Source organism: Dreissena polymorpha, chromosome 12 (assembly GCF_020536995.1).
Source record: "Dreissena polymorpha isolate Duluth1 chromosome 12, UMN_Dpol_1.0, whole genome shotgun sequence".
NCBI classification, from domain to species: domain Eukaryota; kingdom Metazoa; phylum Mollusca; class Bivalvia; order Myida; family Dreissenidae; genus Dreissena; species Dreissena polymorpha.
In genome coordinates this window covers 21,597,616-21,669,704 of record NC_068366.1, presented here as the reverse complement: position 1 = coordinate 21,669,704, position 72,089 = coordinate 21,597,616, and the positions used below count along the sequence as shown (strand labels likewise).

At 34.0% G+C, this 72,089-nt stretch overlaps 2 protein-coding genes across 2 annotated transcripts; one reads left to right on the top strand and one right to left on the bottom strand.

Moving 5' to 3' along the window:
• Positions 1-16,960: 16,960 nt before the first annotated feature.
• LOC127853861 (uncharacterized) lies at positions 16,961-30,483 on the bottom strand. The gene is made up of 3 exons (XM_052388661.1): positions 30,121-30,483; positions 18,031-18,103; positions 16,961-17,201 (listed from the first exon to the last, which is right to left on the bottom strand). The coding sequence occupies exons 1-3, from the start codon at positions 30,215-30,217 to the stop codon at positions 17,042-17,044; spliced, it is 330 nt and encodes a 109-aa protein (XP_052244621.1). The 5' UTR covers positions 30,218-30,483; the 3' UTR covers positions 16,961-17,041.
• A 17,766-nt stretch (positions 30,484-48,249) lies between these two features.
• LOC127852430 (uncharacterized) lies at positions 48,250-67,314 on the top strand. The gene is made up of 17 exons (XM_052386385.1): positions 48,250-48,345; positions 52,512-52,634; positions 52,943-53,032; positions 56,164-56,262; positions 57,155-57,253; positions 57,856-57,969; positions 58,383-58,471; positions 58,925-59,136; positions 60,194-60,378; positions 61,050-61,235; positions 61,652-61,780; positions 62,725-62,879; positions 63,860-64,458; positions 65,135-65,289; positions 65,793-65,920; positions 66,597-66,679; positions 67,118-67,314. The coding sequence occupies exons 1-17, from the start codon at positions 48,268-48,270 to the stop codon at positions 67,312-67,314; spliced, it is 2,721 nt and encodes a 906-aa protein (XP_052242345.1). The 5' UTR covers positions 48,250-48,267.
• The last annotated feature ends 4,775 nt before the right edge of the window (positions 67,315-72,089 follow it).

The following is a 72,089-nucleotide window of genomic DNA, read 5'->3' as shown; positions in this document are numbered from 1 at the left end:
ACCGATGAATCGATTGTTAATGACAAATTGGGACTCTCTATAAATTCTAAATCATTTGTTTCGGTTATCTTTAATTTAATTTAAAAAAAATACGTAACTAGATTGTTCATTTCAATATTTTATGTGTGGCTTTGGTATACATTCACACATATTTAAATTGACAAGATCAAATTGAAGATAGATTTTAGAAGAAACCATTTTATATTCATTAAATCTTGTTAAACCACACGGATACTGTTTATTGATCAGTCGACTATTCAATCGCTAATAATCTGATACAATTTTATTCTTCTACCAATACAAAACCTTTGAATAACTTTATCAGACTATTTTTGGAACAGAAATCAGTAGAGCTCTGTGAAAACCGGTTTTAATGAATGTGCATACAGTATAATCCCATATATATTGTGTAGATCGCACAAACTAATCATGCAGTTTTTCGTTCAAAAGAGGGCTCTTCTAAACACAAATCCAAGCTAGGCGGAAAGTGATGTCTATGATTACACTGTGTTGATCTGGAAGGACCCTTTACCCGCATTCATGGGTTTTCTCTGAGCTCGACTCAAATTGATTTCGGTGTGTAATGACATGTTTAAAGTTCATAGTTATTTTCGTTTACAATCATATGTTTGACTTAAAATAAAGATTGTTTGCGAGGTTGATTTCATGAAAGAGAATATCCGTTAGCTATCTATGAAAGCTCATTTCCGATTATTTGTTCGTGTAACCACGAACAAATTGTTATCAAATAAATGAGGGCAGTATTTTTATTTTATCTTTTAACTGTTTAACGATTTTTGCAAGTAACACTGTTTCATTGAAATACAACTGTCTTTTAGTGGATATGAAAATCTGGTAATAACATAATACATGTTTGTGATATTGCTTTCATTATTATAGTTGTTTGTATCCTGACATATACATGCTTTGCCATCTATTTGTGCTACTATACTCATACACATAATACATTGGATTTTATTTTGCCACGGTGCCATCATAATTTCGCCTCATCGAGTATTTATTAATACCAACTTTTATCACATTACTTATTCCGGCGGCCTCCATATAAAGCAAATACTGTACTTGAACATGTTATTCTATCAGCTTACATTCTTTTCTTAGCAATGCTCATTAACGGGACAGCGTCTTAAATCAATAACCACATGCCGTTATTGAAACATTCTGTCAATGTCTGCAAAAAACTAGGTGAACGTGGAACACGAGTGTTTAATCAAACACATACAAAAAATAACCCACCGCATATGATTTGTTGAAGAATTACCAACGTTTTATCGATCGAAACACACTAACGTGTTTGATATTTTTGATGTAGCAATGATTCATGAGTAATAATATCGTTGTTAATTCGATTTATTTTCATTTCAGTCATAACGATTTATGAATTCACTTGGGTGAAATGTTTATAACTCACGATATGCGTTGCTATGTCAACATATTTAGCGTTATAGTTTCGTTGTGTATAAGAAAATTATTAATCTAAAAAGAATTAAAGCTAAGCGTATACTGTTTAAATAATCGCAACGTTGAGAGCATTTATTCGTTATATTTTAGAGTCTGAGCTCAATATTAATGAAAATAAACTGAAATTATTATCGTACGTGATAACCTAATTAGCAGTTTCCAAGTAAACATACATACCATTTGGTATCAATTAGTCGAAAATAACTCTGGTTAAGATCTTAACATAACTGCCTACAATGAAATCCATCATCGACGTTGTTAGGAATCGCATTTAAGGAAACATCTTTTTCCTCGCACACTTAATACTTTCAAATAACACTTTTCAAACAAGCAAGCGCAAGAGGACTGAGGTTTGATTCGGTTGTAATTTAAGATTATTATAATGGCAATTGACTACAGGAACAGGTCTTTCATTTAAAGAGCTATGATACTCGTTTGAATGTTACTTTTGAGTTCTCTCTAGGCGAATGATTCGTTTACCGTCGAAGACAATTAGCTACACGGTCACATTTCGTAAGTAATTACTGTTAACATATCAGTTGGATTTTCTGTATCCAAATCGCGATCGCAGTAAGCTGTCCATACTGCGAATTCAGTTAAATTATGGCAAACCCGAAATTTCTTCAAACATAAACACACGATTAGTACACATGATTTTAATTCATTATTAATTGATGACCAATATCAAAACTCATATTTCATTTCTATGTAGCGTTGGTTTGTACACTGTCCCTAATTGTGATTGCTATAATCTGAATTAAAGAAAAGTTGCTGCTTTTTTGGTTATTCAATACAACACTTTTTATAAGTCTTTTAGATCTATTGCACTATAAAGAAAACTACATTATTGAATTAAAATATATAGAATGTTTACTAATACTAACAAAACACTTAGATCACGAAATATGTGCGTTGGGGTATCGTATTAGTTTGTCATCATATGAAGTCAATCTAATACATAATTCTTTGGTACCAGTTGGGGTTAGTAGTTCACATTACATCTCGCATAATGCACTGCATTGTACTGCGACTCATTTAAATGAATGAGTCCACGCACGCTTATGACTGTATGATGACAGCTGGTTCTGAGATCGATAATGCACATGAATTGAACTATAATTCTATTAAGATACAGATATATGTATGATTAACTTATTTTACTTGCACACATTTCTAAAAATGTAAATCCGAACAGGTATAAAGCACAGTACACATTTGCATAAAGTATTGCATTGCTTGATGTTTTTTTGATCCGGCATAACATCACCAATGTCGGAAAGTCACCTGTTGTAAAATATTATTGACAGGGACAATAACACAGCAACAGCTTAACGTTATTAAAAATATTGTTAGTCAGCCTGTAATAAAACGAAGAATGTGTATACTTACAAAATGAAAGTCTGTATAATAATACAAGCAACACAAAGCTTAACCAAAATAATTGCAAATATTTTGTCAGAACCTTGACACATTGAAGGCCAAGCATTTTGCTGGTTTACTTAAAATATAGAATATTAATTTATGAACGTTTTAGACAAATACGTGTCTGTCTGATATATGTTAAGCTTCATAATTGTTGCAAGTTTTCACATGTTGTAAGACTTTTGCATGTGTTTGCACTTACTTTGTTCCTACGTACATAAATATACATATTAAAATATTATTTTAAAAAGTGTTTTTAGGAAAAATAGGTTATCAAAGCAACACAAATATACTAATGGTAAACTGTCGTTCTATTATAAACGTTTCTTAACTCTCCTTCTCCAGTTGTATTTGTGTTTCCCACTAGAAAGTCAGCAAAGTGCGTATTTGCATCAAACGAATATATTTAAAGCGAAAAAGCGAATATATAACCACCTGTCCAAACACATTAAACCCAAAACGTGTTATTAATGGTGTGCTATTGTCTAATATATATTTATCGGGTCTTTTTTGACAACAATGTTTACCGTTCTTCTTATTTAAACTGCTGCAAATATGCGATTTTATTGAACATATTTGAGAGACCGTAACTGCAGTATCGACGTGAAATAATGTGCATTGTTATATTATTATGCCCCCCTTCGAAGAAGAGGGGGTATATTGCTTTGCTCATGTCGGTCTGTCGGTCTGTCGGTCGGTCTGTCGGTCGGTTCGTCCACCAGGTGGTTGTCAGACGATAACTCAAGAACGCTTAGGCCTAGGATCATGAAACTTCAGAGGTACATTGATCATGACTCACAGATGACCCCTATTAAGTTTGAGGTCACAAGGTCAAAGGTCAAGGTCACTGTGACCCGAAATAGGTAGATTGATCATGACTGGCAGATAACCCCTATTGATTTTCAGGTCACTAGGTCAAAGGTAAAGGTCACAGTGACCCGAAATAGTAAAATGGTTTCCTGATGATAACTCAGGAAAGCTTATGGCTAGGATAATGAAACTTCATAGGTACATTGATCATGACTCGCAGATGACCCCTATTGATTTTCAGGTCACTAGGTCAAAGGTCAAGGTAACAGTGACAAAAACATATTTACAAAATGGCTGTTTCCACAACTTAGAGCCCATATGGGGGGCATGCATTTTTTACAAACAGCCCTTGTTTTACATTTACATTCGCCGTGTTTTAACGTATTTACAGATACATGTCTGACTGCTCAATATACAAAATGAGTATTGCCATTAAAACTTGTTGATTTATAAACAATGACCTGTGTCATTAATCTTTTCTAAAATATATAATCAGATGACAGGGTAGTATGACTTTTATTAGAATCAGATCACAATACGATTTGTGTAATAAAGCAGCATTAAACCCACGGACATCAATTATCAGTGCAAACACAGAATATGCAAAGAACGGATATTTTCTAGGAAACTTAACATGATTACAATGCATATTGCTAATACTATTTATATCGCTGATTTATTATGAGAATCCATTTTTTGTACCAGTTGATGTAAACCATATCTTCAAAATACGGTGCACTGTAATATCTATTAATTTGTAATTACCATTTCAGTCATTTAGAATCCATTTGTTTATTTTCATAACAAGAACATAACAAGAAAGTATTGATGCAAAGCATCAAAGGGCGTCGGGAATTCCATTGTAAAAGGCACTCAATGGAGTTACATGAAACGTTTTTTTTTCTACGGAAAATATTCATATATTGGTCGAATATTTTAAACAAAATAGAAAAAGATACTGGTATAACCATTATCTATAATTTTGTGTTATAACTCCCAAATAACGATTGTTTATGATGTTGTGTTATAACCCCCAAATAACCATTATCTATGATTTTGAGTTGTAACCCCCATATATTTCATAGTTCATTTTATTTACATTGGTTTCCCTTTTTACTGGCATCCGTGTGCAGTTTTCATTAATGGAACAGAACTGTGTAGATTTTAAATCAAAGCACTGAAAGTACTGGTTTGACGATGCTTTTGAAGAGGATGGATATATAGAGGATATTTGTTGGATTCGGCGGAATATCGATTTTCCCAGAAAAAAGCGAAAAATATCGATATTTTCACTGTTATTTTTCACTGTTTAAAACAGTGAAATACCAATTTATTTCACTGATATTTCTGTATAAATCACCGAAAAGCATATAATAAATAAGCATCCATTTAAGTTAATCTACATCATCGCAATTGTGTAATTTTTATTGCTTGTCATTTATCCGCAGGTCAATAGTTAATGGTTGTGGTGCAATCGTTTTCGTTCTTGGACACTGCAATCCCTTCAATGAGATTTAATTACCTAAATATCTCATATTTGAACTTACAATTCTTTTGGGAGTAATGGTCCAGACAACTGGATAAAACAGCAACAATATGCTTACCCATTATTTTTCGAGGAACATAATTGAGAATTCCTGTGCTAGCCCCCAATATGTTGGGGTATAATAATAGTCCAATTTGGTTTTCTTCTCAAAAGATTGTCGTAGATTATAAGTTGAGGAATATATCATCCAAGACTGCAACTTTTAGAAAGCCATTTTTTCATTTATTTTTATTGATAAACAAGGTTTTGTAACAATCTATACTATACATAGATAGCTTTAACAGCACTATGTGGCTCACCTGAAACTGATTGTTTCCTAGTGGTGTTAACTAATTTTTCATGAAGATATAGAAAAAAGGCATTGTGAGTATGAACAAACTATTTGCGTCTATCCGGTCTAGTTTAGCCTTGTTACCGAGTTCCTACTTTTATTTATTTTAACATTCTGATCAACTGCCATGAAGATAAGGTAAAAAATGTAAGTGTTAACATAGATTTTAATGATTTTAGATATTGATCAAATGCTTGGAAGCACATGACCCACTTTGGAACGTGACCTGTTAATCACTGAGACTAGACCTTGTGACCTAAATGTTGAATATGCTACTTTCAAGCTTGACTTTGAAATCATTTAAAATAATGTTCTAACAAATTTACAAGTGGATCAGAGACATAATGTGACCACTAAAGTATTAACAGACCTTTTCTTATATTTGACCTAGTGCCCTAATTGTTGATAGATTATGAAACCCAAAATGACATAGAAGTGACTACTTTAATAAGAATCTGGCAAATAGGTGACACCCAAATTTAAACATTGTAAAATGATATCTTATGTGTTCACAATAAACTTTGGATAAAATACAACAGACAAAGAGTGATAACAAAAGCTCACCTTATCACATCATAACAAGTGAGCAAAATATCCAAAACTATGACATCATATAATTGCTCAATTACTTCCAATAACACTAAAATGTTACTTTTGAAACAAATACAATACCTTCCCTTTCTTACTACAGGCTGTTCTAAAACAAGATAGCCCTGTATCGCTCACCCAAAACTCCTTCTATAGTGTCAAACACTTGTGGATTTGACTAAGTTGTAACCTAGCTTTCGCCTGCACATGCCCAACTTGCAAATTCAGCTTTTGATTTGATTAAGATGAACATTGTAAGCAATTTTCATGAAAATCAGGAAGATAATATTACCTGTAGAAAGGTAAAGGAAGTTTTCTATATTTTGACCTAATGACCTAGTTTTTGACAAACTACCAACTTTCAAACTGAAACTTTATTTCATCGAGATAACATTCTGTCCAATTTTCATGAAGATCAGGAAGAAAATGTGACCTCTGGAGTGTTCAATAACCTTTTCTGTGATTTGGAGTGTTGATCTAGTTTGAACCACATATGACCTACTTTCAAACTTAACCTAGAATTGACCGAGATGAACATAAACCAACATAAGACAAACAAGGGCTGTTTGTAAAACATGCATGCCCCCCATATGGACTGTCAGTTGTAGTGGTAGCCATTGTGTGAATATATTTTTTGTCACTGTGACCTTGACCTTTCACCTAGTGATCTGAAAATCAATAGGGATCATCTGCCAGTCATGTTCAATTTACCTATAAAGTTTCATGATCCTAGGCCTTACTATTCTTGAGTTATCATCAGGCAACCTTTTATCTGTTATGAATCACTGTGACCTTGACCTTTGATCAAGTGACCTGAAAATCAATAAGGGTTATATACCAGTCATGATCAATGTACCTATTAAGTTTAATGGTCCTAGGCGTAAGCATTTTTGAGTTATCATCCGGATACTATTATACTGTTTTGAGTCACTTTGACCTTGACCTTTGACCTAGTGACCTAAACATCAATAGGGATAATCTGCAAGTCATGATCAATGTACCTATGAAGTTTCATGATCCTAGACGTAAGCATTATTGAGTTATCATCCGGAAATCATTAAACTGGTTGACTCACTGTGACCTTGACCTTTGACCTAATGACCTGAACATCAATAGGGGTCATATGCCAGTCATGATCAATTTACCTATGTAGTTTCATGATCCTAGGCCTAAGTAATTTAGTCACTGTTACCTTACCCTTTTATCTAGTGACCTGAAAAGCAATAGGGTTCATCTGCCAGTCATGTTCAATGTACCTATGAAGTTTCATGATCCTAGGCCTAAGCGTTCTTGAGTTATCATCCGGAAACCATCTGGTGGACGGACCAACTGACGGACTGAGCGACATTTGCTCAACAATATACCCCGATCAAGCCACATAAGAAATGCAGCATAACACATTCTAACAGTAAAAGACATCTGTGCAATGATATCTTTTCTTCAAATGGTAAGATGAACAAACAAGAGGGCCTGAAAGGCCCAAAGTCGTTCACCTGAGATAACAAGATATTATTGGGACAAATATTGTGACCACAATTCTTGAAGATCGGAAAATAAATGTGACCTCTCGGGTGTTAACAATGTTTTACTATAGCAATATAAGGAAAATGCCCCACCCCCTGGCAGCCATGTTTTTCAACCAATTGTAACCATTTTCGAACTGATCCAAGATATCATTGAGACTTATATTCTGGCCAAAGTTTATGAAGATTGGAATATAAACGTGGCATCCACAGAGTTAACAAGGCAAATGTTGACGGCTCACCATGATTACACTCAATGCGTTCACATTTTTCTCACTGACCTTTATAGTATGGATGGCTTTGTTATTATTCATTGCTATCATGTACCTGCAATATTGTGTGTATGTTTACAATACACAAACCTTATGACATAAAATGACTTATTGAGCTTATAATAATCTGATTACTATAGCCAGGTCAATTAAGGACTTAAAAAACATTGTTGTTGTCCTGATTTCATGAAGACTTGAGATATTTATGCACAAAGAGTTTCAAGATATGGGATTATCTACAAATAAAAAGTATTTTTGATCTGTGTTGTGCAGGCTCTTTTTCCATGACTGTCAAAGTGAAATTTCCAAGTGAAAAGGATGTCAATTGTTTCATTCAACCATTGTGTATAAAGAACGGTTCTTCATATAATTTGCCATTTTGATAGGAGATGACCAGGGTGACAGAGAAAAGGGATATGCATTTGAGATCTGGTCAATACTCCATATAAAAGTGGTTATATTTAAAAATGTTTAATTACCACATGACCACGGACTCTAGATCTCCGTGACATGACTAAGGTTCTAAATTAATCTAGTATGATTATTTGAACTATATCTTTTTAAAACAATTAAAAAATAATATTTGATGTACAAATTTAATCTACCAATGTGTACAGATACTACTTAACATATATTTGACTGTATTGAATGTAGGAACTAGTTAAAATATCCATTAGAAAAAGAGATCAGGATATGAAATATTCGTTGCCTGAAGCAAAGACCCTGGAGCTATGTTTATATATCTTTAAACACACTGATTAAAGAAGTAAAACAATACATTGCTACAACAGAGGTAAAATCAACCCCTCTGAACAATATGATACATAATTATGTATCATATCTTTTTATCTGGATCTGGATAGGTACACAGCAGGATGTTTAGGTGAGCGCGCTGCGGGAGAGATATAGGAGTTACTTATATTTTGGATTTAATTTAATTCACTGAAATTCATCACTGAAGTTACAGTATGATCTTATTTTATATAGATGTACATGATTGTATCAAGCAAAATATATTAAATAATTATCAGTATTAATTCACTGTCATGATTTAAGTATCATTAAAATGATTTCAGTAAAGTCTATCATTCATATGCATCAATTGTGTAAATATCAATATAAGTTTACTACATGAAAACATTTTTGAAACAAGGGCTGTTTGTAAAACATGCATGCACCCCATATGGGCTGTCAGTTGTAGTGGCAGCCATTGTGTGAATACGTTTTTTTGGAACTGAGACCTTGAGCTTTGACCTAGTGACCTGAAAATCAATAGGGGTCATCTGCGAGTTATGATAAATTTAGCTATGAAGTTTCATGATCCTAGGCGTAAGCTTTCTTGAGTTATCATCCGGAAAACATTTTACTCTGTCAAGTCACCGTGACCTTGACCTTTGACCTAGTAACCTGAAAGTCAATAGGTGTCATCTGCAAGTCATGATCAATGTACCTAAGAAGTTTCATGATCATAGGCGTAAGCATTCTTGAGTTATCATCCGGAAACTATTTTTCAAAGTTGAGTACCTGTGACCATGACCTTTGACGTAGTGACCTGAAATTCAATAGGGATCATCTGCGAGTCATGATCAATGTATCTATGAAGTTGCATGATCCTAGGCATAAGCGTTCTTGAGTTATCATCCGGAAACCATTTAACTGTTTCGGATCACCGTGACATTGACCTTTGACCTAGTGACCTCAAAAGGGGTCATCTGCGAGTCATGATCAATGTATCTATGAAGTTTTATGATCATAGGCATAAGCGTTCTTGAGTTATCATCCGGAAACCATTTAACTGTTTCGGGTCACCGTGACCTTGACCTCTGACCTAGTGACCTGAAAATCAAAAGGGTTCTTCTGCGAGTCATGATCAATAAACCTATGAAGTTTCATGATCCTAGGCATAAGCGTTCTTGAGTTATCATCCGGAAACCGTTTTACTATTTCGGGTCACCGTGACCTTGACCTTTGACCTAGTGACCTCAAAATCGATAGTGGTCATCTGCGAGTCATTATCAATGTACACATGAAGTGTCATAATCCTAGGCATAAGCGTTCTTGAGTTATCATCAGGAAACCATTTTACTATTTCGGATCACCGTGACCTTGCTCTTTGACCTAGTGACCTCAAAATCAATATGAGTCTTCTGCGAGTCATGATCAATGCACCTATGAAGTCTCATGATCCTAGGCATAAGCATTCTTGAGTTATCATCCGGAAACCATCTGGTGGACGGACATACGGACCGACATGTGCAAAACAATATACCCCCTCTTCTACGAAGGGGGGCATAATAATACAGTAGAATGAACCAACAAGGGAGGCAACTTGTTATGTCACAATTTGGCAGTGTATAAAAAGTGGTACTTAATTATCTCGCTAAAAATGGGTCTAAATTACGTTTAAAAGCTATATTCTGATTGGATGAAACAGTCCGAAATCATCCAATAAATAAAGTCGAGATATTTATCTTGCGGAACATGCAATGCCATGCCGCATGCAAGCTATTTAGAAAGTAAATATCGTAAATCAAAAAGTTTGTTATGTTTTTTTTCGCGGTCATAGACAGTGTTCCTGGCTGAAAACGATGCAATATTACTTTTAAATCATTCATGCATTAGTTTTTAGCAAGAAAGAGGTAGAATAATAGTGTAAAACATATTTGTTTTATTTAAACCTGTGTCTGCTACAATTTAACGAGTGGTTACGGAAATTACCGATTGTACAGATGTATCGACAGACATATGAAAAACGAAAGAATAGCTTGCATATGTCAAGTTTATCAGCCTTGAAATTACATATTAATCAAATGAAGAATCGAAATTATAAAAATATGTACCAGTAATGTTCTTTAATTCCAAAATCTTTGGGCACAACCATCATATTTTTGGAAACCGTGACGTATTGTTTTTCAGAAACCGACGATCGGTAATTTCCATAACCATATGGAAAATTTCATCACTGACAAGTTTCGTTTCTAATGTTTTTCTCAAATATTCTACCTCAAAATTATTGTAAACCATCACTTAAATGAATGACAAGTAATAATTCCTTGATTTTGGGCAGGGACACTGTCTATAAATGCTAAAAAAAAGCATAAAGGCTAAACTTAAGTGCATACAATATTGAAAAATAAATCATAATTCAAGTGTAGACAAGTGTTCGTTTTAATCGATATATTCATTCATCCACATTGCTCAGACACTCAATTATAATGGAAATTATTACGAATATATGACAAAAACTTGCATTATTTATTTTTATCTTTAAACTTCCATTTCATAAATGTTTTTTTTTTGATAAACGTCGTCAATTATTAATTGTTTATAGATTTCTCTATAGTTTGAAAACTATTTAGACAAATATTTTTCAAGTGAGATAAAATGCAAATAACAAATAAAATATTCCCTTTTAATCAGTATGTTGGTTTATCGGTCAATAACAATATCACTTTGAACATTGAATTATTTAAAAGTTATAACAAACATTAAATGTTCTCCGAACAAATTATTCATAACACATATAACAGATTGATAGGAAGATATGAACAAATCAAGGTTGCTAGGTTGCCCGCCTAAAATGGTCCTGTTAGTATGGAAGTACTTGATATATAAATTTATTAGCCTGTCGGTGTTGTAAAGACATAAAATATTTTATAAATGTCTCAAAGCGTAGAATTATTTTGCATTTAGTAAAAGAAAGGCAACATATAACCCTTAAGTGGCTGACAAGAACTTGTGGCTGAATACAACTAAAAAGAGGCATTATGCTTCTTGAAAATAAAAGTAAACATCATTATATATGAATTTTCTGATCAAAAGTGTTATTTTTAGTGAATAGGGGAAATACATTTAAAAGAATAAACAATATAATTATAAATGTTTTGGCGAAGTGCATTATAGTATTATCATAGTACCAGTTTTGGTCTAAAAATCCAGTAACATTTTTTAAATTTCATAACCCCTTGTTGCAAAACAAGATCATAAAAAAATGTTCAGAGTAACCTATTAAAATAAAATAAAAAATGCTTTATTAGACCCTAGATATTATTTTTATTATTATTTAATCATTTTTCATCAATTACAAATGTTTAAAAAAAAAATTGATTCATGCTACTCATGGTACCAGTTTTTGTCGAAAATTAATTACATTTTTTAAAAATGCGTTACCCCTTGTTGCCAAAAAAATCATAAAAAATATAATTTTCAAAGATATCCTTTAAAACAAAAAGAAAATGCCTTCTTAAACCTTAAATATTATTCTTTCAAGCATTTTACATCAATTATTTATGTTTGAAAAAATCATTGGTTCATGCTAAATACTGTTTGATATACTGTAAATGATGTAACTACATATCCAAGTAGTGAGTCCATCAAACTATTGCAACCGAAACACCTGGTGTGCCAAGGCACCAGCCGAAGTCAAATGCCTTCTTACTTAGTGCATTTTACTATTTATATTTGTATGCATTTGTTCATGTTTAAAAAAATGTATAATCTTAAATGACATCTTCTGACCATGCATGTCCTAGATTTCAAAATCCAGGCCCTGGTCTGACACATTGGTAACATTAACGTTAAACTGTTACCAGGCTTCTGAATTTAATTAGCCAGGTCACAGGAAAAGGGCAGTCTAATCAGTATCCAATTAAACTATTTGTCATTGTCAGAAAACCGCTCTTAAGCAAACAGCTTTCAAGCAACTGCAGGGTGAACTGGATCTAAACTGGCCACAATCGCTGTAATGTCTCTTTTACTGGGATACAGTTCATTTAACTTTAAGGGATCTTTTCACGTTTTGGTAAATTGACAAAAATTGAAAAAAGTTGTATCGGATTCGCAAATTTTCGTTTAAATTATGTTATTTTGGGGAAACAGTATTACTGAACATTTACCATGGTCTAATATAGCCATTATATGCATCTTTTAACGATTTAAAAATTATAAAGCGTTGCAAAGCGAAACGATTGAATAATTTGGTGAGTTATGTTGTTGTTTTTTAATTGTGTGAAACTACGAAGATTGCTTATATTAGGTATAAAAAACGTCAAACATTTATACTTGGCAGAAAAGTCGAGCAGGCTAATGCGTTTTTACTCCAGGACTAAGGGGGTCACTGGTTCAAGCCCTGCGGCGGACTACTTTTTTTTTAAAGAATTTTATTCTGGATTTTTAACTGGAGCTTTTTAGATCCAATGTTTACATTTATCAATACAAAGCATTTAATGACTAACTTCAAAACATGTTAAAATCTGTGAAAAAGCCCCTTTAACATAATATCTACTCCTATAAATATGAGGTCAATATACATGGACTAAACGGTAAATTACGTCTAATTATTTGGACTATGATATCAACTACTTAAATCGAAAGAAGAAAGAATTCATACAAACCAGTAATTTGAGTAAAGAGTTTGTAATCAATGTTGTATTTCAGGACAGCTTGGTGATATGCAAATCCCATATGAGCTGTTGATGTCGGGTATCATAGCCATTCAATAAGTCGCAAAATGCTCGAACAAAATTTATAAAGCAAAATGTGACTTAAATTGATAACTCAAAATACCAGTATCATCAGTATGCCAGTTTTGCCTTGTCAATATGTCGAGATCCAGAAAGTGCTTCATTCCACATTGAATATATCCTTCGAATTCCATTTATTGTTGCTTTACTAAATAGCGAAACAAGCAGATTTAAGCTGTAAGAAAGTTTTGACACGAGTGTTATCAAGTCTCTCATGGGCGAAGCCATTGTTGTAGAAAGTGATCCATTCACACCGAATATATCCTTCGAATTCCATCCATTGTTGTCATTAGCGGAGATTTAGTGAATAAATAATTCATATATGATAAATGACAGCTTCTAAGTAGCGAAACAAGCCAATTTGAGCAGTAAGAAAGTTTTGAATCGAGACTCTCACGGGGGCGGCCATTGTTGAATGTTGAAACACGAACGACAACTCTGCTAGGAGAATGTTATCAGTGAAAATCAACGAGCAATCTCCTACGCAGTGGCGAATGCCCAAGAAAAGTAATTGAAAAATTGAGTTATCTCAATCGGACTGGCTCGGTCTTTTACATAGGTCGCCATTATGAAGAATTTTTTGATGGTTATCATACCTTAGACGATGCCGTTCCAGCATCGTCAAAAATCTTCTTCATCTTGTAAGCGAAATTTCATATTTTTCTCAACTTCAAGGGGAGATGATTCTGAACTTATTCTTACGTTGCTCATTTACGATAGGGGTTGAGTGCTCATTGACATGAAAACACTGTTAAAGTTTGAAAAAATTGAATGAAAACTGTAAATTGCATAAAGAAGCTGCATTTCACAATACTTTGAAATTCAGTAAAAGATCATAATATATTTATTGCTCCGATATTCATCATTTCCTATAGGGTTCGAGTAATACTGATATAAAAACACTTAGCAAGTTTAGAAAGACTCAGACGAAATGTGTGAAATCTTTTAAACAAGTGGAAATTGTTTATTTTGTCAAATTTAATAGAAAAAAATCTGGGTTTTTTTTGTCCCGATGTTTCTCATTTTAAATGAGGTAAAAATGCTCATTGATATTAAGGCACTGTAAGTTTGAAAAGAATCTGAAGAAAATGTTGACATAATAACCTAACCAAGCAGTTTTTCACTTTTATTTTTTAATTCAAAGAGACATAATTCTTGACTTATGGTCCGATATTGCTCATATAAAGTTTGGGTTGGGTCCTCATTGATAAAAAAAACCTGTGCAAGGTTGGGAACAATCGGATGAAAATTTTGGACTTCAAACAACGATTTCAAAATTTCTCAACTTCTAAGGAAGATAACTATGGACGTAATGGTCGGATAATGCTATAGGGTGCATACCACCTGGATAGTAATACGTGTCGTGCTTCGCGCTCTATATGTGGTTCTTAAACAAAAACTCCGAGGAGTGCTCGACTCTAGGAAAACGGGTTGCTGGGACACAGCTCCTCCTTGATAAGCGGCTGCTTCCTTTATCGCAACTCATTGTTACAATCAATAATACGTGTCGCGCTTCGCGCTCTATATGTGGTAGGGATAGTACTTAGGGCCTATTATAGACAACCATTAAAATACTTGGATAATAGATGTGTTGCTTGCATTTATTTGTTAAAATAAAAACACGTGTATTTTTATAAGATATTTAAATGATGTAAGAAATTTTAATTAACGTTGTCACCACGCGGCATCCATTAATTTTAATAAAAGTGTCCAATTGTAGTAAAATGGATTTTAAAATGTCTACATAAAATAAAGCTTTATTATATGTATTAACCTGACAGAAAACAATTGTCAGTCGCCGAACTGTTCCGTTCGTGCCGTAACCCGGGATTGAACCGATGCCTTTAGATGATTGTTGCGTAAACAACTTCAGTCTAACGTTCTCCCAACTGAGCTATTCCGGCTGACATCATTTACGTACTGCTATTTGGTAAAGTTGTGTATAGAGATCGTTATTATATGTCTATTAATAAACTAATATATTGTACGTTTTCGTACCACTACGCCTTCCAATAAACTTGCTTGCGCGATAGGTCATCAAATATCGTACTACATTGATTCTCTACTAAATAAGCAGTTTAGATAAACAAAAAAAACAAACCTTTATTATGTTTTGTTTTTTATACAAAACCAGAAAGTTTCGCGAATTTGCCCTGTGATCTTTCCCGTGTGATTAGTTGTGGATCAGTTATTAAGTAAAACTATTAGCTTTGCATTATTGGCAATACATGTTGTAATAAATTTAATAGGCACAAATGCACTACTTATTTACACTAATTTACACAAAAAAAATCACCACTTTGCAAGATATTCTTTAAACTAAAATATATACATTGATCCGTTAAATAACTTCTCCTACCATAAGCGAAAAACAAATGCATTACATACTAGTCGGCGCTCTCAAGAGCGACGCCAATAGTAGTCTTTCGAGCACCTGATGTGTGAAGTTTGTTCACAAATTTTACGAAAATAAACTCTTATTAATATATCAACTCATCACGCAATGCATGTGATTCCTACATAAGTTGGAATGTTATGGTTCAAATTACAAGAGTGTTCTCAGACATCGATCAATATTTATTTAAATTTGGGGAAAATCACTTGGCTGTGATAGTCCATTGGCATGCGTCGCACAAGTTTATTCACGGAGACAAATTAAATCGTGCGATACAAACCACCGAAACATGACGACCATGAAAAACCCTATTCATTTTTTACATTTAACCGATGAAAACATCATTATATGTTAGAAAGCCAACACATGTTTTACTGTATTAATACGAAAAACATTTGTAATCATTTCAAATAATGAAATATCTCGATAAGAAAAAGTGAAAATAATTTTAAATTAAGAAAAGATGAACTTATATTTAAGGAATTTCTTCTTCAAGTATAAACATACATTATTTGTTTTTTTTGTTCTCTAGCAACAAATGTTTTTCAATTAATAAAAATTAACCATTTTCCTAACAAAACACTGAATAGAATATGAATAGACTATTACGAATTTTTAACTGCATGTAATGTGTTTACACAATATTTGAGCAGTAATGTTAGTTTGCAGCAGGTATTGCAGGAAAAACAACGTACGTTTATGAAATATAATTTAAACATGTAATTCGGTTGCCAGCATTCTTCGCCGTGTTCAGTAGTATTTCAGCGGTTAATGAACTATAGAACACTTATCAAGAGATATAGGGTTTAAGAGTCACATTGTCTCAAGTAACTGACGAATTCCATACTTGTATCGAGGAAGAGAGATGAACGTTGATACGATTTCGTTACCAAGACAATAAACACATCAGTTATATATCCGGGTCGGGGATCGGATCTGAAAGTATAGAGCTTTACCAACATAGATAGCCGGCCAGATATTTACGATTGATTTCAAAATTTAGTAAATGTGATGTACAATTGTAACTTGATCGTGTAGAATTGTTAAGAAATAATGAAAACAATTCCTATGGCAATGCGCATCTTTATTTCACAGTTAAGAAAAGCGAATACAACATTATTTTCTTGCGGGCGACTTACAGTAAGCACCTTCAGCCCCACAGGCGGCTAACACATTTACAATTTTGTCCCCAAAGATTGCATCTACAAGAGAGTCCAGAACAGCAGCGTTTATCACGTTGGTCCGTCCAGGCAATACATTGGCTGTTCCATTGTCTGCAAACGACCCGTTTGTACTTGGAGTAGGACTTTCTGAAACGAAACGTTTATGTTTTAAATGGGGACATTATATTTTGTCCGCTTTCGACATTGCTTAGGAATTGTATCATTCGGAAATAGAGTGTCGGCATATTTATATTGAAACGTGCAGTAATTTTCTTCAAAGTGGACATATCGTTTATACAGTATTTGAAAGAGTAGAAACAAATGGCTGAAAGATGCAATCCGATTATTGTGCACAATTAATTTTACGGAGAGCGAACTACACTCGTTTTATCAAGAAGCCGCTGATTATGGTGGCTTTTTTCTATTTGCTAGTTCTTCAGGATGACCTTAGCCGAGTTTGCATTAGTCGTATATGTAATATTTACGCCATAGTATATTCTATATCTTGAACAATAAATTCTGTTAGGCTTTTATGTTATTTTAAGTATATCAACTTTTTTCCAATTGAAAATGAAATTTTAAGGTACAGCAAGCCTATAAGACATCGATTCAATACCTTGTTTAACTAAATAAGGGTTTAATGTAAATTGAATATTAGTGTACTTAATTCCATATTTATGGCAAAAAGAAACACTATGCTTATTTTTTCTATATATAAATGTTTATATATAAAGTATGTGCAGTCCAGTAAAATTAACAAAAATGTTGACTAAAAGGCCACTATAAACATGACAAATGTGTTGTATGAACGATTATTGGGATAATCATTGATATACTTTTATTCTATGATACATATTCTTTCAAAAACACATACATCTAACAATCATAAATCTATATTAGCCCTAATCCCACGTTTGCTGTACACCCTACCCAATCCCACGTTTGCTGCACACCCTATTGCTCTATATATGCTTACTTTTGAACATGGCGAAATGTTTCCAAGGCGTCTGTATCATATGAAGCAACGTCTGTGTAAAGGGGCTGGTAATCTGAAAACATGTAGTATATTTGTGATCCATATTAAGTATTTATATTATTGTGCTGATGAAGAACATTCATTACAAAACATTTGTATTAATGTCTGAGTTTATTCTAAGTATTCGCATGCATTCTACTGTTTCATGAAATATGAAAAGTACAACCCAAACAAACATACTCGTATATTTTTTTATAAAATAATAGGAATCCCAAAATGACGATTATTTTCGTGGCGCAATCATGTGATATTTTAACTCTATGCTGATACGTTTGATCTTTTTTCGAGATTTCCGCAACAATTGGTAATATTTCTGTCAAAGCCAATTATGTTAAAGCTTCTTCCTGGTCTTGAAAAAATAAGACATTCCTTAGCTATCTGTATTGATCATGCTTTCATGCAACTGAACATTATTGAAACTCTATTTCAAACTCATCGACATTCGTCTGGGAATAATTATTTGGACAGAGAACTTGAGTGGTGTCGGTCCCATATGCAAGGGAAATATTCTTAAAGAACACGCACAGTTTATTTAATAGAATGTATACACAAAGTTTGTCATCTGCACTTGAACAACGTCAAACTAATCATAAAGCGCCATTATCAGTCATTGTGTTAGGAATAATTATTATAGAATAGAAATTTGATGGATTAAATCAGCCTCATAAAAGGTTTCTCAGCTAGTTTGCTCTCCTTGGACGTCAACTAAAAAATCGCATCTAATTTTATTGTAGGTGGTACATCACTTTATGATAGTGTAACACATATGATATTTTTCATGAGTCCAGTACATTATATTATATGGGAAATTGCTACAACAATAAGTGCGAGGAATTGCATTAAAAGGGTATGGTTTACAGCTTTCCGACGGTGGAAAGGAATATTAACAATTATAGGAATATAAAGCAGTGTTTATTATCATGTGTTTTTTTCATCCTTGTCTTCGTACATTAAGCATATGTTTCTGTTAATGATATATTCTTAGCGCATAGTGTTTGATTGCTAAGACTATAACATCCTATCTTCACTAGTTACAAATTCCAGGATATTCAAAATAGAAATTTATTGAATGACCTAGTTGCAATGTACATGTGTTTTATTTGATTTCAAGAAAACGATATTTCTTAGAATGCCTTCTGAAAATTTCACACATACATAACAATCCACAGAACTGCAAAATTCTAATTCATTTGAAACATTAGTTCAAACTCTTATAAATTTCAGAAAGATATCAGGACTTAACATCAACGCATCAAAATCTACAGTCATGAGAATCGGATCACTAAAAAACTCTAACATCAAATACAGCACAGAAAACAAATTTATTTGGAAATCTGATGGGAAAAAACGTTAGGTATACATTTTTATAATCAGCATAAATTAAACATAGACAACAATTTAATTTCAAAAATGAAAGAATTTGAATGCTGTTTAAAACAATGACAACATAGGAAACTCACTCTTATGGGGAAGGTCACAATAATAAAAACATTTGCGCTACCAAAATTAATTTTCCCCTTTTCTGTTCTCCCTAACATATCTAAAACAAAGTTATAGAAGGATCAAAAACAGCATATTTGAATTCATACGGGACAATAAGCCAGACAAAATTAAAAGAAAGCGTTTAAGACAAAAAAAATAACATTGTGGCATTAAACTTACGGATATTGATTGCTTTCTAAATGCCATAAAAGCGAGCTGGGTAAAACGATATCTGTGTATAAATAATAAAGGTAAATGGAAAACTCTATTGGAATAAAAACTAAACAAATTCGGTAACTGTCTTATATTTGAAAGCAATATAGATGATTCTTTAATACAAAATGTTAGTAAAAATAATGTGTTCTTAAAAGATTTACTTACATCCTGGCCAAGTATTAAGAATCAATATAATGTTTCAAAACGTTTTCCCATATGTAAACATGTAATACGAAATGATAAATGCATAAAGGTAAATAACATTTCTTTCTTTTTGACAAACTGGTATAACTATGATTTAAAACTATCGGTCAGTTTTACAACTATCGAAAAAATACTTATTATACATTTGATGAGTTAAAATATTTATACAATATTGACTCTAATGATGTTTTAAACTTCTACTCACTAATTTCTGCTATACCAATGTAATATAAATCAATATTGTATACGCAAGGAATCAATGCATAAACTATTTCAGAGAAAACTTTTGTTGATAAAATAGAAAACTCTAAACAGGTAAACAAAACTCTCTTCAATAAACAGTTACAATCACAAAGTAAAACCGATGATAGTATAGAAAGAAAATGGTATTCATGCCTTTATCTAAGCGAAACGTCAACTGGAGAACAATATATACACTTCCATTTAAAAGTCAACAATATATACTTACTTACGTAACTTTCAATTCAAGTTCTTATCAAGCATCATTCCAACAAATAAGTTTCTTACGAAATGTAAACTAACGAATAGCAGTCTGTGTGATTTTTGTCAAGAAAGCGTTAAAACAACCGATTTCTTTTTGGAATGTTCACGTATCCAAATTCTTTGGACAGAACTGCAAACGTTCCTAAAACGAGTGAAAATTGACACTGAAATAAATAAAACATCTGCTTTCCTTGGAAATACCGAAATTGAATTACACAGTGAAGTTCTCATTTTTTTATCATTTTGATAGAAGTATTGATATTCAAAATGAAAATAAAAAAAATGTATTCCAAAATTTAACCTTTTGTTAAATTATTTTAAGTTAAGGATACAGACAGAAGAAGAAATTGCCCTTTTTAAAAACAAAATTGAAATAGACAAACAAAAATGGATCCACATCAATCAATATGTTTAAGTGAGACTTATATTCATATACAGTTTTCATATAACAATGCCCATACAATTACTAAAACATTGTTGTCGTATTTGTTCGCCTTTTTGTTTTCGTTATTTATCAACTGTATTGGTAATTGTAAAGTAAAGAAACAAAGGATGAAAGAAATTACTGTTAGTGTTATATATATCCATAATACAAACTGTTAAACATGTCATAAAGTATATGTTGTGTGATATGTATCAGCGTGTAATTGTGTGTGTTTATGAATATATGTGAGAAAGGAAGTATACTTAGCATAAGAGAAATGTAAAATTAACTTCTATGTTTTATATTGTGTTATTTATGTTCATATGTTTTTCTTTTCTCGCCTGTATATGCGTGCATGTTTATGTATGTGTTTTTGAATATGCGTGTGCATGCGTGTGGTTAAGAGAGTTGGTACTTTATGGAAATGTAAAACCACTCATTTTTGTACATTACTACTTTGCGAAATTGATGACTTCATAAGACTGCATTAATAAATGAGAAAAGAAAAAAAATCTAAATTTCAAACATTAAAACTAGTTTGCTTTGTGGTACTGACGGCATTATCTAAGCACACACACGTGTGTAAAGCTACACCCGCCAATTATGTGAAATGAACAAAGTTAGCAATAATAGTCCAGAAAATATAGCAGTAGTGAAAAACTTGTTTTCATTCAACACTTTTAAAACAAAACACGAAAAACTTACAATGAACAAAACTGGAATTGAGCCTTGGAACGGTCAATGCAAAGCATTTAATCTGTCTATCTCCATTTGTAAATGTAATGTCTAGTTGGGCTAACCAAGCATATATATATACACATACATCTACGTATCAATATAATCTGCATGCTTTTGAGTGACTGGTGTAAATATTTTATATTCATCAACAGTAAATGCCATACAATAGATAGTCTGATCTGATAAAAAAGGCAAAAGTAAAATAAACACGAACGGTTTCTTCACGTACGGTAGAAGTAATCAATCATAAAGTGTCAATATCAATCGCTAAATACACCAAGAATCTGATTGCAGCGTTACGTTTCATAAAGATGAATTATTTACCATACAATGCAAGAAATGTCGATAATAACATCAACATTTGTTATCTCAAAGGATTTCAAAATGCAGAAGTTTTGTAGAATCCATTTACCCCATACTCATACACAGTTGGAGCTAACTTTCAAGAAACAATGATTACCATCGTATATCATCGATTAACGCGATCGAGATTATTAATCGCTGCCTGGTTATCATTCAACGATTAGCGTGATATATATGACAATGACGATGTTATAGCATTCTATTAAGAGGTTCTTGTTCACAATTGGGCAAACTGGCAAAATTCTAAAAACAGTGTTCAAAAATGAAAGGGAACATGATATTCATACAAGCAAACTAACACTGCTGAATAAGAAAATTGTTTAAAATATATGCTCATTTACTGATAACCTTTTATCGTTATCTTAGAAATTCTAAAGCATGTGTAACTTTTTTCATCCTTGAGTTATTAAAAATGTGTATTACCAAAATAGGGTTTAACCTAAAATTAATGTTACAAATCTTGCTCGGTGAAGCGATAATGGCTTAGCATGTGCTTTAAGAGGTCGGGATCAATCCCCATCGCCATTATCAGTGTTAACTATTCTAAACAATTCGTTTCATTAACAAATTAAAGGAATGCTATTTTTCCTACTTCAATAGTTACCTTATGTCGTAATATATGTATATGCAATCAATTTACAAAGACATGTGCATGCATATACTTTTTTACCGTATGATTTTGTGTTTTAACTGTGTAATAACTATCAGAACACAAACTTGAAACGGTCAATCCAGAGAAATCAGGGTTTAAACTGGTTTAAGGTCTAGCCGAACGTCACACTTGCCTCAGAATGAATCACCAATCAAACGCGCAACGATTTTATTCACATGTTCATATTCAGAAAATGAAAACATGGATACCAAAACTTGGCAGGCGAATCGAATACAAATAATGAAGTGCCCTAATGTCGTAAGTACATGAAATTTATTCAAAACGATAAGGGGATAATGTTTAAAGCTTACACTTTCAACAAATATTGCACATCTATTATACCACATTCATATAACGCCATTTTCATACTCGAGATGTGCGTTCAAAGGCGCTTCACATTTGTTTATCTATAAAATGTATTCAACTATCAAGTTAGCGATGTATCTACATACATGTTTTAAACAAACTTGGTGTAAGGCAGATCGTAAATACGTTTCAATCACAAAACAAACAAAGCTTTAAGGCATTTCATATAGTACCGGAAGCACTAAGTGTGTACTTAATGTATGCAAACATATGTATACAAGCTGACGGGAAGTACTTTAGAGTATCAGGAACTTTTATTCAATTGTACTGTATACACTGACGACGTACGATATGTTATAGTCTATGTGTATTCGATTTAATGTGCCATTAAACAAAGTGCTTACAGGAATATGTCTGGTCTTTTCAAGACGATTGCATTGTAAACTAGCCACATTATAATTAATTAAATTCGATACACTCATATTCATCTGACATATCACTTTATTATTTCCGTATAAATATTTCATACGAAAATGAAACATAATGGAATGCCGACTGTCCTTGACATGTCAATGATTTTCTCATTAGTTATTTTACAAAAAGCTTGTTTAAAGACATTCTATATGTATTATATAGTTAAGAGTCATATGTTTAGTCGTATTGTACTGTGAACGCACAGTTTTGCGAAATAATAGAATAGTATTGGAACGTTTTAAATAGAAAATGTAATGACTTTGGTGGTGACCCTATTCATGATCTATATTTAGAATCTTATCCGGATTATTTGATTATTAAATTCAAGAAGTCTACTACCAAAATTACATGAAATTGATTATGTAGCTCGACGTTCTAAGGCTGCATGTATTTGTGTCTCTGAAACCTGGCTAGATGACTCTGTTCCAGATTCGGAAGTAAATATTAACAACTACTCTATTCAGTGAAGGGATCGAAACAGACATGGCGGTGGTGTTTGTATATACGTCAGGAAGGACTTATCCTATAATGTTCGTTCCGATTTGAATCGCGATGATCTTGAAGCTATATGGATTGACATTTTATTACCGAAATCTAAACCTATTTTATGTGGTGCTCTGTATAGACCTTCTTTACAACAGAACGTTTATACCAGTCTAGAATCTTTGTTCTCTTCATGCAATGATTTTTTAGAACATGAATCTATTTTACTGGGTGATTTTAACACTGATGTGTCCAGGAACAAATGTAATACGCTTTTAAAGTGTTTCAAATCATTTATTAATATGTTTCATTACAAACAACTGATTTCAGAACCAACTAGAGCTTGTTCTACCATTGAAACCATAATTGATTTGATAATGGTTTCTAATATTGACAACATTACTCAGTCAGGTGTAATTCACACTTCCTTTAGTGATCATAGTTTAATATTTTGTACTAGGAAAGTTAGTAAAATTCCTATTAGTTCTTATAACCATGTTACTTTAAGATCTTTAAAAAATTATAATACAGAAGATTTTCAGGCAAGTCTTTTAGCCATTGACTGGACTCCTGTTCTGTTGTGTGAAAGTGTTAATGAAGCTTGGTGTATTTTTAAACATCTATTTTTATCTGTGATTGACAACATAGCTCCTGTAAAACAGACTAGAATTAAGCAGAGAACAGAACCTTGGATAGACTCAGACATTCTCAGTGCTATGAATGACAGAGACAAGGCCTTTTACAATTATAAAAAGGATATAAGTGTAGATAATTATAACACATTTAAGACTCTTAGAAATAAAGTTCAGTTACTTGTTAAAAATGCCTAAAAAGATTATTTTAACAATTTACTTGATCAAAATAAAAATGATTCATCATCCTTATGGAAAACTCTTAAAAATCTTGGTTTGCCTTCCAAGATAGGTTCAGCAACATCTGGCTCCAACATGTGTTTAAACATTAATAATAATATTTGTTTTGAAAAGAATCTTATTGCTGAAACATTTAATGAATTCCATACAACTATTGCATGTAAACTTGTTGCAAAATTACCTGAAAGTGTACACAAATTTGGTGTTAATTTTGTTAATTCTTTTTATGCAAATAAGGGTGTTTATGCTATTAGTTATTCTTTTTCCATTTTAACTGACAGTAAAGTCCTTAAATATTTAACTTCACTTGGTACAAAGAAAGCTACTGGCTTAGATGGCATACCTTTGCGTTTTGTCAAAGACGGGCCTCTGTTATTGTTAGTCCCTTAACTCACATCATTAATTTGTCCCTCATACAAGGTCAAGTCCCCGATGATCTTAAGACGGCAAGAGTTGTTCCCTTCTATAAAAAGGATGACAAATTATCTGTAGGTAATAACTGGCCTGTGTCCATTTTAAATGTTATTTCTAAAATCCTTGAAAAGGTAGTTTATGACCAGGTTGAATCTTATTTTAAAGATAAAAAAAATTGTATAAATTTCAGTCAGGCTTTAGAAGTGGCTTCTCCACGGATACTTGTTTAATTCACCTAACAGATTTTATCAGGTATGAAAATGATAAAGGTTATATTGTTGGCATGGTTATGTTAGATTTACAGAAGTTGTTTGATACAGTCGACCACTCAATTCTTCTCATGAAGCTTCAAGCATCCGGTCTTAGTGATGGCGTTTTAAACTGGTTCAAATCATACTTGTGGGATAGAAACCAGCTTGTTGATGTTTCCGGTACCTTTTCTTCTAAGGCCAGTATAACCTGTGGTGCACCCCAAGGCTTAATCCTTGGACCCCTTCTTTTTCTAATTTACGTGAATGATATGTCAGCTGTGGTTAAAAATAAATTGATATTATATGCTGATGATTCTGGAATCCTTGTTTCTGGTAAAAGTGTACTTAATGTTGAAAAGGCAATAACAGATGATATGAACTTGGTTAGCCAATGGTTGATCGACAATAAGTTGTCATTGCACTTAGGTAAAACTGAGTCAATTGTGTTTGGGTCCAAGCAAAAACTTAGGTCACAATCTAGCATTGATATATCTTGTAATGGTACACCCATTGCTTCTACATCATCCGTTAAGTATCTTGGAATAACCCTCGACCAAAACCTTTCTTTCTGCTCAATGGCTGAGTCTCTTTTGAGGCCAATTCTAGGTTAAAATTCCTTTATCGTAAGAAAGATTTCCTTACTTTGCATACGAAGAATCTTCTTGTAATGTCACTGATTCAGTGTCATTATGATTATGCTTGTTCTGTTTGGTATAATAGTATAACTAAGTCTTTAAGAAGTAAGTTACAAACCTGTCAAAATAAGTTAATTAGGTTTGTTCTTGACCTTGATTGTAGAGTTCATATTGACCAATCTCACTTTAAGTCCCTCAACTGGTTACCAGTTCACATGAATGTAAATCAAATAATGTTATGTCATGTCTTCAAAATAAGAAATGGCCTTTTTCCAGATTACTTGAGTGAATACTTTGTTTCCCAAGATTCTATGCATAATTACAGCACTGGACTTAGTAAAAAGGGTGGGTATTGTTTACCCAAGGTCAAATGTCATGGTTCCAAATCATTTTCTTTTAACAGCATTAAACTCTGGAACTCTTTACCTGAGTCACTCACAGAGGTCAACAGGTTAGAAGGCTTTAAGGTTGCCATTAAAAGTCATTTAATGAATAATATTTAATTTTTTATATATGTGTATCTTTTCACTTTTAATAAGCAGATATTAACTTCGGCTTAGGTTTATATTTAATAATTATTAGTTCAAACTTCATAACATACATTTTAGCAATATATTTAATTTAGATAATTCATGATACCTCATATTATCAAATTACAACTGTCAAAATATCTATGTGTTGCAATAATTGATAACATTATCAATTGATCTTAGTTTCCAGCTCCTGTCATATTTTCTGAGCACTACTGTGATAATTAGTTTGATCTCTTTTGAACGGTGATATATATTGTTTATTTCATTAAATAATTATTTTACAATGAACATAGTTATGTTTAAGGTCAACATAGTTATGTTTGAGGTCTGCCTCTTTTGTCATGCCACCAATAATAAGGACCTTAATGGAAATAAGGGCTTGCTCTTTTTTGTGTTATCCTTGGTTTGGTGAGCATGTCATAGTTTATTGTATATGATATAGTTTTTAATAATTGCTTATTATTTTATTCTATGTTATGTTGTAAACTGTGTATATGCTTCCTATGCCGAAATAAATCTATCTATCTATCTATTTTGTTAATGGTAGTTTGACACCACCTGAGGCATAAGAAGCCTGTAGGAAGATTATGTTAGTTCAGCAGTTCAGTTTTGCATTAAGATGGTTTCCAGTGGACAATGAGATGGTTCTTGAACATTTCCCCTGTTTCAATCAATGCTTTCATTCATGTCGTAATATATGTTCATACAATCAATTTACAAAGCATGTACTTTCATATAATTATTTAATCATATGTCTTGTGTTTTGATTGTGTTATAACTATCAATACACATACTAGTTACTATATAATTCCTTCTTCCTTTTTAATCTTCCTTTAAAACTTCAAATGTAAGTTTACTTTACTTAAACATTTATTGCATACTGAATTTGGTATAACAGAAAAAAGTCTTAACAAAGTTTTCAGATTTAAAGCTACAATGTCTTTAACTTTAATTACAGTGTTCCAATAACATCAAATTGTATAATGTACGATTTGCTAGTTGCATTTATAATGAACATCATTGAACAAAAATCGACTTTAAACAAAGAGTGAAGTTTAACAATATATCGAATATTCAAATTACAAAACAAACATTATCAAGTTAACACAATTTGCAAGTTTAATATAAAATGATGGTTGCTAGTTAAAAATCACTTTGTTAATGCGAGTATCAATCACATATATATTGAGAGTTGCTAGGTTAACAACAGTTTTTTTCTTGAAATGAAGTCTTATGATTGTTAAAAAAAACAACTTTATTTTATTAACGTGTTGTGTGCATAAACATTACTAGCAAATTTTAGGCCAACCTTAAATCACAGAAAATTTTGAATATTTTATTGAAATATTAATTTAATGGCTGATATCTGCCATATCATTATTATGTGTTTCCGGATTTAAGGGCGATAAGGCAGCATTACACCAGAACGTCTAACATATAATCCGAAACGGCAAATATACCTTAAAGAACGACAGCAAGACATACTTGTTCCTTCATTTCTCCCAATGTTTTGCGAGTTGCGCCTCTGAATTGTTGTTCTGATGTGCAAGCGGGTTTAAAAAGGTGAATATACGCCAAAAGGAAAAAAATCATATAATCTCTTATTTCGTGTTGGTGTGTTGGCGGGTATGAAAGGCAAATATTACTGCCGACACGAAAGTAATAATATTATTTGCTTTTTTATGTCGGTATGTTTTCGCTTTAAGAACCCTAAAGCATGACTATTCGAAATAATGGCAAATGCCATTATTGTCATTTTAGCGGGTATATGTGTTGTTATTTTGGATTTGAACGAGAAAATCTCTATGTCGTACCCAGAACGACGGTTACTTTCGTTTGCCGTTCTGGTGTGTTGTCGCCTTTCAGTTAGAATGATACGAAAAAAAGCAGCCACGCCACTAGATAATGCTGTGAATGCGTCCAAATTGTTAATATAAAACAGTTATTATCCCACCAACAAGGTGCGTAACCCATGGTAAAGCCGTATGCAAACTTCCTTTGTGTTTACTTGTTTAAACTCCTAGGTTTAACATTTACCGCACTAAGGCGCTGATCTAGCTTACGTTTTATTTTTATTGTTGAGCTTTATATTATGTCCTATGTCCTATGTCCAACAATAAAAGCTGAAATAACAAGAATTTTTATCCTGATAATGTTTCTGCAATTCCATAGTGCCTTCATGATATTGACCTACGTAATATAGAAGCTAAAGTTATGAAACATCTACTGTCATATTAAGCAATATGAGAAGGAGCAGTGGGATTTTTCACCAATAAATAAATAGTTACTACGCGACACTTATTTGTACTTGCAAATCGTTATTTTAGTGCTGTAAATGCTGGCTACTTCAAGACAATTAATTAAGAAACAATTCAGAACATCAATAAACACTTAATGCGCAAGTATTAAACCGATATGTTCAACTTTATTGCTATAAATGAAGGCGTTTCAGACAAAGATTGCATGCCATGAAACATATTATTTAGAAAATCCGTGCCTTTCATTAACGGAGCTGTCAACCAGAATGACAAAGAAAATAAAAGTTCTAAAATACCGTATTTTTTTACAATTATTAGTTTATATAGTATATATTGACTAAAATATCAATATCACGACTGGTAATACATTACTTAAAAAAAGTTGTTAAGTTTTCATATTATCAGTATATTCGGTAATACAATTTAACGATTTTAAATCGAATGTACATCGCGTAAAAAGGTGAAATTATGATATACACACTATAAATAACGCAATAAGATTGATCATTTTATTTATAAAATATATACAATTTACTATGCATGCGAAATTTGCTGGGTTTACCACATGAAGATGATGATCAATCTATTTACGTTATTTATAGTTAATTGGTAGTTACCTGGTAAACATACCCAGTAAAAAAATTACCGAATAATGTATACTGAAAATATGAAAGCTTGAAAAAAAAATCAAGTAATGTAATGTACCAGTCGTGATATTTTAATCAATATAAACTAATAATTGTGAATACGGTTTTTTAGAACTTTTATTTTCTTCTGTCTGGTTGACAGCTCCTTTAAGTGAAATACACAGTGAAACGGTAGATTTTATTGACCTGGACGTTTTGGGTTTGAATTTACAATCTAATAAATATTGGGACTTAGTTTTTACTTCCATTTGAATGTTTTAACACTTTTGAAACTGTTTCAGTCGTTTTTAACTAATATGAAATTCATCATTAATAATGATAATGTTATTTTAGTATACCATTTCAACGCTGAAAAGGTTAATACTGGTAACACCCTTATTTTTAAACAGATACCATCGACTCAAAATGTAATGAAACACTATCGAAGTCATTATATTTCATCAATTAATGTTACAATGTGGAATGTATTTAGGTGTATAAAGATTGGTGGATAAACTGTTAATACCTCAGACTAAATAGTGATGGTTAGAACAAACCAGGTAAACAATAAACTGAACTACATCGATGTCCTTACCTGAATCTATTTCCAATTTATCATATGGTAGTTCCGAAGAGCAGAATTGAAACATGTATAGCACCAATAGCAATATTGCTGTAAATTTCCGCATCATTTCCTTAACGTTGTTAGCCTCCTGCTACTTACTATCCATCACAAATTGTTTTTATACCTCTCTCCTGAAAGAACAATTTTTCTGCAAATATTCGACACAATTCCAAATATTAGAAATCTGCGTTTCCAATACGCAAGAATAGCGAGACAGAGAAAATAAGCGGAACCGTATTGCGATGTATTTCATTCCCTTACTTGGTAGCTTCTGCGATCGATTACATGCTAATCGTGAATAATAACGAACGAATTGAATGTTCTTATTAGACATACGATGCTGGCAGTCTCTCACTCATTGTGTTATTTCGCGACAAAGATCCTGTGAATTGAACAGTTTTGTGATAACTTTGGGATAGAACACGCTCCTGTTGTAACTTCGTATTTGTTAGCAACTCATTAGAGCATTTCTATATGTAAATACATGTCATGTCGATATGACATTTCACGAGGCAAAGACAGCTACCACAGAAAACAATAACACAACAAAACACAAAAACAATGACAATGTTTGCGTCGATATGGTTGCTTCTTCACCATAACAACGGATAAACCATGGAATTCAAATCATTCATTCCATCCCTTTACCGCCAATGAAGTATCGAACTGTTCGAATGTTAATTATATGCACATTCAGTGTAATGCGTAAGCGCATATGCGAGATAAATAATATTATAAAGTAGCAAATGTTTTATATATGGTAACACGAAGAAAATCAATGCAGAAAAATGTTTTGTATGATTTTCATGAATGCATATCACTATTTAGCATCTATAGTTTATATTTATTCAATACAATTGATACCGGCTAACATGCCTAACTGAGTGTCTTTAAGATAAAACTTGAAACAAAAAATAAATTTGTAATTAAAAAATCATTTTAAATAGATCCATAAGTATTGAATATTTAGGTCAAATATACTTTTTGTAAATAAACATCGACAAGTTAGTCAAGTGTAATCGAATTATTGTTACTGAATATTTTTTAATTGCTTTTTTGGTTGGTCTATGAAGTACAAATCCGAGGATTGCCGGTTCGATTCCCGGTCAAAACAAATGACTAGTGTTAGGATCTGTCATAAACTTATGCGTACCACCATTCTAACTCTTTTCCTAATTCATTCGTCAATAAGTTCAATGTGTGTGCTCTTAGCACTGTTAAACCAACACAACCAAGATAAGTATGAGAAGATTTAGTTACCATGTGGTAGTTTAATCTGACTAAATACACTCCCGCTGAACTACGTTACAATCAGAGGTGCGTCTGTACGACAACGCGATACGGCGTCATAACTACAACGGTTTAATACGGCGTCTTTCCACAGTTTGTTGACGATACGGGAATTTGTTAAAATAAATGGTAAATAACGGTTATTTTAAATAGTTTTTGTATGTGTAAGCCAACGTTTATTTGAATACGGATATTGTGTTCCTCTTTCATAGCCTGCCATGTATTTTATTCCTATGTTATCAATAAAATGGAAGTTTTACAGACCTGTATAGACAACTCATAAAATCCTTGAATATAATTCAAAGTCTGACATTAAACAGATGAAAATGCAAACAAACGTAAGCAAGAAAGAATATTGAATCAATCTTAAAAAGATTGTCTCAAAATTAACTGCATGTAAGTGTAACGAGATAAATTTTGATTAATTAAAATGTTACGGCGTCTTACAGAGAGTGTTACAGTGCATTTACTACAACATGTTTAAGGTTACGGTATAGTATCGACACGTACTATGGGTTTCGGTAAATATCAAGTTCGATAAATTGTATTTATATAGTAAATATTGTGGAGGTTTCGGTAAAATGGATCTTTATAGAGGTATACCTACAGTGAGGTGTAAATGACACCTATTATTGGCTTTCATCAGGGGCATATATTTGCAAGCCGGTGAATATTTTTTATTGATTAATTAATGCAATGCCTACAGTAAAGAATTTAGGGGCATGAATGAGCTACCACTGAACTTTTTAAAAAGAATAATTTTAGGTACCAAACCAAAAAATGTAGATTCAATTTAAAATGCAACTTAATTGAAGTAAATTTACAATTTAATTAAATAAATACCTTTTGTTTTAAAGATTTGTGCATTTATTAAAAAAAAGTAATAATAAATGTTGATTTAAAGACTGAATTAATAGAAGATCTTCAATTAAGTTTAATGCTTTCTACAAATGCTTAAAGTCTTGTAAAATATTGTAGTACTGATTTATTTAAAAGAAAACATAAAACAAATATTAATGAATTTGTGATTCTAAGATTAATTCAGTCTTCAATTAAATATTTCTACTTTTATTTTATCTAAAAATAAATGTACAAAATCTTTAAAAAAATTATTAATGATTGCTTATGCCTATGATTATGATTATGACTATGCCTGTCCGTGAATATCACAAAGTTGATTGCTCAAAGAGTTTGCCACATGTTCGCCATGGATTGCCAGACAATATTTAGATGTGTCCCGTTTAGAAATTGTAAGACAGTGTACATATAGTTTGGTTAAGAATATTGAATGTGTTACACATGCATATAAACGCGGGTTTGAATGGAGTGATCAGGTCATACCTGACATTCAGAAATTTAGATGTTTGATGATTTGATATGTACCTTGAGGGTGTACCTTGGCGAATTAAAGCAGCATGCGGATGGTACAAAATAAAAATTAATGGCAATATTCACATTAAGCGTCTGTTTTATTTAAAAGCGCATTAACACACATCTCCTTTAAATGTGCTTCTAGTGATTACAATAAATCCTGTACTAAGCGTCCAATGAAAAAAAAATAATGTGCCATTCCAGACAGTTTAATGATAATATGTGGTGAAATGAATACATAGAGAATATTTGCTTTTTGCAGTGAGATAAAAGATTATATCATCATCGGTAAGGGAGATAATTCGCATTTTCATGAACGCGTAGCGCGAGTGAAAGTGTTGAAATTAGCTATATTACTTGTGATGATACAATCGAATGTGTTACGGTAAACAAATAAGTATTATATTTATTATATGCTATCGTATTTTGTGTACATCAATGTTTGACAATTTGAAGAGTTATTTCAACAAAACGTGTTATGAGCGCCAAACTGATGACGTCATTTGTAGCAATGACATAAAAGGATATTGTTCACGGGTATTTTTGGATTTTGATTACCTATCATATAACGAATAATTTTATTAATAATGTGCTAGGCAGTGAAATCCCAAAAATATCCGTTAAATATATCCTTATATCTCACGGCTGTTAATGAAGTCATCAATCCGCGCGCGTATTTACGTCATATTGCACACGCGCAAAATGAATTTCGTTGAAACGCATCAAATGGCCAAAAATGAATAAGGTTAAATAACGATAGCATATAAGAAGTAGAACATGTGTTTGTTTGCCGTATATCTTATATATCTTATATCTCACGGCAAACAAACAAATAGTATCGATTAGTCAGAATGACACATTAAAGGGTACTCCAAGATACTTAATTAAAATAAAAACGATTTGAAACACATGAATCACCTTATTCAACATCGCTAGTTTAAATGAAGCAATTCATAAAAGAAAACAATTAACCCAATCAGCGCTATTGACGCCTTGATACGTCTTTTGCAAATAAAGTATTTCCAAATCAGGCAGCTCCTTTAGGAGCTGCTTGATCAGTATATACTTTATTTGCCTATGCGTTACCAAAGAAAAAGCATTTGACTAATGCCAAACCAATATGTATTAATTTGGATGAATTATTTTGCATGAATATTCAGGGCTGAATGTGTTAAATAAACAGTATGGTAACTATCTAAAAACAAACACGATATTTACCAATATCCCCATAAATGAAACTAAAAACTACACTTGATTCCTAATGGTTATATTGAAGTGAACATATCAAACAGTGTCAGTGAAAGTGCTCTTAGGTATTCAAGGAAAACAGGTAAAACTTGAAAGTGCACTGGCCCATAGTTACTTAGGCGGATTTACAAGTCTTTTTATGGCGTGCCAGGGAAGGCCTCCACGAGTACGATTTCCCGCACGGGCATGTATACAGTTTGTCTCCGTGTTTCCCTTGTACATGATCCAGCAATACAGTCCTCGAATTAAGAAGACCCCCACATGTGTCACATTTGTGTTCCTTTTTGGTACTCTGCTTTTGGCAAGTCTGCATGTGTCGCCTTAAGCACGACTTGAAGCCAAATGATGTTCCACATTTACATGAAAACGGTTTCGAACAAATGTATTTGTTCAAATGCCCAATCTACGCTTCCCTTTCGTAGTATTTCTTTCCACATGTTGCATAAATGAACTAAGGCATGTTTCACATCACGATGTCTCTTTAAAGCAGCGCGATTATTGAACCTCTGGCTACAAGATTTACACATAAATGGGATTTCTCCGTGAACAACTCTAAATATGAGTCCGTAGATCATATGAGGAGGCGTAAATTTTACCACACGTGGGACACTCTTCCTTCTTCTTCTTCTGGTGGACGGAACGCTTATGGCGGTAAAGATTGCCCCTAGAGTGTGTATAATATGGACAACTGGGGCATGAGAACAGATCTACCTTCTGTATTGTTGCAATAGGCGTCGATGTGCATGGTCCAGATATTATCTCAGGCACATCGTTGTTGTTCCAATCAATGACGACCTCCATAGTAACGTCCATAGTAACGTCCAGAATCCTATTATCGTGGAAAGAAATATCCATGTGTGTAAATTTGCCTTCCTGCAGGCACTGTAACGATGTAAAGAAGACACCGTAATATGTCTTAGTCGAAAGAGAAGATACCGTAACATGTACACGGAGTTGACATGCTACAACTTTTTTGCAAAATCGGATATAATTCACCAATAACACTATATACATGGGCGTCACATGTGTGTAAAAGAGTGAACTTGATATAAATCATTGAAAATAATTATCGTGACAGAAACTGCAAGCAAGAAACAGCGAAATAATTGGATTTTCTATGTTTTGAGTTTGAAATTCTTTCTTTTTTCATGGTTGCACGCTAGAAAATGTCTCCATAGCTTAGGTAGAGAGTAAAGAAACATTAATAAATAAAAATAAATGCCATATTCCGGTTATGTGTAAGCTTAAACAAAAAATGTACCTGTTTAAACGCGTGTGTTTGTCTATAACTGTCAAGACGCTGTAACCGTTGTAGTTATGACGCCGTATCGCGTTTTCGTACAGACGCACCTCTCATTGTAACGTAGATCAGCGGGATTGAAATAAACAAAAACATTAAATATACACACACCATTGTGTTCGATGCTTAATTTAAAAAGACGAATGTTAAACCAACATTAATTTTACATTATTATATGGATTGCATGTGTAGGGGATGTAATTAAATCATTTAACATCTCTTCCGGACGATAACACACTTGCAATGATGACGTTAATAATTATTGCAACTGTTGCTATGTTGTTTTAAAACGCAAATGTGCCAAGACTAGGCAGGCGTTTAATTGGACTATTCTTCCGTTGCAATGGAGACAGGTGATTGATTACCCGTATTCAGGTCTAGACTTCTTATTTCAGGGAACCCATGACGCAATTCATGGTCTGAACATTACCGAATCGTTATATATATCTTTAAATTTAACTATTAATTTTTCGTGTATATATCAATATAAAGTTGGTGTATATCAAATTATCACATAACATTTTAATTTAAAGTGTACAAATGAAAACGCGTGTTGGTTAATTTTATTAAACAGTTTTATAACGAAATTTAATGTGATATATTGCGTCAGTTATTTAATTAAACGTAATAAATTGTAAGTATGACATTATATTTGGCATTTTCTGTTGTCATTGTTGATAAAAAAAACTAATGCACATAATGAAATGTTTATTTATTATATTTAAATATTGTATTTAGTCATTATAAAATAAAATGTTCCGTACTAACATTGGACCTAATAGTTAAACACTTAACCAGGTTGAATCTGAAATACATGGATTTTTTATCATGCCTTATTTAAACATAAATGTGTCATTTTATAGAAACATTTGGCTTCTGAATAAACATATTAAATTAGCATGTTATAAGTATCTAGTACTTTTGAGGTTTTCGACTGTGCAACCAATATCGCTTCAGCGTCTTCTTTATATAACATCATGTATTTCATAACACATAAAACAAAAACGTTAAACCAAACGTCATGGAATATTGCGATATTGATACTTTCTGAGACAAAAGAATCACACTTCCTGTATAACTGTGGTTCAACTCTCAAAACTAAATGTTCATAGAATGTTTCGATTATTATATTTGTTTTTAATAACTGTGCTGTTGTTTGCCTTTTTAGTTTTATTTTAACTGAACCTATTATACTTTTTAAAAATCGCAATATCGGCGCAATCTACTTTCTGTGTCGGAATCGATGTTGTTTTTATTGTGAACAGGGCGTTTAAGTATATTTTCATACGGATTATTAAAGTACATTAATATACGGAATATTTAAGAACATTTGTATAAGGATCCTTTAAGTTCATTTGTATACGGATCCTATAGTAGTATTTGAATACGGATCTTGTATGGTGTGAACTTATTATCCGCCTGTAGAAAAGTATGATATGAATAACGTCGTCTTACCTTGCAAATCTTAGTAAATGCAAAATAGTCCTATCTCAAATAATAACAATCAAGTAAAAAGCCATCGTGTTTCTGTGCTCAGTAGTTACCAAATATATCACATCAAGCCGGGGATCAGTTTGTTTAGTCTTGGACTACAAATAAGAGGATTGTTGTTTCGACTGCTACAAGACTTGTATCGGGTTAGAGAAGAAAATTATTCCTACGTTCATACTCTCTCTATCGATTGTTCAATCGTCATTAAGTGTACTAAGTACATGTAAACACGGTTACCATGAAACAAAACAAAACCATCAAACGGAATAAAAAAAAACATTCAGCGTAGAAACCAATACCACTGTGCTGCCTGATAAGGATCAAAGAATTTGAACATTAAACTTGTCATAAATGTATTGATTGCATGTTGTGGTGATGTTCTCGTTCGGCAGAGGAGAGACAATCGGCGATGTGCGTAAATAGTGATACAAATTATTACTTTGTTGTTGTTGAACACCATTTCCCCACTATTAGACCTGACAAGAGTTAAACTGAGGCAAGTGCATGATTAACCTTACTTCTTTCTAGGCGACCTCTGTAAGGGGAAGCAGGGTCAAATCATTGCCTGAATATAGCCGAATCATGTGTCAGTCAAGCTAGAATCATGACAAATCGTTTGTTTTTCCTTATTAATTGGACATATTGTCATGGGTGTTTCTAGCTGATTCATCTTGAATACATATCAGGTCGTTACCAACATATATGGGTTATAGAATGTTATAGACATTTGACCAACATGCGGGAGTTTTTATGTAGGCATGTTGATTTGCTTTGACCTGATACTTGTATAACGGAGATGATTGACATTGGTTTAATGCCTTGTATATTTTGTATATATGTACTCTTATAATTTGTGCAATATTCCTGATGATTGAGCGTTCTTTTTATGTTGTTGTTAACGTGATTGAATTGACCTGTTCTTATTTGTTAACGTGTTGAAGCGACGTTAATAATGTGAAATCAAGCTTTATTTTAACTGTGCTGTACCTTAACAAGAAGAAGTGACATAACACCTATACTTATCAACCGAAACTCACGTCATACAATCATAAAAATGATTTAATATTAACAATTTTGAATATGCAGACGAATGGCAGACGTAGTAAGTATTATGTGTTGCCTTCACACATGAAGCAATATTTCGACATCGAATGCATTCCACAGTTTATATAATACTGAGATTATTTCATACTTGTGTACGTATATAAATGCATTTGTTAAATCTATATTTTCATTATAATTCATAATTAAAATGCTTAGAAATGCATGTCAACATTTTACACAAGGGTATCTCACTTCAGTTACATTATAACTTAGCGTCATATTCAAGGAATGCAATTTGAAATATAAAGATATGTGTATTATTACTCATGCATGATAAAATAACAGACACAATATTTAAATGAGTCCTATTTAAAGTAACAATTTGACTACTTAATACGATTCTTATATATGAATGGTATATACGTTTGTTATCGGTATTTATATAGTACTTTTAGGTCGATATAGGTTTTGTTTAAAGCACATATTTCGTAAATAAACCGTACCAAAACTTACGCAAAATAACGCGGTGCATTTGAGGAAAATACGTTAAATGTCCCAGGCGCAGTAAGGTTTTTCAAACTCGACGCCAAACAAGTTTTACTAGAAAACCAGCCCAGCATCGTATATCCACGTCCATTAAAAACTATATACGCCGCCTTCCAGTAGTCTTTATAATCAAAGTACTGGCAGTACTGGTGTGACGATGCTTTTGAAGAGGATGGATATAAAACATCAATTTAAGTTTATCTATATCACCACAATTGTGTATGTTGATACGAACATTTGGGTACGATAAAAAATTTGGGTACGAAAATTTTGGGTACGAAAAAAAATTTGGTACGAAAACAAATTTGCGTAAGAAACATTTTTGGTACGAAAAAGAGTTTAGGGGTACGGGGAAGTAATACCCGTAGGTAACTTGACCCATTGAGCGAAACTGGGAGGCGGGTCACATTCTTGTTCATTAAGTATGGCAATACCTTCATGATGATTCTCGAAAGTAGGTATGAGAACATAGCCGGACCATGTGAGCTCAATCGTATGAGCACTTGACTATCCGAGTTCGCCCACGAACATATGGATAAGTTAACTAATAGCGAAATGACCTTATACATGTATATGCTGAAATCTAACAATCGAACGAAATATCAAACATGGTATGTACACTTAGGTGGTTGTGTAATTTCTGTTAGAATATCGTATTCAATATGTAAATTTTAAATGATTGTGCCCGCACTTGAGTTTGTTGCCTTGTTTGAGTCTATACGCGCCTAGGCTGCACCCAGTGTGTGTACTTGTGTTTTTCCAAGGTAATGAGTTACCTCCGCGCTAAGGCTGCATAATGTTGGGACCCGGAGTGTGTCCAGCACTCCTACCTAATAAGATTAAATTGACGACAGTTGGGACAAATTATGAATGATAGCTGCAATTTCCAGCTATTTGTTTTGTACTGAAATACTTTTTAATTTTTTTATATGGTCAAATGCTGCGGGGGGGGGATGAGATTATCCGGAAAAAAACACCTGTCCGAAATGGTGACCACAAAGCATACAAAATATAACGTTGCGCCGGGAGCGGTAATCGAACCGGTGTCGTAAAGGGGAAAAAGCGAACGTCCTTACCACTGCGCTAGCGGGACGGACAATTACGCAAAATATGTTGTTTTATCTATATATATCATAGCAGTGCAGCGTTTTCAATTTGCAGGTTCGAAATCGTTCGCATTCTTTAGTTTTGTGATCAAGTAAAAAGTTAATTTTACATGTTTTTATTCGCAATTTATTTACTAAATCGAGAACAAATATCAAACAAAATAGAGAAAATATATAGTTGTTTCATTGGCCCATAAAAAATAAAATGGATGTAAAATTACTAATTTGAAATTAACGTTCTGATACACTTATTGAATTTGTTTCCCCAGGATATGCTGTTCTATTAATATTAACCTTTATCAACACGGACGACAACTCTGCTAGGAGAATGTTATCAATGAAAATCAACGAACAATCTCCTACGCAGTGGCGAATGCCAAGGGAAGTAACTGAAAAATCGAGTTATCTCGGTCTTTTACATAGGTCGCCATTGTGAAGAATTTTTTTACTGCTTATCAAACCTTGGACGCTGCTGTTCCAGCATCGTCAAAAAGCCAATCTTTCGTATTTGAGTTGAATATTCGACCAGCTGTTAATACCGGGCTCGCTATAGTCAAGTTATGGTTACTGACTTTACATGAGCCGTGCCATCACCTGCAAAGGGCGAAAACTAATAAAGAACCAATGGTACCAAAGTGCTGGATCACTATGTTTTTGGGGTCACTATAATCCATTTTACTATATCCTTGTACAGCAACAAACTAAAATTGCTAATTTATTTTTAATGTTCCAACTGCATGTAACATAGTTTGAAAGTGTTATAATTGAGCCTTGGAAGCATCATACATTAACGGAATCTTAACATCGTGTACGTGTACATCTTTGGTAAGTATACCAATCTAAATATCATGTATGAGTATTACGATACTATAGGCCAAGCTTCGTTTTCTGACCAACTCCCGATGTTGCTCGATATACTATCTTCCAGCCATTTGCTTCCATCTGGGACACAATTGACATGACGCCGCTTGTCAATCAAGTTCTTATCTAAGAACTAATCTACCAATCAGCGATCGATTAATCGGGCGCGTTAGTGAGCAACGAACTGTCCGCCATTTTCTAGACAAGCTTTGTATAGGTTCACTTTTACTTTAGCGAGTTTCTTTTTTTTTCCTCTTAAAAAACGTAGATTAAAAATGGTTAAACGGTGTCGATGGGGACTATGTAACTCGGACAATCAATATCCTGAAAGATTAGTTGGTGACATTTAATTTATATCGTTTCCAAGGCCGAAAAGAGATCTTGAGAAGTGTAAGAGATGTATAAATGCATGCGGTCGTCACCACGATCAACTGAACGTCAACACTGTCAAAGACAATTATAATATATTTTTATCGGATATACTAGCAGATTTAAACAGTTAATGTTATCGGTCTGATTATCACATAATATTTCACGTTTTTAAAAAATAGTTTTATCAGTTACTAGGTCATTAATATACAGAAGCGAGGTGCATCTGCATTACTTAAAGAGAAATAAAACCCAGCATGAAGCCTAATTTGTGCTGTGTTTTATTACTCTGATAGTAATGCACTTTATTGCCATTAAACATGTTATAAGAAGGTGACACGTGATATATTATATTAATAACGGTATCTACACATGTGCAGACATGTGATGTCACAAATGAACGCTTTAAATCCACCTTTAAGATCGAATGCCTAGTTCTCATTTTTTTCAACGCGTTTCGTTTGATTTGTTCGAAAAAAAGCGGAAATGAAATAAGGCAAAAACGGTGTGAATAGGTTTTATGTAACTCTGACATTCGGTATCCATAAGTTAGATTAATTAAATATATACCATTTCAAACACGGAAATGCGGTCTTGACAAGAGCAAGTGGAAGCTTCAATGTGTAGAATTACCGAGATCACCCTTATGGAGCATTTGTTTATTTAAAAAACTGGAAATGTTATGTTAGAAATACCTACGCATTATTAAGTATGAATTATATCACGTGTGCTCTCAGAATAATAGAGAAGATTGGTACCAACTTTGCGTAACTTAACGAAATCCCCGTTATAAATCGAGTTTTGTGTGTGTCAGAAACAAGTGAAAACGATTAAATGTTTCTATTTTAATAGAATCGAATCGATAAATGCCACATGATAAGATTTATTATTACTGATATAACCAATAAATGCCGACTTTGGGAGAAGATGGTACCTGCGCCAGCGTCTGATACAGGTAGCTTTACTGAATTCCCCTTCATACAGCGCTACTTTATATATGACAATGACCAAACTTATTGTGCTGTCTTGCACTTTCAATTATAGTGATTGATAAATGTCCCATAAGCAATGTTTAATATTATTAATATCACTTTTATACGTAATAACATGTGGGATTTTGGTACACTCGGTGTCAGAAAGCGTGTAAAACTTCACCGAAATCCCAGTTTAAAGCGCTATTTCGTGTCAAATACACGAGTGGAAATGTTTCGTAAATAACATGGGAAAATGCCGTTGAAGAAGTGTTAATTTATTGCTAATACCAACATCACATGTAATAACAGGTTCGATTTCGGTCAGCGCGCAACCTTTGAGAGCGTTATTCATGTACCGAAAAACCCGTTATAATTAGCTGATATTCTCTATAAACGTATATTTTTTGCATTCGCAGAATAACTAAATGACACAAACCCCTTATAAAAGTGTCATATTGTGTCAAAAAGTCCATAAAAAATAATCAGGAATATCGCGTTAATCTACATGCAGTATATAGGCAATGAAGCCATTTTGGTGTTAGCTCGTCTAGGTTTGCTACCCGCTGAGCCACGTGATTAAGTGGGCGGAGCGATCAGAGATAAGGCGTCATGTCAATTAAGGGCCTTTCATGATACAAGTCTGGACTGGGAATATAGCAGCATAATAACACTATACCAATTGCGCACGAAAACATATATCACTTGCATATCTCACAGAAAAGGGGAAACCCAGATTGTTGCTGCCTAATGGTCTTCAGATCATTTGTGTTGTGTTTCAACTCCGTTTCTATGCCATCAACTTTGTCAGTTTGGTTAATGCTTGTTGACAACGACAGTTTGGTATGCCGAGAATTCAGTAAATTTATTTTAAATACAAGTTCACAAAAGCATAACAAAGCTCTTATGGGGAAGCCAAACGTGGCATCAAGAGCACTGCACTAAGTTCACAAAATGGCAAAAGTCAGTGAAAAATGAATATATAATTGAACGAAAACCTTTATTTATACCACAACATCATCATTTGAGAACTTAGTGTAACCTTAAGCTTCTTTATTAAATACGATGAAGGACAATTCATACATAAAGCATCTAATAAAAGCATTAGTAAAATTGGGATAACAGTCTAGGAATGGCACATGCAGAAACAAAAACATAACAAATCGGAGTTGCAAACTGCATAACGTTTTATAACACAGAATAATGATACGATACCCAAAAATTGTTTAGCACCGCAACTGTTATTATTGTTTTCAAATGAATTATATGTTAATCCAAATAGGCGATTTTTAAAAATTGTGTATGTTTGTTAATCCATGCCCGTTCATTTATGCCATTTTCATCAAAATTCATGTGAGTCTAACGAACAATGGATGCATTTAGAAATTGTGACACGACTGTCGGTGAGGTTATGTCTCTGTTTCAGCCGTGCCACCAGTAAAAAAAAATGCGCATATTTTACTTAATAATATTGCATCAAAAATAACTATAATAAACTATGCCTAAATACAACGTCATTGAAATAATTCATAATCACTATAAAATATCTAACTAGGTTCATACCAGGAAACGAACTTATACGCGTTTTAATTAGCTTAAGGCTCTCGCAGCAATCGAGTTTAAATTCAGAGGTTAAAACTAACGACCGACATTTAATTGTCACATATAGACAAAATTAACCTCAGTAAGGTACACGGCATTCATACTATGACAATATCCTATACGTAAGTGTAAGATAATTTTTACTACATCAGACTAAAACTAATTGGAAAAAATCAAATATTGAATTATAGTTAACATATTAATGCTCCCTTTAACAAAGAGTTATGCATCGTGAAGAGAAAACACTATTATAAAGTAATTAAACATCATTTTTTAGTCTTTATAATATTAGTTTTCTGAAATACGTTATTTTTTAAATAATGTCCATACGTGTGTAAGTTTTGGCAATAGAGTGTGCCTTATTTATAAATAATTATGGCTCGAACACATTGAGAGGGAACGTGTTAACTTAGAAAGCATCGATATTACAATTTGTTGCTCTCTGTATTTAGACCGTGCTCTGCGAAAAGGGGGTTTAATGCATGTGCGTAAAGTGTCGTCCCAGATTAGATTGTTCAGTCAACACAGGCTTATCAGGCACGACACTTACCGCGTGTATGCTAATTTTAGTTTCAAGTGTATGTCTCTTCTCATCAAAAATCAATTTAAGGCGAAAAGTATCGTGACTAATAAGCCTGTACGAACTGCACAGGCTTAACTGAGATGACACTTAATGCACATGCATTAAACCTCATATCCACAGAGCAAGGCTCATTTGCATTCGGTTCTGTTCCCATTCGATTTGCACGAGTTAAACTAGACCAGCACAATTAGTGAGACATATTTTTTCGTAAAAGTTAATTATACTATTTTATACTATACTATATTTTAATTTAGTCATGCATGAAGAACAATGCCAGGATCATATTGGCAAGCTTTACAAGATACAACTATCAATATACAAATAAGCACTAATGATCTGAATTGTGTCTCTTTGCAGCTGACAGCAAAAAGCCGACGTAGATTTTGTTCTTTTTGTTACATGGTTTCGCTGTCTACAAGAGCACATACATCGTGATTATTTTCTGTCGAAATAACAGATAAATTTGCATTTGAAGTACTGTAAGTACACGTATATATGCGTTAACCCTGTCTTATTTCTTTCTTAAGACGCCTCTGTGCGTAAAATGAGGGTATTGACGTTGACGATGAGAACATATTTTTAACACCCACGTTCGATGCAAATAGACTGTCAGAATCAGTAACACGCACTATTTTGCCTGTACCAAATACAATTATACAACTATATTCAAAAGGTGCTATATTTCTTTCATTTGTCTTTTTTTTCTACAACCGCGAAGGCAACAAGGAGCTTTTAAATTCTTTTAAACACATTATACATTTGACATACAATTACCGTTAAGTCGTTTATGTAAAGTAACCGGGTATTAAACAATAAGTATATGAGCAGATATGATGTTGATCTTAACACATAATGTTTGATTACAAAATATACTTTTGTTGTGAACTTATCATTTTGGAAACAGGTGACAAACATAACAAAATGTTATTTCGTCATATAGACCATGAAATATATAAAGTCAATAAGTCGGAGCATGATGTAAGACATAGGCGTCAATCATATTACACCGAAAATCGTTAAGTCTAGCGTAATATGATACTAGACACGATAAAATGTTCTAAATGTTTATTTTGTCGCATGCAGGTGTATTATGATTGTGTTCTACAGCGTGTTAGGAAATAGAGGATATTTGTTCATGTCAATTTAAGATCGTTTGTTATTTCACGAGTGATCATAGAAAATATATTTTCACTCGTGGCGCAGGCACAAGTGAAATTGTTATTTTTTTTCTATGATCACGAGTGAAATAACGAACGATCTTACACTGCCATGAACAAAGTTTCTGTTTCGTGTATGCCCCCTTTTCAAGAAAATAATTAACAACTGTTTCCCTTTCGCTGAAAAGTAACCATTTCTCCCATGGCGTGCCTCAATACATTTCAATACACAAAATGACGCCATTATTCCAGCGAAATTCTCCATTTAAACTCTTTTACAATGTAAATAAACGTTGAAAAAAGCATAAAATAAAAAGAAAATTTGTTGAATTCGGTGGAATACCGATTTTAATTCACTCGTTAGCATAAAAAAAATATGATAATCTTAATACGATAATCTAAAAATAGAAAAAAAAGTTCAGAAATTTTGTTATTTTCACCGGTGAAAATAATAATTTCAAATTGTTTATTTTCACTGCTGTTATTTCACTGCATAACTGTCTTATTTTATCATTAGGTATAAAAGAAAGTTTTATATCATACCTTTAATATTGTCACGCGCGTCTGAAGGCTGATGATATCTTGGTAACGGTTTTACATAATGGTGTAATGTATAAAGGCCAATATTAGCGAAGTGTGAAATAGCTAGTGAATGTACTCTGGTTAACACGTACCCAAAGCATGGTCGTCGACTAGCTTTTCTATTCCCGTTCAAAATCAAGAACAAAGGTAAACGTTATTTGTTGGTTTTACATTTCACTCGTGGTTTATATAACAAATGTTCATCAGTGTCGAACTCAATAGGTTCATTTCATTTTTCAACATCTGAGATACTTGGAAAGTTTTGCTTTTGTTTTTAATTGAGGGCGAAATCTCGTTTATATAAAACTATAATACAAACACGCTAAAATTTTGAGTGGTTGCTTTTGACAATCGTTAAGATATGTCAGTTAAAATTTTGAAAAAAGGATATGCGCATGGTTGCGGAAGAAAAATCTACTTAAAAAAAAAATAGCACAGATTTAAATATTTAATTATTTCACTTTCATTTCGTAGTGCACTCTATAAGCTAACGGTAAATGTAACCGTTTTTCGCAAATTATTCATGATTTTGCATTTTTACTAATTTGATTTGCGTTTTCTTCGAAAGTTATATAGTTGATCATACGTTCTTAATCGTTTTTCCTCTAATCAAATGTGGCAGAAATAATGTGATATGCCAGCTGCCTCAACTAAACATACATAATCGATGTTCTATTAACAAATACATCAGACAAGACTGCAATGATATTCCAAAAAGGAGCATAATAGTTGCCGTCCCAGAATATCAATGGGGAGTTAGGCAATGGGTAACCATCATATGGACCGCGCTCTGTGAAAAAAAGGGTTTAATGCATGTGCGTAAAGTGCCGTCCCAGATTAGCCTGTTCATTCCGCTTTTATGATATTTTTCGTTTAAAGAAAGTTTCTTCTAAGCAAAAATCTAGTTTAGGCGGAAAGTGTCGTCCCTGATTAGCCTTTGCGGGCTGCACAGGCTAATCTGGGACGACACTTTACGCATTTGCATTAAACCCCATTTTCACAGAGCACGGCTCGTATATATCTCTGTTGAAAGCTTGTTCGTTTTAGCCGGCTTAACAAGTTTTCAATATGAAAGCAAACCGATTCTTCAAAAAGGCGTAAAACTGTTTTTACGCAAAGAGGTCAGAGAGTACAGGAATTGTCTTATTATAAATCATACGACATATATATGTGTCGCGTTCTGAGAAAACTGGGCATAATGCATGTGCGTAATCTGTCGTCCCAGATTAGCCTGTGCAGTCCGCACAAGCTAATCAGGGACGACACTTTCCGGTTTTATAACGTTTTTCGTTTAAATGAAGTCTCTTCTTAGCAAAAATCCAATTTAGGCGGAAAGTGTCGTCTCTTATTAGCCTGTGCGGACTGCACAAGCTAATCTGGGACGACACTTTTCGCACATGCATTGTGCCAAGTTTTATCAGAACAAGACTCATATCATTGAAGACTGAATTATAGTTTACAAAATAGGTATAAATATAGAATGTGTTTCATAACTAAAGAAAATATGAATCATTATGTTTATAAATTATGTTAATTTTTATTAATTCTTGATTAAATTAAACGGCTCCAACGTGTTTGTAATCGGGTTATAGCTATTTTTTACAAGCATGCGTTCCAAAGGAAGAGTTTAAAGAAAATTGACTGATAAAAAGAAGTTAGATTACGGAAGAATTGTATCGAATTGCATTGTCATTTTTAGTCACGACTGACATAACAATGTCTTTCCTCGCCATTGATTTCTTTGTTCATTTAGAAAACACTCAACGGATAGAGTTTCGCAACTGTTTTACTAACCAATAATAGTTGAAAACAACACACGTAATCATCATAATCGCTGTTTTATAGGATAGTATTTCGTTTGACTAACGTGGTTATTGTTTTATAAATATTTTATTCAACGAACGATTGAATTGGGTTAACATCAAAGCCAAAGGTGATACTCACTTCAAAATAAATGGATATTGAAATGGATGAATATGACAGGCTAGTCTGATTTATATAAATTTAATATAATATAACAATAATTTTCAATTAACCTAAAAAAGCAGCGTCATGCAAAAATGGATCTTATGCCATAATTGAGACGTGTAGCTTTAGACCGCGCTAGGCCGTCGCGCAGTCTGGTCAGCAGCTATGCTGTCCACTATAAAGTCACGTAAAATTTCGAAGTCTCTTTAACGGACAAGGCAGCTCCGGCCCAGACCGCGCGCGTGCTTATGACGGGATGGAGCTACGCTGGTCACATAAAGCATACGATCCATTTTCGCATGACGCAGCTCATAGTAATTGGTACTTTTAACCGTGGAACAACGTATTGTTGCTTTAATAATTATGTGATCTCAAACAACACAACTACCTATTTTAATAATCGTTTATTTATTATATTTTTCGTCGTGTATGAAGCATTATAACTGAATGTAGCCTTACACACACATTGTTTATTATGCAAGCCGGCTTACATGCATTTTTTAACTATAAATATGAACCCATTAATGTAGTTTTGTCGTTGTGCCCATCACACTTAAAACTTAATGATAGATATAATTGATGTATACGGTTTTAAATGTTTACAAGTCCCGGGACAAACGACCTTCAGATGAATTTCCAAAATGAGAACGACCCGTTTAATTTTGATGCTGCACCAGACGAGCAGAATCTTCGGGACCAAGCAACGGTAATGGGCACAGTATTGTTGCCTATGTTTATTTTATACTGATTTTAACTGTTTTAGAATATCTATGGTCGTTTTGAAATTGAATATGCTCAGTGATATTGAGCGTGAACAGATAAGCATTGCTTTGGAAAAATGGGGCTTCTTGTGAAAGCGTGGATGAAAGTTTTCGCTTATGGAATTTTTCGTTCAAAGGAAGAACCTACGTACCGAAAGCTCAGTGTAGGCAGGAAATGTTTATATATAAAGAGGAAAACAATTATTACTTATTATTAATTCTGTTCATGTCATTATTCCATCGTATATCAGCAACAGATTGACAGCTTAGGGGAAAATTAAGGAAAATATGAATTTTTATATTTTAATTATAAAAATAATGCACGGAAATACGCTGAAAGCAAACAAATATCACATGAATGTGAATTAACTTATCAAACATACATCGCCTGATTGGACAATTGGCAAGAAACAAATTCCTACTCCTAAAACTCTGAAAGGTAACCAGGGAGTTATATTCATGTCTTCACATAAAAAAACGTCCGCTAATCGGCACTTTTTGACGATGCTGGAACAGCATCGACCAAGGTATGATAACCATAAAAAAAAATTCACAATGGCGACCTATGTAAAAGACCGAGCCAGTCCGATTGAGATAACTCAATTTTTCAGTTACTTCCCTTTTGCATTCGCCACTGCGTAGGATATTGCTCGTCATTGATAACATTCTCCTAGCAGAGTTGTCGTTCGTGTTTCAACATTCAACAATGGCCGCCCCCATGAGAGTCTCGATTCAAACTTTCTTACTGCATAAATTGGCTTGTTTCGCTATTTAGAAGCTGTCATTTATGATATATGAATTATTTATTCACTAAATCTCCGCTTATGACAACAATAGTTGGAATTCGAAGGATATATACTCGATGTGAATGAAGGACTTTCTGGATCGTAACAGCTTGACACGGCAAAACTGGCATACTGGTATTTTTAGTTATCAATATAAGTCACATTGTGCTTTATAAATTGTATTCGAGCATTTTGCGACTTATTGAATGACTATGATACCCGATACCAACATTTCATCGGGGATTTGCAGATCACCAAGCTGTCCTGAAATTCAACATTGATTTCAAACTCTTTACTGGTTTGTACTCTTTTTTAGTGTTAGTACTTTTTATCATTTTAAAGTTAAATGAACTGTGTCACAGTAAAAGAGACATTAAGGCGATTGTGGCCAGTTTGGATCTAGATCAGCCTGCAGTTGCTTGAAAGCTGTTTGCTTAAAAGCGTTTTTCTGACAATAACAAATAATTTAATTGGATACTGATTTGACTGCGCTTTTCCTGTGACCTGGCTCAAATAATAGAATTGTCATTAAGCAAATTATTTATTTCGAACATTAATCAATTGTTTTTCTTGTCCCTCGTGATCAATGACTCCAGCACTTTCCTGTTGAGAATTGAATACTGCTAAAGGCGATGCTAGGGGGCGTGAGAGATGTTGCACCTTACAGTATCGCTCGATTGTTCATTGTCAGCTCGGGTACTACGTACATGTACCCCGGGTACTCTTAAGTATACTTACATGTATCCCGTGTACGGTAAATATACTAAAATGTACCCGGGAATTTAACCCTAAATCAGTCGTTGTCGACTATTTTTTTTGTAATAATTATATATACACATTTATGTCAATTTTCTGTAGACTGGCCTCTATATTTTCGGAACACATACTCAAAAAGCATGTTGATGCAGTGTTTTTTGAAGAGAAGTGTGTTTAAGATAATCGGTTGCGCGTTTTACGACATCGGATTTTGGGCGCGAATACAACTCGGGTACAGTCTAATATGGACCGAGTACAATTACGTTTATTTACCGTACCTGGGGTACATGTAAGTATACTGAGAGTATCCAGGGTACATGTAGGTATACTTAAGAGTACCCGGGGTACATGTAAGTAGTACCAGAGCCGACAATGACCAATCAAGCTCCATTATCCCTCATGAACCGACTCAAAAAACCGAGTCGGCAATATTTGACTTAATTTTCGGTTTGGTTGCTCTCGATAAAATCGAAAATTTCAGAATCTTCATAAAAGCCCTACGGGTTTGATCCCCAGAAGCGACATTGAAAACTAGCATACTTTGTTATCTAAAAGGCTGCTAAACCTGATATACAATGATAATGTGAATTTTCTCTCACATGATGTTCATCAGTCATATTATATAAAAACTTACAGCAGTAGTAAACAACTGGACAATAATTAATGAACGCATCTTTCATTTGTCTTTGACACTTTGATTTTGACATGGCATAGATTTAAATATGTGACTGGACTTTACCAGCACTCTTGTAACAGAGCTAAAGTTTAAATGTACCATTGAAGATCACCTAAATCCAGATTTGCTATTATAGACGTGTGGAAAGTTTTAAGGGTGTGACAAGTAAGCAAAAATTGGTCATTACCCAGAGGCCACAACTGATCTATGACTGTATTAAAACAAGAAAAATCAGTGCCTGATTTAGATTTCCTTAGATAGTTCAATAAAAACTAATTTCATAAGCCTGGTAACAGTTCAACGGTAATGCTACCAATGTGTCACACCAGGGCCTTGAATTTGAAATCTAGGCCATGCATGGTCATTACTTCATGAAATCAGGACACAAAATTGTATTTTAAGTCCTTAATTGACCTGGCTATAGTTCTCAGATTATTATAAGCTCAATCAGTATATTTATATCATTATTTATGCTTTGTGTATTGTAAACATATACACAATCATGCAGGTACATGATAGCAACAAATAATATCAAAGCTACCCATACTATAAAGGTCATTGACAAAGCCTATGGTCAAAATTTGAACACATTGAGTGTAATCGCCCTCTCGTGCCAGCAAAAACAACACGTTGACAGGTTGTCATTTTTGACAGTTCTACTTTCACTTTCATTTTGTGATATCAAACTATTAACAATTATGTGGCTGAGAAAAATATCGCCATTGCTTTTTATGCCCCCGGTAGGGTGGCCTATATCAGTTGAACTGTCAGTCAGTCAGTCAGTCAGTGTGTCAGTCCGTCCGTCCGTCCGTCCGAAAACTTTAATGGCAATAACTTTTTTAATATTGAACATAGCAACTTGATATTTGGCATACATGTGCATCTCATGGAGCTGCACATTTTCAGTTGTGAAAGGTGAAGGTGAAGGTCATCCTTCAAGGTCAAATGTCAAATATAAAGCGTCTGTCTGTCTGTCCGAAAACTTTAACATTGGCCATAACTTTTTCAATATTGGCGTGCATGCGTATCTCATAAAGCTGCACATATTGATTGGTGAAAGGTCAAGGTCATCCTTCAAGGTCAAGGTCAAAGGTCAAATTTTGCAATATTGAAGATAGCAACTCCATATTCGGCATGCATGTGTATGTCATGGAGCTGCACATTTTGAGTGGTGAAAGGTCAACGTCATCCTTCAAGGTCAAAGATAAAATATATGGCTTCAAAGCTGCGCAGCAGGGGGCATTGTGTTTCACAAACACAGCTCTTGTTTAATATATTGTCTGCACATTTCTTAAAAAAACTTACATCAATACACGATTTTCTTCGTTAATTCAATCATTCCTGACAGACTTGTGTACATATTTCGCTTACATTTTGACGCGCGTAGGTAGGACCGCATTACCGCTTCCGAAATGTGTATTCATAATTTTGCCTTCGAGGAACTTATCTGATATTTGACGGAAAGGGTCGAAAATGTGCGAGTGTGGGTCAAGTTCCCCACAGGTACTACTTTCCCGTTCCCCCAATTTTTTTTCCGTACCTAAAATTTTTCGTACCCAATTTTTTTTCGTACCCAATTTTTTTTTCATCCCAATTTTTTTGTTCGTACCCAAAAATTTTTCGGTCCCAATTTTTTTGTTCCCAAATATTTTTTTCGTACCCAAATTTTTTTCATACCCAAATTTTTTTCGCAAATTTTTTGTACCAAATTTTTTTTTCGTACCAACATACACAATTGTGGTGATTGTGGTGATGTAGATAAACTTAACTTGATGCTTTTATATCCATCCTCTCAAAAGCATCGTCACACCAGTACTGTCAGTACTTTGATTTAGAATGACGCGGACTTGTATGTTGACCAGACTACATCGCAGATGGTACGTTTTTTTTTCAGAATGACGCGGACAGGCATGATGAATCGGACTTCAACGCAGATTTAGCGGATCCTTTTGAATCAGAAACATCGCCCAAGGATGAAACGTTTACTTCAAAAGGCATTGGGCCCAATACATCTGCCGTACGATTGTGTTATATTTCTTATACAATCTCCTCAAATATAGTTATAAAACTGTGATACGATTGTCAAATTGTTGCATTCTCGAACTGCATGTTAATTGTCGAACAGCGCGTATATATAAGTTTCAAGCGGTTTTCGAGGCTAATGGTGATCGCATAATATAATAATTTATGTATTAAGAATTCTATTAAGAATACTGCAACATTGTGTAAAGTGAGTGTAATATCTATTAAAGTCTTTATTAGTATAAATCATTGAACTATAATATATGATTAAATTGTTTTTACTGTCTGAACTTTATGTTATAGTTGTGGAGAGCTATTAAATGTCGCCAAGAAAGATATGCATCCCAAATACTGGCTGCATCAAAGTCATTGCATGTCAACAAAAAAGACGAGGTAAGAGAGCACACCAGTACATGTTCTAACTTTCAAGAACATATTTTCAGTCAACTAGGTAAAATCTTAATCGGTTTTAAATAATGTATTTGTTTTTGTGCTTTGAAAGCAGTAACATGTTTGCCGTTTGCTGCAAGGAAACCATACCAAACATTAAATCATATTTTTTAAGCTGACATTAGGAAAGAAATAAAGAGTGTAATTAATTCATTTGCTCAACCCCAAACAAAATTCCACATCATCCTACCACGCCGGTCATCAGGATACTCCGATATACTGATTGACCTACAATTACAGAGAAAACAATAGCCATGCGCGAGAGGCGAGTTCTTCAATTTGTTTGCATTTATGATTTACTCATTTGGTTTTCAGACAAGGAAAATTGTTTGGGCGATAAATGGTAAAGCGCTTCGTATTGCGGAGAAAGACATTCGGGAAAGAACTAAGGGATTTCATGAACACAAACACGAGCAAATTCTATCGAAAATAAGCATATATGACTAGATGTCAGTACATATTTCAACAAAATAAAAAAATACTTAGACATAATTCAAGATCGAATTTACTATTCAAATAAAAGTATCAATATGTCTATTATTGTTACAACATATTAATGCTGAAATTCGCTAACGTTTTTGAGAACATTCAAATGTTTAAAGAGTCTGGTGTCACATTTTCAAGGACACTTATTTTAGCGATCATCTTAATTACAATGGCACTTGTGTTCCCGATTGCCGCAAACTTTGTAACAGATATTACGCATTCCTTTCAGTGAACTAACAATGATAACTTCGCTATGGAATAATGTTCTTGTTAGCAGGCAATGAAGAACAATTTCTGTATGGAAGTAAAATATGATTATGATTACATTGTGTATACATTCCTATCGAAGTCTGCTTCCTTGTAACTACACTGGTACTATTGCCAGTCTACACCATACCAGAGTGCCACATTTCTTAGAATTATTGAATTATACATTTAGAAGTTATAATTCTATTTTGATTTTTTATTTCAAAATGCAAAAGAATAACCATTTGTTAGGAGTATCTTCGTGATCTCCGTGTCTATTTCATTCAATACTCTACATGGTTGAAAATCTAACATGTTCTTGCAATATTTCGACGTATTTTGATTTCGATGAAATACGTACTGATCATCCAGTTCATTCTGTTTTCCGATATAATTTTCTTTTAGGGGGAAACATCTACCGTTCTGTCGTGATATTGCTTCTTTACAATACAAAAGGATATATAATATAATAACTTAACCATGTAATGTGTTTCAAAAACTACCATGAAGGATGTAGATAAAAAACACACTAAAGAACTTACCTCTCGCACTTGGCCCTAGTTTTTCTCTGTTATCGTAGCGCTGATGTTCAGATGATATACCTGCATATGGCAAGCGGTTCGATGCATACACCCAAGAAACTAGGTTTCTCACGAGAACCTAGGTTCTCAGAATGAGAACCTAGGTTCTCGCTTGAAAATTGCACATGGCTTCAAGAACCCAAGTTTTCAAATGAGAACCTAGGTTTTCATGAGAACCTAGGTTCTCATTTGAAAACCTAGACTCTCATGAGAACCTAGGTTCTCAGAGAACCTAGGTCCTCATAATGAGAACCTAGGTTCTCATGAAAAACCTAGTTTCTTGGGATTATGCGTCGAACTGCTTGCCATATCCGTGGTTTTCATTTTTTGAACCATAGGTTCTCTGAGAACCTAGGTTTTCAGAGAACATAGGTTATTATGATAACCTAGGTTCTCATTATGAGGACCTAGGTTCTCATTATGAGGACCTAGGTTCTCATTATGAGGACCTAGGTTCTCTGAGAACCTAGGTTCTCTGAAAACCTAGGTTCTCAGAGAACCTAGGTTCTCTGAGAACGCGTCGGACGGCGTAAACTTGCTCGTTTGGAATACGGGACACATATTATTCAGGGCGCAGGATCAATGGGATTCACATATGATTACACACGGGCTAGACAGAATGAAAACACGCCGTTAAGAACTTTATTTTTGCAGATATCTCAAGTTAAATATGTTTGCAAAGTCTTTAGTGTATAAGTTTTTCTCTCAGTGTTGCCGATATATTACGATTGAATAATACATTATTACACATTATCAATAGAGATAAAACTTTTATTTATACCATAATGATTGCTTACTATATCACAGCCATACTTAAAATAGAAAACTGTACCGTACAGTCGTTTGAGGCCCGAACAAGGGAACTGAATATCTGAAACTCATTTAATGCTGTAACAATGTATTATGTAACGACTGATCTGAATTTGTTTCAATTTTTAGTTTCAAAATAATATTAACAATTAAAGATGTATTTCATAAACAGTTTATTTTTTTATTAACGTGTTCAGACCCATGTCGACCGATTACTTTACTTATTTCATTCCTCGAGAAGTTTCCTGCAGGGTTCGTTGAATATTACTTAGCATTGTCTGAACATTGTTCAAAAAATGTTCTTGTGGAGTAACATTCACTGTTTCTCGTCTATTGCTTATCATTCTACACATATGCCGCCAGCGTGTACCAAGCAATTGGAGACAACTGGAGGTTAATTTTGGCAAGCGGTTCGACGCATAATCGCAAGAAACTAGGTTTCTCATGAGAACCTATGTTCTCATGAGAACCTAGGTTCTCATGAAAAACTAGGTTTATGAAATCCCAAGAAACCAGGTTTCTCATGAGAACCTAGGTTCTCATGAGAACATAGGTTTTCATTAGAACCTAGGTTCTCATTTGAAAACCTTAGCTTACGCTTGAGAACATAGGTTCTCATGAGAAACTAGGTTTTTCATGAGAACCTAGGTTCTCATAGACACATAGAACTTAGGTTCTCATGAGAACCTAGGTTCTCATTCTGAGAACTTAAGTTCTCGTTTGGTATCCTAGGTTTTCATAAGAACATAGGTTCTCATTTGAAAACCTAGGTTCTCATGAGAAACCTAATTTCTTGGGATTATGCGTCGAACCGCTTGCCATACCTGCCTATAGGCGTAAGATAACTTTCAATCGCTTCAAAGAAGTAAAGGCAACACAATACAATACAAAAATTATATTTACTCTTTTTTTTAAATAAGATTAACATACACGTTTAATTTATTTAATCAGCTTGGCAAGACTATTCTCCATCATATGTGCATATCCGGCTATGTTGACTGTATAAACAAGCTCCTTGCACACAAACCAGCCCTCAACGCAGTTGATAAGGTATGTTGTACAACTATTTGTAATAATACTACATAATTGATATTGACCACGAACAAACATATTATAAAAATTAATGGGTCAATATTTGTATATGATACTAAAACAACTCGGAAAGATGTGCATTTACATAATTTAACTCAGCCGTAAGCCCTTAATATTATACAAATACCGAATAACGACCGATATTATAAAATTTTCCAGTTACACTGCATCCTTCCATAGATTGTATTGCAAGTAAATTATCATTACATTATCTTGAACGATGCAACGTGTTTATCTGTACGATATATACGCAATCAAACGCTCTCGATTAGACACCATGCTTTCCAAACGTAAATGTCTCTTTTACTGCAAGTAGTTTGTTTTTAGAATATTTTTTTTAATTAATCAAGTACTAACTTAATGATGCAGCTATAATGCGTTAGTGAAAAAGCAAATCTAATCGTTGACAATTACCATTATTTAATAATCTCAGTGATTCAGTTTTCTTTTATAATTCAATAAAATTTTCGTCTTCGCGACGTTCATACTGTTAAAATGCCGCTATGATGCCCATGCAAATTCAAAAGAAGTATACCGAAAAACAACTTATCCATTGCTCATGGGTAACTACTCTTAAAACATAACAATAATTCCGTACAATACTTAAAGTGTCGACATGTCTTATTCCAAAACATTATGCGTATCTAAACGACATTATGGTAACCCCATGCATCCGATGGGATCAACATCTTTAAGTTACTCTTTTGGCAGATTGGTGCACCGATGGAATGAACGTCTCTAACGTTACTCGTTTTGACAAATTGATGCTCGCGATGGAATGATAGTCTTAAAGTTATTCATATTATTGCACCCGATGTAATGAACGTCTTTAACGCTACTCTTTTGGCAGATTGGCCTGACCCCCCTCCACTACGCCTCGATGAACGGCCACATTTGCGCCGTGGAGTTGCTTTGTGAGGCTGGAGCAGAGCCTAACACAGTCGACAAAGTGGGTATCACTTTTACTAAGAGATTTCTTTTAGTTAAATAAGATTATTTTGCATTATATATTTATTATTATTTTGATATTTGCGATGTATGCCTGTAGTTTGTAAAGAGTCACAATCCCTATAATTGTTTGAACAAGTTAAGGGTGTCTTTTTAAAAGAAAAACATATATGTTTGACATTTTGAGAGTTATGTTCAATGTCCTCACAATCATCTTGGAACTTGTATATACATGAAATGTCTGCTTTGTTACTGGATGAGAAATGTGTGCCAAACAGTAATGCAAACATCGGATCTTTATTCCGGAACATTGATTGTCCTGCAAATTCTGCATTACCCTAGCCAGAATTTCTCACAGTTAATACGTTTACATTCACGCAAAGAAAAATGAAGACCAGAATGTTTACGGCGTTTCATATTATCATCTGATGAGAAGGACTACATCGTTCTATTGAATTATCTAACAACAGTCTGCTTGACTCTAACCAGAATTCCTATTTGTTTACTTTTGCGCAAAAAGAAACATGCTAACAATATTTAATTTCTTCGGGCAATATTATCTGACGTCAGGAAGTACATCTTTCCATTACTTTATTTATCTAGCGAACAGGCCGCACGCCTCTTCACATGGCTCTGGCGAGTAAATCTAATTTCACCCCTGAGGGGCTGGTAAAGAAATTGGTCCATTATGGCGCCGATCCAGAGAAAAAAGATTTGGTAAATTCATTTACAACATAGTTGTGTTTGATTGATTCGGTCATTGAACGTTTATCGACAAACAGAGCATCACATTTTGCAAGGCACTGATAAAATCAGAATAATCAGCAATGTAGGAATTGTTGAACAACTAGACATAAACAATAAATAGTGTTAAGGTCATGGTGTAAAGGGTTTTTATTACGTACGGTTATTTAGTTATAGATTTAGAGATTAAAATGCCGGTATTTTATTATATATTTCGGATCCACTATTTCCATCAAAATTGACATACAAGTTGTTATGTGGTACTTTAAACAAAGATACATTGTAACACAAATAATTTAGAAGCCCAATTTAACGATGAGATAATATGTACAATTCGTTGCTGCTGCTTTGCAATTCATTAAGTATTTTTTATGTAACGTTTGAAGAGTGGAAAATCTGCGATGGACATTTGCAAAAACGAATCACTTCAAGATATTCTAGTGGTGTCCTCGTATACAAGGAATAGCCAAAATGGGTACAAAACATTTCTTTACTTTTCGTGTTTTATAAGAATTAAAAATACTACGAGTCTTTCAAACATGTTATTCTGAATAGTGATTTATTTTGCTACGTAAAGTGTTCTTTCCATGCCTTTATTAAATGTAAATAAAATATATATCGACTTCTTGAAAAATAAAATTATAGTCTCCTCGTTTAAGTCATATTTGTAATAAACTCAATACTGAGATTCCATAAAAAGATTTGTCAGTACCTTTTGGTGTTCAAAAAGGAGATGTGTTGGCTTGAAGGATATATTTAGGAAACCACGTTGTCGATTAAAATGTCTTTATATTTAAAGAGAGTTCGTTTAATTAACTTTGTCGAAAACATTTTATATTGTTAAGCCATATATATATATATATATATAAAGAGAGTTTCGTTAGCTATGCAGTCCTTTGAAATGTTCTTACGTCAATTTGGTTTGTAGAGGTGTTTGCGGTGTCGAAATCAACGAAGTAGAATATAACAAACCAACAGCATTTGCTAACATCGGACTTGTCGTAACCAGAAGCCAGACAATTACGGATAAAGATACACCCGCCTCGGAGGATCCACTTGCTACCGAAACTAAGGCAGAGCCGAGTAGCTTCAAAATGACAATATTTCGGATAACATCGGACAATATCGGCGATCGCTTCAGTATAGTCGATAACATGTTTTATCGTTTATTAATTCAATATTAAAAATACGTAAAATACGAAGTGAAACTTAAGTTGCCACAGCAGGAGAGAAACCTTAATATATAATACGGTCGCTTATTTCTGGCAATGAACCCCTTGCCAAACAGTGAGACACCATACGTATGCCATGGACAAGACACACACATACGAAACAAACCCAATAACATGACAACAACTGGAGTCATCGTATTGGAACAGCCAATACAAAAGCATTTAGTGGTTTAAACCGGTGTAAATAAGCTCGCTACTTCACAATTGGTCAAGAAATATTCATTAAACCTTATGTTTACATACAAACTAAACGCATATCGATACGAATCAAATTAAACTGCAATACAATATAATACACTTATATCGTATTAACATTTAACTACTCAATGGTTATACACAGGCACGAGCTCCTGTATTATCGCTGCGCGTATTTAATTAGTTAACGATATATGTTTGTTTTTTATGTTGACTATGTCTGCCAAAAGCATTCGTTTTACGAGCTATACTTTCGAATCACATATCTTTCCCAAAAGCATAATATTAAACTTAATCAAATATGGAGTTTACCTTATAAAACCTAGTTTTTAGTTTGCAGTACAATGAATTGTGCTGCTTAATTATCCATAACGGATTTTTTTTTCAATTAGTTTCATGTTCAAGTTTCTTTCGCACTGTACGTATGATTGTACATTTAGGTTGAGTGGCAGGTACATCTAAACCCTCTAAGCTTTGCATTAACGAGTATTGTTTACGCAATAGGTCATTCGTCTTATATAACGGGTGTTCATATGAATGTCAGACCTGATGATTTTTATTGAGTGGCATTATTCATGTATATTAAAGGTATAGCTTAATCTCACGAAATCAGTAAGTGATCGCTCATCCTTTCAACATTCGACCTACGAAAAGAAAGCATTTTATATGCACGGTTAAATATTGACGATAATTATGTTACATCACATTTATTTTTCATCAACTTAAATCTCTTAACACAATTGAATACAACATTAATTGTTTTTTCTTAGATCTGACTGAAACCGAAGACATATGCAGCGATGCGTTTTCCTACAAACTTAGCCGAGTCAGTGAGCCAACTGTTGTTGACATCAAAGTTCCGATTCTGTCGCCCCCAAGTGCAAAAGAGGAGGTGGTATTGAAAGCGAACACTGGGAAAGAATATCCAGTTAAGACTGTCACGGAGGAAAACGAGGTATTATTTCGTTTGTAAGGACATCTTGACCCCGTTTTTTTATGTTTCACTGAAATGCGATTAACAAATACAAGAAAATTTTCTTATATAATGCTTCTACATTTTTGTTTATAACTCAACTTGATAAAATATGCGAATAATAACTTAGCGTGAGTTCTGTATTGAGCTCCTCAGTTATTTATGCGCCCGCGAAATACCTCATTAATGGTTGTATTGATATCCATACAAGGATACAGTTAACCCTCGTATTCTCGTGTGGGTTTAGAGACTTCAGTAGTTATGAGGCAAATGTTCATTTAAGAAATAATTCGTGTACGTTATAGTTTGTTGTCGACAGAATTAGTTAAATTCTAACACGGTTTTTACTAAAGATTTATACAATGTTTCTTATTTTTCTTGTGTACTTTTTCATGTGAAGTTCCGCCCATAACAATAACTTTCGCCTGTTCTGTCGATCAGATCTCTGCCCTCAATAACAGCCAAACCGGATTATTACGCTGGTGGAAAATGTATCGGCATGTTTTGTTTAGTTACAGCGCGTGCTTTCAGTGTATAAGCTCCGCCCATAATTATTGCAGTAAAACCCATAGACGATGTTCTTCTTTGTTTATATGAAATTTGGCACGTGCCGTGTTAGAATTCTTCATACCAACATTAAAGCCTTGTTTCAGATGTTTCACTGCGTTATATCCCTGGATATTACGGAAATGGATTCTTTTATCATCGTGTCAAGGCCTAAGGTTGAGACATTCACTGTTGGCGAGGAGTGTGCAGTCATCAAATCGACGGTAGACGAAAGGGTCGAACTAGACATTCCGAAGGGTACTTTTGAGAAGGATGTCACTTTGTCTGTAGAGGTATGTCCTGTTGATAGTTTTTCTATTTTGTTGTATATATCAAAACTAAAACATAACAATATGATGTATTCTTTGGTCATGCACTCTTAATTAATAGTGATCGTACATTAAAAAATATACACCATTGAATACAAATGAGGACGATATGTTTCTTTCGGTGGCATAGCCCTTGATATAAACATAAAAAAGAGAGACTCGTTTACGAAGTGTTGCATTTGCTCTAGCGCTCAGGAAAAGGTGTCTAACTTCCTGATGATGCATTACCAAAATGCACAAAAAATATATTTAACAGAAAACTGTGTGTATATGGCGTGCATGAAATGTATAATTTCTAGGACTTGAGAACTATAAAATAGGAACTGATTCGATGCCATAAGTATCTCACTCATTTAAAAGTACTTTCATTTTTCGTATAGATTACAGACGTCCCTACAGACAGCAGTTTTGACAAGGTCATGACACAGTGCAACGATATAGCATCGGTGTCGGCTTTCTATGCGATAGAGGCAAGCGAGCCCAACATAATGCAGCCAGTAGCCGTAAAGGTAAGCTTCTGTATTTATCTCACTGCCACAATTCCAAAATACCACGTATGTGGACTGGCAAGCCGCTGGGATCGCGACTCAATCGGTAATTCTGAAGGAACAGATGTAGATAAAACGGTTTAGCGAACTGTTGATAAGCCACATGAGAGAAAATAATGTAGCTACAGATAATACAGTTTACGATGGATCAATTTACTGAACCAATGAAGGGGCTGTTTATTTGAATAATTTTACTCAAATTCACAGTGATAAAAAAAACTTATGTAGTCTTTAGCTATTAAGTGGATTAGTCTTGTATAGTTAGGTTCGATTATGTAATTATTCTATATATATAATATATAATAAAACATACATAAAAATAGCCCTGTAGAGCTTCACACAAATTTGCCAGTGTATAAACAATTAAGAAAAAGACTGTTGCGATATTAATACTTTAAACTTTAATACTTAATACCTTCATTTGTAAGAATTTTTCAAGCCGCTGGGATCGCGACTCAATCGGTAATTCTGAAGGAACAGATGTAGATAAAACGGTTTAGCGAACTGTTGATAAGCCACATGAGATAAAATAATGTAGCTACAGATAGGACATTTTACGATGGATCAATTTACTAAACCAATGGAGGGGCTGTTTATTTGAATAATTTTACCCAAATTCACCGTGATAAAAAACTTATGTAGTCTTAATCTATTAAGTGGATTAGTCGTGTATAGTTAGGTTCGATTATGGAATTATTTCAAATATATAATATATAATAAAACAAACATAAAAATAGCCCTGTAAAGCTTCACACAAATTTGCCAGTGTATATACAATTAAGAAAAAGACTGTCGCGATTTTAATACTTAAAACTTTAATACTTAATACTTTCAAATGTAAGAATTTTTAGTAAAAGCGTGCGAATTAAATTAAACTTTAGTATTGTCAACTTTATTCACAATAGATTCCTTTACCACCAAACTATAAAGGAGGAGAAATAGTGCTCTTTACCATGAACCAGAAGGACGAGAATGAAGGTCCAGATGCATGGGAGCAAATTCAAAGCCCACACACCATCATTGATGGCAGGGTGGTCTTCCATGTTTCTTCGTTCTCCATGTAAGTACAAACTCCACACAGCTACTGCCGATAACCACTGCCATGCCAAGAAAATCCTTCCAGATCTGGAAGGATTGTGTATTTTGTTTAAGTATTTTATGATGAAAAGTAGTATCATTTTGTGTATTAGTTTAGGTTAATAATATAACACATACCTGAATTTAAAAAGTAGAAATAACAACGGGAACATTTATCCACGCATTTCATACTATAAGATCCCATTATGGGACCAAGAGGCTCAGCTATCATCACGTGGTAGGTTATATCGGAAGTGATTTGATATCGAGCTTTGCTCGGAACGAGTCATTTCTCTACGCGGAGGTTGATGTAAGTATGGAATAAATATTTTTAAGTTACAGATTTGTTTACCGGAGGGTATCATGATTTGATATCATATAGTGGAAAGGGACAGTTATCGAGGAGATGTGGAAAGGATTAGTTGTGAAAATGAGCTATGAACATTACTCAAAGCCATCGATTATCATAACTATATAGTTATATTAACACGATGTCTTATAATTAAGACATAATTGAAAAGCTTTCATTACTTGTTCACTTGTAGTATGTGTGCGCCCTCTAAAGTGCAAATGAAAACAACTCCATCATGGCATATTTATAACAAACCGTGTTAATAGAACTTTCTTATATTATTATTATTATTATTATTATTATTATTATTATTATCATTATATCAAAATAAAATATAGGAAGAACACTTATTGTATCTTGCAATATTATAGATATTGTAGTTGTTAATTTGAAATCGATTTTATTTTTTATGTCTTTTTTACTAATCATGATGCACATCACAGTGTTCTATGCGTAGCATTGCCGGTGTAATGGTCTACAGCGACAATCGTGTTATGCACATGACTATTTCGGTCATTCTTTTATCGGCTAAATATGCAATGTTTATTCGTTAAAATAACGTGAACGTGTATGCGTGAATTGTCCCAAACGTATGCTTTTTCCTTTTGAAGAAAAGCTGCAATAGAGAGACAAGCCTCCACAGTGTCCAGTAATTCCGTGTCATCATTGGGCAGTATTGCAAGTCTACAGTCTCAACTGAGTCGCGTATTTCGAAAGTCCCGTCGCAAGGAACACACCGTGGGGTTTATTGTAGCCTCGCGAAGAATCGGCACGTCGAATTCATTCAATGTCAAGATCATGTGTTGTAAAGAGGAGGTTTTCAGCGAAAAACTGGAAGAACTCACGGCGGATGGTTATCAAAATCACACTGCCCACAAAGAACCGGCCTTCCAGGAATTGAAAGTAAAGACGAAACAAAAGTTCCGTATTGCAAGCGATAGCATTAGTTTCGAAGATGAAAAGGACGAAACAATTGTGGAGTTTCACCGGAAAGTTGACACTCCAAGAATGGTTCGAGTTACTATTCCAGGGAACGAACCACTGATGCAGGAAACAATTCACATACATTTGATACATGATGATCAAAAACCAGATCAAAATAGCAGCACACGTGTAGCTGACCTTAAGTCCAATGAAAGCAAAGTTGTATCGGCAAAACTATCATTGATCAAATTCGACCCGAAGATGTTGTCCGAGATGGACAGTCAATGTAAGTACTGTGTCCTATGAATGTGTATGAATTCTATGTATATATAAAGCGAGTGCCATTATATACGCAGAATATGACTGGTTGCGAGCAGAGCTGTATATCAATGTCGCCATAAAACACCGCGTGATGATGTTCGATTAAAATATTATTCCTTTGTATATTGTTTTACATGTTTACTGGTAACCATATATTAAATATTTCGGTTATGAAGAAAACCACCACACGGATTTCCATAAAATAAATTCAATATAAATGAAGTCCGGTTTTCTTCCAGACACCCACGGAAGGCAACACTGCGAGGAGTTTGTCTGTTAAATTCTTTCACGATTTAAAAAAACTTCCTTTAAAATATGTCACTTTTTAAGCAACTGTTATCATTATATCGTTATCATCAGTACTGTTTCTCAGAGACATAGGACATAGACATAGACATGTTTATTAAGTAATATAGGCCACCGGCCCAAAATACAGCATTTACAAAATATAACATAGGATTACACAGAAACAAATTTTGAAAACTAATGAAAAGCATCAACTAATCACCTCATAAACATGTTTCTTTCCCTTCCCGGGAACGTGATTCCCTGATAAACCAACTACTTCCGTGGCAAATAATGACTTCCTTGGAAACCAGTGACTTTATTGGTAAAGTTTCTGCAGTTTCTATCTTTTGCAGCGTTCCTGTCGTACGCACGCATGATGGAAATCCAGCATGCGATAGAAACTGAAGGCGTATGGTGGAAAGTGCTTCTCCTAATTGACATCCCTTTCAAGACAATCGAGAGGATGATGTCACATTATCGTGGTGATGTCTCCTCCTTGGTCAATGGGGTATGTTATCGGTACAAATATGTATTTCCTCGCACCGATATTGAAACGGGCAATATAATTGTATGTGTCCGTTACGGTATGTAACATATCTAAATAAGTCTAGGAATGCAATATATTGAAATTCTTTATATTTGCTCACAATGTCAAAACATCGCGTGCTTTTTAGACGAGTACTAGCATACTATGTGTATAGCACGGTATTTAATATATTGAAGTCCCTACGTATATGCTTGCAGTGAAACCGAAATAATAACGAAACACAACACTTAAACTGTGATATGAATAATATATCTATATTATGATATTCACTGGTCAGCTTTTAAAGTGGGTTGTATTGTATAATATGTTTAATATGTTTATATTAAAAGCAAAATAATGTTACTCCAAACATTATGGAGCAAAGTGTTGGAAAAATTAAAAGTTATCACATGATTGTAAAATTATCATATTCTGAATAAAAACCAACTCGGAAGCACAACTTTCATTTTTGTTTGTTGTTCAAGTTGCTGTTTGAATGGCGGGACAAACATCGCAACAATCCTAATCGAGGACTGCCTGATCTGCTGATTGCACTGAAACGCTCCAGGCTGACACATCTCGTTATGAACCTGCTGAGAGATTTGCTGCGTTGGTAAAATGTTTAAATAACGGCCTTTCAGAAGCACAAATTACTGAAATGACAGTGTGACTTGGATAATGATGATGATTATGAAAAGTAGTAATTTTAAAAGTAGTAGTATTAGTATTATTATTATTATTATTATTATTAGTAGTAGTAGTAGTAGTAGTAGTAGTAGTAGTAGTAGTAGTAGTAGTAGTAGTAGTAGGTGTAGTAGTTGTTGTAGTATTAGTAGTTGTAGTAGAAGTATTTATAGTAGTAGTAAAAGTAGTAGAAGTAATAGTAGTAGTAGTAGTAGTAGTAGTAGTAGTAGTAGTAGTAGTAGTAGTAGTAATAGTAGTAATAGTAGTAGTAGTAGTAGTAGTAGTAGTAGTAGTAGTAGTAGTAGTAGTAGTAGTAGTAGTAGTAGTTGTAGTAGTAGTAGTTGTAGTAGTAGTAGTAGAAGAAGAAGGAGTACTAGTTTAAGTAGTTGTAGTACTAGTAGTAGTTGTAGTAGTAGTTGTTGTAGTAGTAGTAGAAGTAGTAGTAGTAGAAGTAGTAGTAGTAGTAGTAGTAGTAGTAGTAGTAGTAGTAGTAGTAGTAGTAGTAGTAGTAGTAGTAGTAGTTGTAGTAGTAGTAGTTGTAGTAGTAGTAGTTTGCAAATATTAAGTTGTTCTTTTTAAACATAATTCTAATTTGACTTTTTCAGGAAAAATGACCCAATCAATAAGAAGAATCCTCTTTGCAATTGGTTGACCGACGCCTATGAATACGATTTGCTAATTCAACCTAGTAAGTGCATAGTTGAAAATACTTTTAAGATTTTCGTATTTTGCTATAACTGCCTGTTATACGTATTTATAATGCTAAACGTGGGGCTTTATTTGTATAAATGTTAATATTTGTCTTGCTTGTTTCTCTCTCGCCAACAGGCAGTCATATATTGCACAGTGTTAGGGTTTACCAAATTTCTACGAGCCTGTTGTAATTGTGTGTTTATTTAAAACATATTTTCCAATATATAGTATTTCTGTTCAAACTTAGAATGCAATAAACACTTTTAAACTGCGTATTACATTTTATACATGAAGAATGTAAGTCAGTTTAGATGTGAATAGAAATTCGTCTTATTGAGTGAAATCTGAGGGAACAAAAAGTCACATACCGATATCGAATAGTGATCTTAGTGTACCGTAAATTATAAGTAAAATGAAAAGTATACCTTTCTAGGATTTGGAAAACCGATGTCCGACGAATTTCTAGCTATGGTGGCAGACAAAATTACGTTTCCTGAAGAGCTCGCTGACGGTTTGGAGATATCTAGAGAGGAGATTTCCGACACGCTAGCGAATACGCAGACGTATCCACTGAAAGAGTTGCAGTCGCTCAAGGTTGATGTCTTGATTGAGAGTTTGGGTTTAACGTAGTTTTCTACGGTAGTTGAGTCATAGCAGGTCGGTCAGTAAAAGCTCAAGTCTCATAGAGATGTCGAACCAATACGGTTCATATCCCGGATGATCCGGCATGTGAACCGTGTAGCCGCCGTTTAGCTCCGTGTCGATCCGTGTAGGTCCTATGACGCCCGGGAATGGCATTGGCGCTCCGGGAGGCCAACACGGAAGTTTTTGGAAGTTCAAAACTACCGTGTTGATCCGTGACCATCCGGGATGGTCCGTGTAGCTGCAGTGTGGGGTCCGTTGAAAGCCGTATAGGGTCGGGGGACAACTGTATTTATGCCTTGGTTGTCCGTGTGCGTCCTTGACAGTGCGGGAACACAATTCAGACCCCTGTCCTTCAAGGACCGTGACGGCAGATGTACGCTTGTCTCCTGTGCTACCGACGATACAACATGGGCGATAAGATGACGACTGAGGACAAGCTGATTAGATGTGGTGTTGATTGGTGTTGATCTGCTTGTAAATGTAATGATCTGGGTCTCGAGCTTGTTTCTCCTTGTTGGTGCTGTTCTTCATCGGTAGCGGATGCTGCTCGTGACAATCTGTTGAGAACTGGAAGACGCGCTTTGACAATACGCTTCATGTTTGGTGGAAATTCGACGTTTTATATATGTATAAGAGGCAACACTTTTGAGATTTGATTGCTGACTGTTTGGAATCACCGAAAATAAACATGCTTTTATACAAGTTAATTTCGGTCTGGCGCAGATCGGGTTCGGTCTGTATGAATGCCGTGTTAGTCCGTGTCGTTGTCGTGGTTTATCCGGTTTGGTCCGTGTGCATGCCGTGTTGGTCCATGTTTTTCCGTGTCCCTGTCGTGTAGATCCGTAGCTCTTCCGTGACTGCCCGGGACAGTCCGCTTGGGTGCTGTGTTGATGGCGTGCTGCTGCCGGGTTTGGTCCGTGTGGATGCCTTGTTGTCATCGGGCTGATGGTCTTTGGAATACCGTCGACAGTCAAAAATCCCAAAAGGCCACGGATCGTCCCGTTTTGTTCTGGTTCTTGATCCGGTGTGATCCGCTGCGATTCGGGACTACCGTGTCCATCCGTGCTTATATGGGACTAGGGCTTTAACAAACTCACAATTTTCCTGCGATAGTTGGTTTACTGCGGGTTTTTTTCAAGTGCACAGTTACCCATTTGAATCAAAGGTAACTGGGATGGTCGTAGAAACATGCTAATTGCCAATCACACATATGTTCAGTTATCAAACCGGAAAGCAAACAAATAGAAGATGTTAGTCAAGTCTTATCGGACAGTTTTGTTTTTAGGAATTCACAGTTAAAATCGAGATATCTCGCTTCAGTATGTACGTATGACCAAAAAAAAACACCTAATACCCGTTTGCTTCCCTTTATGAAATGCTGCACCATAACATATTTGCGTGCTATTAAATAATGCTTATAGGCCGATTAAAACTTCTTTCAATACACGTGTTTATTAAAATTGGACCACAATGTCTATCAGAATGAAAAACAAATCAATCACAAAAACCCGGATTTGTTCGAAATGCAAATCCATCACTGGAACCGTATTCACAGTGTTCCTATTTTTGTTCACACTGAAATTCGAAATTCCTTGTAAAAATAAATGTTTTTGTAAAAAATGCCTTTTCCTTGTAAAACAATTTATGCGACACAATTTAGTTTTAGTGCCATAGACACACTGACTTGTACATGTTACTTCGCTGTTAAATATGAATTAGCTGCATGGATGCGGAACCATACCGTGATATACAACAACAATTATATATAAAATACGTACGTAAGATGTACTAGGTAAGAAATATTAGTGTCTTGTCCTGAGAAAACTTGGCATAACGCATGTGCGTAAAGTGTCGTCCCAGATTAGCCTGTGCAGTCCGCACAGACTAATCAGGGACGACACTCTCCGCTTAAAATAGATTTTCGGTAAAAAGGGACTTCCTTTAAACGAAAAGTACCATTAAAGCGGAAAGTGTCGTCCCTGATTAGCATGTGCGTACTGCACAGGCTAATCTGGGACGACACTTTACGCCCATGCATTTTGCCCAATTTTCACAGAACAAGACACATTAGATAACAATTTCAGATTTTGGATCAACTCCGCAGTCGATTAGATGACCCCGCTGTTGCTTTAGGCCGTTTAATCACCGCATTGAAACAGCATGGCATAAAGGAGGAATGCAAATACGTGATCATGTTAACAAATGCTTGGTGAGTATGAAGTATGGAAAATGCTCGTAAAGAGTCGTTTTATACCATCGTTATTGACCTAGTCATTCCATCACTAACTTAGATATGTTATTTTTCGGCATGTTGCGGAATTTCGAATAAATCAATGACACCCAGTCTCATCTTTTTGTGACCTCATCGGATGCTTGCCATGTTACGTATAGTTTATGTACCGTCCTCGAAAACTGCGTAAATCCTATTTGGTCATACGAAGAGACAAATATACGTCTAATGAAGATTACGGAAACTTAAGTAATTGGTTTCACTAATGATCATTTTATACGCGGTTTATAAATTAATTATAAATGCGTAAATATCATAAAACACTGAGAAGTTCAAACCTACCGTGTTGGTAAAACTCTACTGTTTAAAAAATTATCCTTGTATTATCTACATAACTCTTTAAGTGTTAACGCATGACTAGAAGTATATAAAAATAATATTTTTGTTGTGTCAGCTTATTTTTTGTTTCAAATTTCGTACAATTTATAGTTACAAATAACTATCGTTTTCTTCGCGATTAGTCTTGAAACCTTAAAATTTCGAAGTATCGTACATGTTATTCGAATTTGATATTTCACGTTAAACAATTAGACCTGCCCTATTACTCAATTGGTTTCAGCAAGGAATAGTTGCAGTAACACTAATCAATATTAATTGTTCACATACATCATATCACAATGTGAACGCGTTTTATTGCAGGATACGCACAAAACTGGCAGAGGAAACGGAACCATTCGTTCGACTCATGCAGTCCCACGACATAGAATGCAGAGTTGATGAATAAGTGGAAATATAAACTCATTGGTTTGCTAGTAAATGAGCCGCTTCGTTCGAAAATAGGTCTCATGTCATATTCGATCCGCGTAGCTTTAGACTGCGCAAATGATATGATTGACATTTCTACTGTTTTATGTTTATTGAATGAAAACATGGAAATTCAAAGTATAGCATTTTTTGTGTATATGTAAATAGTAATAGTAAAATGCCTTTAGGTACGGTAATGAGATGGTGACAATTATTGTTATTCTTTGTAAGTAAACACGATCGTCGTGCGTCTTGTGATATTCAGTAAATGGTACAATATATTGTTTTATCAGAAAAAGTGGTTTGTTCTACATATTGCACAAGGATTCATATGTTGAATGTTCGAGTTATGTATGTTTGAGTATGATATGCGGAGTACTAATCTGGGGTCGGGGCTCAGTACATTTAGTTTTTTTTAATATACGACGACAATCGTACACCGTGCTATGTTTGCAAACCATTATTTACCATTATTACGATCTGTTGAATGCTTAAGTCGAAATAAATATTCAAACAAAACTAATCATATTTGGAACTATAGAATGTTTTGAGTGAACACTGTCCCAGTGTATGATATTGATACTCGCAGTGAGGAAAGCGAATGAAAACGTCGATATAAAAGGATATATGAGTCGTGTTCTGAGAAAACTGGGTATAATGCATATGCGTTAAGTGTCGTTCCAGATTAGCCTGTGCAGTCCGCACAGGCTAATCAGGGATGAAACTTTCCGCTTGTATGACAGTTTTCGTTTAAATGAAGTCTCTTCTTAGCAAAACTCCAATTTAGGCGGAAAGTGTCGTCCCTGATTAATCTGTGCGGACTGCACAGGCTAATATGGGACGACACTTTACGCACATGCATTATGCCCAGCTTTCTCAGAACACGACTCATATGTATCCTTTTATTATGATAGTGCTTTTAAAACTCAAGAACCTGACCTATTTGTACTGGGAGTATAAATTATTTATTCGATGATTGGAATGTTTTGGTATCACATGATACCAACAATATTCTTTAATAAAAGAGTCTACATAAATAAATTGTATTTAAAACAATCGCACATATACGCAATATATATTATATAACAACATACAAACAAGGCAGATGAAGCTACTGGGACAATATCCTTATTGCGGTTATCTCCTCTATAATGTCAACCACTCTTCGTACTTATTTCCCTTATAATTTAAAGGTAACCGCTTCCCTGACAATTAAATGTCTTAATCAAACCGCTGAAGGCACTAAAGTTGTTCGCTATTGCATAATCTTAGATGCAACTCATTTTTCAAAATTATGTTATAGTTTTTTAAATCGCAAGTTATACACTGTGTGTCTTAACGCACGAGATGTGGGTGCACTGTTTATCCTCATGTTTATGTTATAAAGATAACTTATACAAAATAACAACAACATGTCTCTTTTTTGACGTTCTGAACGCTTTAAAATATGATGGACATGGTATAATGAGAATCAGTAAATATAAAATAAAATTTGCAATCACCATCGTGTTAAATGAATATTGTTGGAATATCGAATACCTATCACATAAAGAATATAATTTCATGATGGAAATTCCCTTTACAAAATGTTGTTGACACCATATACAATTCAAAATATACAAAAAGATAATTGATGAACATAAATAAAAAATAACTCTGCGAGCGTAGGTTTTACTCACGATTTAGGTAGTCATAAAGACAGCGCTGTTTACCCTTACTTTGTTGT

Coding starts and splice junctions, on each gene's coding strand:
- LOC127853861 (XM_052388661.1), bottom strand. CDS start 30,217: ATGATGCGGAAATTTACAGCAATATTGCTATTGGTGCTATACATGTTT. Junction 18,104..30,120: donor TAAATTGGAAATAGATTCAG/GTAAGGACATCG, acceptor ACATGTTTTCAG/ATTACCAGCCCCTTTACACA. Junction 17,202..18,030: donor ACATTTCGCCATGTTCAAAA/GTAAGCATATAT, acceptor GTTTCGTTTCAG/AAAGTCCTACTCCAAGTACA.
- LOC127852430 (XM_052386385.1), top strand. CDS start 48,268: ATGAATTTCCAAAATGAGAACGACCCGTTTAATTTTGATGCTGCACCA. Junction 64,459..65,134: donor GTCCGAGATGGACAGTCAAT/GTAAGTACTGTG, acceptor TATCTTTTGCAG/CGTTCCTGTCGTACGCACGC. Junction 65,921..66,596: donor CTGAGAGATTTGCTGCGTTG/GTAAAATGTTTA, acceptor TGACTTTTTCAG/GAAAAATGACCCAATCAATA.